Genomic DNA, 72,089 nt, shown 5'->3' with positions numbered 1-72,089 from the left:
CCAGTGCTTTGGGAGGCCAAGGTGGGCAGATCACCTCAGGTCAGGAGTTCGAGACCAGCCTGGCCAACATGGTGAAACCCCATATCTACTAAAAATACAAAAATTAACCAGGTGTGGTGGTGGGCTCCTGTAATCCCAGCTACTAGGGAGGCTGAGGCAGAATCGCTTGAACCTGGGAGGCAGAGGTTGCAGTGAGCCGAGATCATGTCACTGCACTCCCGCCTAGGCAACAGAACAAGACTCCATCTCAAAAAAAAAAAAAAAAAACAAAGCAAAACAAAAGAAAAACTTTGAGCTGTACACTTAAAAATGGTTAAAACAAGCTGGGCATGGTGGCGTGTGCCTGTACTTCCAGCTACACCGGAGGATCTCTTGAGCCCAGGAGTTTGAGGCTACAGTGTGCTATGATTATGCCACTGCACTCTAGCCTGGGTGCCAGAGTGAGACCCTGTCTCTAAAAACAAACAAACAAATAATAAATAAATAAATAATGTTTTAAACTGGTTAAAACAGTGTATTTTATGTTACATATTAGTAACATAATATTAGTAACATAACATACATATTTTGTTAGTATTGAAATACTAACAAAAATCCTTATTTGTACACAAAAGAATTGAAAAAATAAGGATTTTTGTTAGTATTTCCATTTTTGCCTACTAGAATGATTAATATTTTTATTGGTTATGTTTAAAGGCATTATAATTACATTTATTTTCAACATACTGCCCCAAATTTGAATATCTTTCAAACGTAGCTGGGCAACGGCAGACTGGCTAGAATTGCCCTTCTGGGGGAGAGCAGATTCAGAAGGAGTGAGGGGTACAGCCTCAACACCTGGCTTTCTAGCCAGCTCTCTGCTTCCTGCCCATACAACCTCAGTCACTTACCCTCATGATGCCTTGCTTTCCATGTCATGTAATAATAATAATTGTGGCTGGGTGCAGTGGCTCATGCCTGTAATCCCAGCACTTTGGGTGGCAAAGATGGGAGGATCACTTGAGCCCAGGAATTCAAAACCAGCCTGGGCAACAAAGCAAGACTCCATTTCTGCAAAAAAATTTAAAAATTAGCTGGACGTGGTGGCACACACCCGCAGTCCCAGTTATTCAGGAGGCTGAAGTGGGAGGATCATTTGAGCCCAGGAATTTGAGGCTACGGTGAGCTATGACCACGCCACTGCACTCCAACCTGGATGAAAGGGGGAGACCCTATCTTCTTAATACTACTACTACTACTATAGTTTTATAGGGTTGCCGTGAACATATTAATAAAATGTGTTACAAATGTAAAGTGTTTAATACAGTGCCTGGCAGGTACTAAGTGCTTATAATTAAGCTATTCTTAATATTATTATTACAGAATTTAATTTTTTTAGTGAGTGATTTTTTTTTTTTTTTAGATGGCGTCTCCCTCTGTTGCCCAGGCTGGAGTGCAGTGGCATGATCTCGGCTCACGGCGACCTCCACTTCCCAGGTTCAAGGGATTCTCCTTCCTCAGCCTCCAAAGTAGCTGGGGTTACACGTATGTGTCACCACACCGGGCTAATTTTTGTATTTTTAGTAGAGACAAGGTTTTACCATGTTGATCAGACTCGTCTCGAACTCCTGACCTCAAGTGATCCACCTCACTCGGCCTCTCAAAGTGCTGGGATTACAGGCATGAGCCACTGCTCCCAGCCTGATTTAACAGGGAAAAATGATTAAGAAGCACTGACAATTGCAAAGGAAAGAACTGTAGGGAATGGCTTAAAGGCCTACAAGGAAACTCAGTCCTGGAAAGTGAGAAAGGGCATGAGGCTCTCCTGAACATGCTCCAGTGGCATGTTGAAGATGTCAGGTGTGATATGAAACCATTCTGCGAGAGAAGAGTGTGCGGGGCACAGAAATGGTCTCTCTGCATGAACAGACCTCTCAGCCTGTGCAGCTTCTGCTTCCCGGGAGCTCAGCAGGTGGCAGAAGTTTTCCTGGTGCAAAGATTTCACTTTCACTATTAGGCTGTCACTGTGCCCTGCCAGCTTCCCAGTGTGAGGTACAGCTACTGGTTTGAGGCTATTTTTTTTTTCTCTACGTATCATATGACTCGGCCCATTCCTGTGAAGAGAGCACATTTCTTGCTTCCCTTAGTCACTACACTGGTGTTAATGTCAGACACTTTGCATTAGGAAGAATCCTGGAAAAATGGGGTGGGGGTGGAGGAGGCAGTGGCTGGGAGTAAGAATACGTGCTCTAAGGCCAAGAGTCCAAGAGGGCATGGATGTCCTCTCCAGCCAGGCCCCTGTCGGACCAAGGACACATCCAGGGGTGGAGAGTGGAAAACCAAGCGCTCCCCATGAGCCAAAAATGAATAAATCGTTTCTAAGCAAAAGTGATTAAAAATGATGTGATGATATTCTGATCACTGAAGGTGAAGAGGAGAACTTAGAAGATTTTTAAGTCGTAAGTATATGCTAGGATACCCTGGAAATTCATTTTCCAATTCAAAATATTTTAATTCTGGTATAAACGCTCATCAATGATTGTTTAATGAGGACAGGGTTTCAGTTGGAAAGGATGGAAAAATTTCTGGAGACGGATGGTGGTGATGGTCACATAACAGTGTAAATGAGCTTAATGCCACTGAACTGTGCACTTAAAAATGGTTAAAGTGGTAAATTTTATGTTGTATATATTTTGCCACATTAAAATTTTGGGTCTCGTTCTCTTGCCCTGGGCTCAGCCTCCTGAGTAGCTGGGACCACAGGTGTGCACCACCATGCCCAGCTAATTTTTAAATTTTTTTGTAGAGATGGGGTCTTACTATGTTGCCCAGGCTGGTCTTGAACTCCTGGGTTCAAATGATCCTCGCACGGTGGCCTCCCAAAGTGCTGGGATTATAGATGGGAGCCACCACACCATGCCTAAAAAAAAAAAAAAAAAAAAAAAAAAAAAGTTTTTCAGTACATTCATTAGCACACTTACAAAACTTTTGACTCATCTGACACAAATTTGTCGCTTCATTCTTATCTGTATTATCTGTGCTGCTTAGGTGAGCCCTGGTTCTGATGACCTGGATTCTACTCAAACCGGTTATGAGACCTTGAATAAGTCATCTCACCTTTCTGGTCATTGGTTGGATCACCTGTAAAATAAAACTTTTGTTTGTTTGTTTTTTGGAAGACACAGTCTCCCTCTGTTGCCCAGGCTGGACTGCAGTGGCGCAATCTGTAACCTCTGCCTCCTGAGTTGAAGCAATTCTCATGCCTCAGCTTCCCAAGTAGCTGAGACTACAGACGCCTGCCACCAGGCCAAGCTAATTTTTGTGTTTTTAGTAGAGACAGGGTTTCACCATGTAGGCCAGGCTGGTGTCGAACTCCTGACCTGAAGTGATCCACCCACCTCAGCCTCCCAAAGTGATGGGATTACAGGCATGAGCCACCGCACCCAGCCTATAAAATGAAACTTCCAGGGGAAAAAAAAAAAAAGTCTGTTACGATCTTTTGCAGCTCTGATAGTCTAGATTTAATAACAACTGCCATTTATGAGAGCTTACAGGCTCTCTGCTGCACATCTTATAAGCATTACCTCATTCACTACTCTTGAGAATGCCATGAGGGTGGTGTGATTACCCTCATCTGAGAGAGAGACTGAGCCTTACAGAGCTCCAGGGCCTTGTCCTTCACCAGTGAGCAAGCGGGTGGAGTGGGCTTTGGACTCTGGACTGGAGGAGCACCGAGCCCATGCTCTTGGCCGCTGCTCAGCCCTGCAGCAGGAAGAATATCTGAAGCAAACTACAAAGGACTTTTCTCCCTGGAAAAGTGATTCGCTTGGAATAGAAGACCTAAGTCCAGCAAAAAGAGCTGCCATTTCTGCCGCACTTTGTTTCCTACTGGGTGACGGATGGTGCTGCCATCTCCTCAGGGAGGGAGGCTTACACACAGGCCAGCTCATCAGCCTGCTGGCTCCTTCAGAGTCAAGTCTTCACAGTTCCTTTATTTCCGTCTCAAAAGGTTGAAATCCCCTCAAATTAGACACACCGTTATCTCTGTGTAATTGAAGTACGCGCAAGAAGACAGGCATCATTTTAGATTATGCCGACTCCTATTTCTCATCATTAATACGATCAAGAGTTGACTCTCCTGAGCTTCCAGACCTCGAAGCAGACATCAGCTAACTCTCTCGACGCAATGAAGATTCATTGACCTTCGAATATTCTCTAAGTCTGTTTTTAACCATTATTTGTTCTGTCTCTCTAAGCCACAGCAATAATCAGGGATCTGCCCAGTGACCCTCAGCCAGAGAAGCAGGAAGAAATGCAATAAGAGGCAGCAAGGGTACAACTGAGCCTTGGCTGCCCATGAGGTATTTACCTTCCTTGACTAAAATTGTTGAAAATCAACCTAGGAATTGATAACAACAACAACAACAAAACCACCTCGAAACATCCATACAATGACATTATGTGGCCATTCAGAATGAACAGGATCACTAATGGAATAAATCATTGTCTAAATCAATGACAGAGCTGTGCAAGTTGAAGCCAAATAGAGCAATCATCTTGCAGAGATGGAGATGGATTTGAAAATAATATTAAGGTCTTTAAACAAGGAGCATCCAATGCCACAACTAACAACTTGGAAAAATAATGGCGTAGGACTCAGTAGGGAAGTAGCTCAAGTGCAAATAACAGAAATCTAAACCCAAGTACACCTTTCTCCTCAATGCCACATTGGCTAAAGCTCCTTACCAGAACTCACAGAGGTGGAACTGATGGTTGTAATCCCAACGTAGCATTTGTATCATTATGTATTTATGCATAAGATACACACACGCACACGCAGACATGTATAGCCTTCATTTTCTCATCGGGATTCAAATATTCACTCTCTCTTTTTTCCCTATAAATTCCAATTTTTTTTGAGGTGGAGTCTTGCTCTGTTACCCAGGCCACAGTGCAGTGGTGCCATCTTAGCTCACCGCAACCTCTGCCTTCTGGGTTCAACAGATCCTCCTGCCTCAGCTTCCTGAGTAGGAGGGATTACAGGCACGTGCCACCATGCCTGGCCAATTTTTGTACTTCTGGTAGAGACAGGGTTGCACAATGTTGGCCGGGCTGGTCTCGAACACCTAACCTCAAGTGATTCACCCACCTTGGCATCCCAAAGTGCTGGGATTACAAGCGTGAGCCACCATGCCCAGCCAAAATCCAAAATTTGAAAGGCCTTTGCTGGTAACTTTATATGTAGATTTCTGCATTGAATACTATCTACTGATAACCAAGATCTGTTACCTGGAGTGGGTAAAACCAGGTAAGTAACACTGTATCAGTTAGCTATTAGTGCATGACAAATTACTCCAAACCTTGGTGACTTACAGCAACAACAGTCACTTATTATTTTTCATAGTTTCTGTAGATCAGAAATTTGGAGGGGCCCAGAGGGAGTACAGTTTTATTTCTGTGCTGCAATGTCTGGGGGCTCAGCTGGAAGTCTGACAGGTGGGAACTGGAATCCTCTGAAGGATCATGTCTGACCTCACACGTCTGACCATTGATGCTGTCTGTTAACTGACAGCCTAACAGCGTTGTTGGTTGGAACACTCACACATGGCTTCTCCACACGGCCTGGTGGCTGGGATCCAAGGGCAAGCATCCAAAGATGAGGAGAGCCAGACAGAAGCTGTATCCTTGTTATGACCTAACCTGGAGGTCACCCAGCACTGTTTCCACCAAACTCCACTGACCAGGCTGATCACAAGCCTCTACCCAGTTTTAAAGGGAGGGAACATCAACCTGCATCTTTGTGGGATAAACATCAATCACACCATAAGAAGAGTGCATAGATAGGGTTACATCTATAGGTAAGACCTTCTTTGGAAAATACAACCTTCCCATACAGAAAACTGCCTTCTGTAGGGATGTCTGTGATACAGTAAGCTATAAACAAGAGTCTTAGGTGGATCCTAACAGATGAATGGAAGAATATTTGGTTTCTGGTAACACGGTGGGAGATGAGATTAGAAAGGTATGTAAGGGGTCAGGAGCAGTGACTTAGGCCTGTGATCCCAGCAATTTGGGAGGTCAAGGTGGGAGGATCGCGTAAGCTCAGCTTGGGCAACATGGCAAGGCCCTGTCTCTACCAAAAATTAAAAAATTAGCTGGGCATGGTAGCTTTCTCCTACAGTCCTAGCTACTCGGGAGGCTGAGGCAGAAGGATTGCTTGAGCCCAGGAGTTTGAGGCTACAGTGAGCTATGACCATACCACTGCCCTCCAGCCTGGGCAACAGAGCCAGACCCTGTCTTTAAAAAAAGATAAAGAAAAATATTACCATATGGATGTGGCTCATGAAAAAAAAAATAAGAAAAGAAACATCCGGTAGCACCAGGTTTCAGAAAGTCCAGAATGACACATTAGAAGTGTGGGCTTTATTCCGGGGGCACTAGGGATCCATAAAAGCATTTACAGCAAAGATTGCCTCATGGCCCTAGAGAAAATGGATTAGCGAAAGGAAAACCAAGAGTCAGGGAAACCAATTGGGAGTTATTTAAAGTGGTCCGGGTGAGGGCTGGGTGCCGTGGCTCACACCTCTAATACCAACAGTTTGGGAGGCCGAGGCGGGTGGATCATTTGAGGCCAGGAGTTTGAGACCAGCCTGGCCAATATGGCAAAACCTCATCTCTACCAAAAATACAAAAATCAGTCAGGTATAGTGGCGCACACCTGTAGTCCCAGCTACTCGGGAGGCTGAGGCAGGAGAAGTCCTTGAACTTAGGAGGTGGAAGTTGCAGTGAGCTGAGGTTCCACCACTGCACTCCAGCCTGGACGACAGAGCAAGATTCTGTCTCAAAAATAAAATAAAATGAAGTGGTCCAGGTGAGGAATATCAGGAGTGTGGGCAAGGACATTAACTTGCATTTGTGAGCCACCATCTGTCCTATACCATCTGTCCATGTTTGTTCTTGTTTAATTATATATCTAGATAGAACCCAAATATTAATAGCTCCAGCATCTAACATTAATAGATTATAGGGGCCGGGCACAGTGGCTCACGCCTGTAATCCTGGTACTTTGGGAGGCCGAGGCAAGAGAATCACCTGAAGTCAGGAGTTTGAGAACATCCTGGCCGTCATAGTGGAACCCTGTCTCTACTGAAAATACAAAAATTAGCTGGGCGTGGTGGTGGGTGCCTGTAGTCCCAGCTACTCAGGAGACTGAGGCAGGAGAATTGCTTGAAACTGGGAGGCAGAGGTTGCAGTGAGCCAAGATCACACCATTGCACTCCAGCCTGGGCAACAACAACAAAACTCCATCTCAAAAAAAAAAAAAAAGATTATAGCTTTGAAATCTTAGATATATCTTTGAAATACAGTTATGCACCATACTGACAGTGGTCTCATAAGACTATAATGAAGTTGAAAAATTCCTGTTGCCTAGTAGCCCTCCTAACGTCATAGCACAACACATTACTCACGTGTCTGTGGTGATGCTGGCGTAAACACCCCTAATGTGCTGCCAGTTTTGTAAAAGTCTAGCACGTACAATTATGTCCAGTACATCATACTTGATAGTGATAACAAGCGACTATGTTACTGGCTTATGTATTTACCATACGATACTTCTTTTTTTTTTTTTTTTTTTTGTGTGTGTGTGTGAGATGGAGTCTTGCTCTGTCACCCAGGCTGGAGTGCAATGGCTCGATCTCGACTCAGTGCAACCTCTGCCTCCCAGGTTCAAGCAGATCTCCTGCCTCAGCCTCCTGAGTAGCTGGGTCTACAGGCACGGGCCACCATGTCAGCTAATTTTGTTTTAGTAGAGACTGGGTTTCACCATGTCAGCCAGGCTGGTCTCGGACTCCTGACCTCAGGTGATCCACCTGCCTCAGCCTCCTGAAGTGCCAAGATTACAGGTGTGAGCCACTGTGCCCAGCCCATACTATACTTTTTATCATTATTTTTAGAGTGTACTCCTACTTATTTTTTTTTTAAAGTTAACTGTAAAATAGTCTGCAGCAGGTCCTTCAAGATGTTTCCAGAAGAAGGCATTGGTGACATAGGAGATGACAGCTCCATGCATGTTATTGTCCCTGAAGACCTTCCAGTGGAACAAGATGTGGAAGTGATAGGCAGTGATGTGGAGGATCCTGACCCTGTGTAGGCCTAGACTAATGTGCTTGCTTGGGTCCAGTTTTTAATAAAAAATTAAAAAGTAAAAAATATTAAAAATTTTAGGCCAGGCACGGTGGCTCACACCTGTAATCCCACCACTTTGGGAGGCTGAGGTGGGCAGATCATGAGGTCAGGAGATCGAGACCATCCTGGCTAACATAGTGAAGCCCTGTCTCTACCAAAAATACAAAAAAATTAGCCAGGCATGGTGGCAGGCGCCTGTAATCCTCCCAACTACTTGGGAGGCTGAGGCAGGAGAATGGTGTGAACCTGAGAGGCGGAGCTTGCAGTGAGCCGAGATCGTGCCACTCCACTCCAGCCTGGGCAACAGAGGGAGACTCTGTCTCAAAAAAAAAAAAAAAGAAAAGAAAAAAAATTAAAGATAGAAAAAAGTTTATAGAATAAGGAGATAAAGATAGAAAATGTTTTTGTACAGCTGTACAGTGTGTTCATATTTTAAACTAAGTGTTATTACAAAAGGGTCAAGAAGTTAAAAAAATTAAAAGTTTATAGAGGCCAACTCTGGGCATGCTGCCTATGGGTTAACCCTGCTCTGCAAGGAGTAGTACCATGAAAAAAAAAAAAAGGTAATTTATTGCAAAAGAAAGAAATTTTTTTTTTTTTTTTTTTTTTTTTTTTTTTGAGACGGAGTCTTGCTCTGTCGCCCAGGCTGGAGTGCGGTGGCCGGATCTCCGCTCACTGCAAGCTCTGCCTCCTGGATTCACGCCGTTCTCCTGCCTCAGCCTCCCGAGTAGCTGGGACTACAGGCGCCCGCCACCTCGCCCGGCTAGTTTTTTGTATTTTTTTAGTAGAGACGGGGTTTCACCGGGTTCACCGGGTTAGCCATGATGGTCTCGATCTCCTGATCTTGTGATCCACCCGTCTCGGCCTCCCAAAGTGCTGGGATTACAGGCTTGAGCCACCGCGCCCGGTCAAGAAAGAAAATATTTTTAATAAACTTACTGCAGCCGAAGTGTACAGTGTCTCTGGTAGTGTAAGGTCTCCGGTGTACGGTCATGTCCTCGGCCCTGACATTCACTCCCCACTCATCACTGACTCACCCAGTCAACTTCCAGTCCCGCAAGCTCCATTCATAGTGAGTGCCCTATACAGGTGGACCATATTTTACTTTTTTTTTTTTTCCCCAAGATGGAGTTTCACTCTTCTTGCCCAGGCTGGAGTGCAGTGGTGCAATCCCGGCTCATTGCAACCTCCACCTCCGGAGTTCAAGTGATTCTTCTGCTCAGCCTCCCAAGGGATTACAGGGGTGCACCACCATGCCCAGCTAATTTTTGTATTTTTAGTAGAGATGGGGTTTCTCCGTGTTAGTCAGGCTGGTCTCGAACTCCTGACCTCAGGTGATCTGCCCACCTCGGCCTCCCGAAATGCTGGGATTACACGTGTGAGCCACCGTGCCCGGCCTTATTTTACCTTTCATATCGTATTCTTACTGTACATTTTCTATGTTTAGATACATAAGTACTTACCATTGTGTTCCGATTGCCTATGGTATTCAGTTCAGTCACGTGCTGTGTAGGTGTGCAGCCCAGGAGCAATAGACTATACTGTATAGCCTAGGTGTGTAGTAGGCTATACCGTCTGGGATTGTGTAAGTACATTCTATGGTGTTTGCACAGAAATGCCTAGTGATGCGTGTCTCCAAACATATCCCTGTCATTAAGTGATATATGATTGTATAGTTTTGTATCTGTAATCGTACACATACGGTATAAAGCAGTTTGCCTTAAAATTACACTTACTTAACACATGGCTATGAAATTTTATAAAGCATGGATTTTTTTCTTATAAACCCCACAAACTTCCTCCTTCAGCTGCTTCTTCGACTGGTTTTGAGTATATTGCTTGAATATATTACTTTGGCCTGTCTGTTTTTCTTCTCTGACTGGCTGAACCCTTAGCATAAGCCAAAATCACTGAGCAAATTATATCCCTGGTTCTCTAGAAAACTTGATTGATGGTTGAATTACAATTCAAGAGTTCTAAATATTGATGTGAGGAGAAGGCGGAAAGTCGCAGGCATCTCTAAGAATCTGATGAAAATTCACAGCTAGTATGTCACTCTCAGCTGAGATTTTTGTCTCATTAAATGGGAAATAGCTTTGGGGTACTGGCTTGAGTCAACAGGTTCATATGAATCAGCTGTAAATTGTCACCTGGATTAGGTCAGAGGGGTCATAGGTATCCCTGGCCCTTGAAATAAGGGCTCTGTCTGACTTAGGGCAGTCACCCATCTCTTTGAACTTCAGTTTCTTAAAATGAGAATGACGATGATGACAGTTGCCCTCTGGAAGCAACGTCCTGAGGTGCTAGCCATCTGTTTGGAAATCAGCATTCGCTTGTGTGCACAATCAAAACAAGTGTAACCTGTCTGTTCCACTGACTCTTCGGAGGTTGCTTTTACCACTATGACTTGTAGTTTAGTTTACCATTGGATTGCTTTATTTAAACTCTAATCTAGTTATATAAACACACTTCAGCACAATTTATAGGCTTGCGATTCTTTCTATCATGGCTGGTTCTTTTTTCTCTTCTTGAAACAAACCCTTGAGTCTAGACTTTGTCAGGTTGATACATGAGTTTGGGGACTGTTTATACAGAAACCATATACACATTCCAGAAACCTGCCTTGTTACTGATCTGCAATAAAGATGATAAGCCTTTGACTCATAAAAAGACACCCAAGATATCCTTTGAAGTGCAAACCCTGATCTACTACTGAAAAGGGGCACAAAGAGATTCCTCAAAACTTGCCTTGTTGCTTTAAGAAGAGGTGACTATTAATGAAAGAGCAACTGTATGGTAGAGAACTTTCTCATGATACAAACTGTTAGCAATGCAAGGGGCTGAGGAATCTGCAAATAGTGACTTTCCTCCAGGGGCAAGTTCTTAAGCAAGACTGATTGACCATCCTCAAGAAACAGTATGAAAGGGATTCAATCAATCAATGAGAAAGAAGATGGATTTGTAGGTGCCTTTCAAGTCAAATATCCTGTCTTCGATTTCTCCACTAAGCCTAGGAAGACGGGATTGTGGTAATGACTCAGTTCTAAAGAATAGATCCTTGTAAACAGTGAATGTGACCACCCTACCATTGGTGACGTAGGGCAAGTGGTGGGGGTATATGTGTGGTAATCCACTGGGTGTTTTAGGCCAAGTATGTAGTCCAAAGAACACATTTCTAAACTTTTAAAACACAGGCAAATTATACTCAATAAATCAATGTTCAGTGACTGTTTCTTGCTAGTGCAGAGAAAAACAAACATAGAAATGGTCAAAGTTTACTTTGCCAATCTGTCATAGACTACAGACTATTAGGAGGGAGATCTCAGTAAAGGTCAGGCCTAAAGCAATGAGGAGAGAAAGGGAGCTCTTGGTTCTTCAGAAAGGACTGATGTCACAGTGTGATGACAGTCAGACTAGTACCAATGCACATGAGAAGCAAATCAGTCCCTGAAGCTTGACGCTATATATTCATCACAAATAAACCTGAAATGCATTACCTGGTCTCTTCTGAATCTCATATGGATTAGTATCTAAAGAGCAATAAACTTCAGGAGCTGTGACTTCTAATACAAATGACTATATGACTATAGATATAGTTATAGATAGATATAGTTATAGATCTAAAGATATGTGTACCTATATTATTTTGGCCAATGATTTCTTCTCTTTCAACTACCAGAAAGTAAAAATAAAGAGATGAAACAGTAGTGCTTTTGTAACTTCTTTCTGGGTTTTGTTATTGCTATCATTTTTCTTTTCTTTTGTTTTTTTGAGACTGGGTCTCACTTTGTCATCCAGGCTGGAGTGCAGTGGCGTGATCATGACTCACAGCAGCCTTGACCTCCCCAGGCTCGAGTGATCCTCCCACTTTAGCCTCCTGATTAGCTGGGACTACAGGTGTGTGCCATCATGACCAGCTGTTTTTTGTATTGTTTTTGTAGAGACAAGGCCTTGCCACATTGCCCAGGCTGGTCTTGAACTCCTGGACTCAAGCAATCTACCTGCCTTGGCCTCCCAAAATGCTGGGATTACAGGTGTCAGCCACTGCTCCTAACCTTCTTACTACCTCCTGTGTGCTGATGACTCACATCCTACTGTGGAATAGATATACTGCTTTTGCCTTCCCAGCATTGAATCCTCTTTGTCTAGAAATGACACCGTAACTTTCCTTTGGGGAACCACATCACTGTATGCTTGAGTGCTTCTGGTGGGACAACCCCATCACTGGCTCCAGATATGAGCTAGTAACCTAGCTCATATGGTTTGGCTGTGTCCCCACCCAAATCTCATCCTGAATTGCAATCTCCTTAATCCCCATATGCTGAGGAAAGGACCTGGTGGGAGGTGACCAGGTCATGGGGGCAGTTTCCCCATGCTGTTCTCATCAAACTGAGTGAGTTCTTATGAGATCTCCTAGTTTTATAACCATCTGGTATTTCCCCTGCTTGCTCCTTTCTCTCTTGCTTGCTGCCATGTAAGACGTGCCTGCTTCCCCTTCTGCCATGATTGTAAGTTTCCTGAGGTGTCCCCAGCCATGCCGAACTGAGTCAATTAAATCTCTCTTCTTTATAAATTACCCAGTCTCATGCATTTCTTGATAGCAGTGTGAAAATAAACTAATACAGTAAATTGGTACCAGGCATAAGGTACTGTACAAAGATATTTGAAAATGTGGAAGTGACTTTGGAACTGGGTAACAGGCAGAGGTTGGAATAGCTTGGAGGGCTCAGAAGAAGACGGAAGATGTGGGAAACTTTATTGCTTCCTAGAGACTTGTTGAATTGTTTTGACCAAAATGCTGATAGTGATGTGAACAATGAAGTCCAGGCTGAGGTGGTCTCAGATGGAGAGAACTTGTTGGGAAATGGAGCAAAGGTCACTCTTGCTGTACTTTAGCAAAGAGATGTTTTAGGATATGAGTTCTAAATTTCTTTTCAAAGAATCAATATGTCAGTATGTTCAATTCTCTGCCTTCTACTTTTAAACTTAACTTCCTCATAAAGCAACCTTTTCGATTACCTGCTCCACCCTGACTCATTCCAATCACCTACTCCACCCTGATTCATTCCAATTATCTCCTCTGTCATAACCATATTTCCTGCCAAACTACCCACCCCACCACTCTCTTTAAATTAGCCAACCAGAATTAGTTTAGCCAGTGGGGTCTAACCCTAGCCAATAGGGGAAGGACACAGCAGCAGGGGCCACGTGCGTCGGGGATAAGAACCCTTCCCCTCCCTTGTCCAAGTGTGCACTCACCATTGCTTCATATGTAAGGGCGCAACCTTCTATAGAAGTAACTTGCCTTGTTGAGAATTAAAAAGAAAATTTTATATTCAAGTGCTATTTCTTTTGTGGCACTGAAACTTTATTTATAACAGATGGGTGGCATTTTACCCCTGCCCTAGAGATCTGTGAAACTTTGAACCTCAGAGACATGATTTAGGGTATCCGGTGGAAGAAATTTCTAAGTAGCAAAGCATTTAAGATGTGATCTGGGTGCTCTTAAAATCATTCAGTTATATGCATTCACAAAGAGATGGTTCGAACTTGTGTTTAAAAGGGAAGCAGAGCATCAAAGTTTAGAAAATTTGCAGCCTGATAATGCAACAGAAAATAAAAACCCATTTTGTAAAAAGAAATTCAAGCCAGCTACAGAAATTTGCATAAGTAACAAGGAGCCAAATGTTAATCACCAAGACACTGGGGAAAATGTCTCCAGGGCATGTCAGATGTCTTCACAGCAGCCCTTCCCATTGCAGGCCCGGAGGCCCAGGAGGAGGGGGAAAAAAATGGTTTCATGGGCCAGGCCCAGGACCTTGCTGCTTTGTGCAGTCTGGAGACTTGGTGCCCTGCATCCCAGCTGTGACTAAAAGGAGCCAACTTGCAGCACAGGCCATTGCTTCAAAGGGTGCAAGCCCCAAGCCTTGGCAGCTTCCACATGGTGTTGGTCCTGTGGGTGCATAGAAGACAAGAATTGAGGTTTGGAAACCTCCATCTAGATTTCAGAGGATATATGGAAATGCCTGGATAACCAGGCAGAGGTGTGCTGCAGGGGCGGAACCTTCATGAAGAACCTTTGCTAGGGCCGTGCGGAAGGGAAAAGTGGGGTTGGAGCCCCCACACTGAGTCCCACTGGGATACTGCCTAGTGAAGGTGTGAGAAGAGGGCCACTGTCCTCCACGCCCCAGAATGGTAGGTCCACCGATAGTTTGCACCATGTGCCTGGAAAAGCCACAGACACTCAATACCAGCTGTGAAAGCAACCAGGGTGGGGGGCTGCCCCCTGCAAAGCCACAGGGGCGGAGATGCCCAAGGCCATGGGAGCCCACCTTTGTATCAGCATGACCTGGATGTAAGACATGGAGTCAAAGGAGATTATTTTGGAGCTTTGAGATTTGATGAATGCCCTGGTGCATTTTGGACTTGCATGGGGCCTGTAGTCCCTTTGTTCTGGCCAATTTCTTTCATCTGGAATGGGAGCATTTATTCAATGCTTGTACCCCCATTGCATCTAGGAAGTAACTAACTTGCTTTTGATTTGACAGGCTCCTAGGTGGAAGGGACTTGCCTTGTCTCAAATGAGATTTTGGACTTGGACTTTTGGGTTAATGCCAGAGTTAAGACTGTGGGGGACTGTTGGGAAGGCATGATTGTGTTTTGAAATGTGAGGACATGAGATTTGGGAGGGGCCAGAGGTGGAATGATATAGTTTGCCTGTGTTCCCACCTAAATCTCATCTTGAATTGCAATCTTCATAATCCCCACATGTCAAGGGAGGGACCCAGTGGGAGGTGATTGAATCATGGGGGCAGTTTCCCCAATGCTGTTCTCATCATAGTGAGTGAGTTCTCACGAGTCTGATGGTTTTATAAGTGTCTGGCATCTCCCCTGCTTGCTCCTCTCTCTCGCTTGCCGCCATGTAACATGTGCCTGCTTCCCCTTTCGCTATGATTGTAAGTTTCCTGAGGCCTACCCAGCCATGCTGAACTGTGAATCAAACCTCTTTCCTTTATAAATTACTCAGTCTTGGGCAGTTCTTACAGCAGTGTGAAAATGAACTAATACATATGCCAATGGTTTATGAATGGAAATGTAACTCAAATGAGGCTGGTGGAAGCCAGTCCTAGGACGTTTCTGGGGATAGCAGGAGGTTTTGGAGAAACAAAGTACTAGTTCTTCAACTCAAGTTGCTGAGTTAGTAGGAAGTAAGCCTGGACCTACTAGGGTACCACCTAGAGAGAGATGTCTTGAGAATGAAGTCAACAAAAAAGAAAGGAGAGTGAATGATGAAGAAAGGAACCGTGTCCTGATGACATTTGTTAAGCCCCTGGATTCAGTCATGACTCAAGCCAAACCATTCCCTAAACTCTTCAGTCACTGAGCCAATATAAACACTTTCTTATATTACACCCATTTGTGTTAAATTTCTGTCATTTGCTCTCTCAAGTGACAAGAAATCAGAGCAAAAGCCAAGCTGTGATGGCACATGATAAAGAACCCAATCCTAATCCATACAGTGGCACACGGGAGGGATCTGGCTGGGCTGCCCTGAACAGACCCAGTGAGAACAGCTCGACTTACTGATATCTTTGAGACCTAACATGTCTTAAACCTTTATTGTCTAGCCTTTGAAGACACATTTAAAAATATATATATATGATTTGTGTTCTAATGGGGAAGGCTCATAAGTCGTTAGGAGTTTAGACTGTGTAGTGATTTTGGAAATCTAAGTGGTCCTGCAGGTGATTCCCAGTGCATTCTTGGAGATTAGCATTTTATAAAGAGCACCAAGACATCTTTAAATAGTTTTGTCCATTTTAACATGACTTTTTTGCATATGTTGAAGTAAAGCAGATTTGCATGGTCTCAAGGGAATTAGGTTGGGGCCTGGGCTAACCATTTCTTCATCCTATGCTAGCTCATGTATAATGGGAATTCTACATTCTCAATTCATGATGAAGTGTGGGATGCTTAAGAAAATTATCTCATGCTAAGTCTAAGGGAACTGGTTGGCCATATTGAACATTTGTAAGTTTGTTTCCTCTGAAGGATTATGGAGTTTCCAAATTCACTTTACCAAATATGCATATTTAATTTGCATCCAATGAGATAAAGCAGCTGGGCAAAAACTAGAGCCCCTATATTAATGCACTCATTTGGGCGTCAGACTGGGGACTTTATATGCAGGCATCATCCAGATGAATGCATTTAAATTGTTCTAATCTACAAATTGAAGCAAAGTTTCTGCAGTTTGAAATCTTGGCAATGCTTCCATTACAACGTATTTTCTGAAGCATTCAGAATTAAAGTGCTGATGCAGTCTCACTGTCTAGAAGCATGCTTTTTAAGCAGGAGAATCATGCGATCAGTTTCACATTATAGGGAAGATCATTTTGATGCTAACCAGAGGAGGGCCTGGAAGAGAGCAGGTGGCCAGGTGCAGTGGCTCACGCCTGTAATCCCAGCACTTTGGGAGGTGGAGGTGGGCAGATCACCTGAGGTCAGGAGTTCGAGACCAGCCTGGCCAACATGGTGAAAACCTGTCTCTACAAAAATACAAAAATTAGCCGGGCATGATGGCAGGTGCCTGCAATCCCAGCTACTCGGGACGCTGAAGCGGGAGAGCCGTTTGAACCCAGGAGGCAGAGGTTGCAGTGAGCTGAGATCATGCCACTGCACTCCAGCCTGGGCTACAGAGCAAGACTCCACCAAAAAAAAAAAAAAAAAAGACAGACAGCATGTGGGCAGGGAGGCAACTTTTAGCTGGCCAAGAGATGACCAAGAAATGACCAGAAGGTGATCCAAGACTGTGGCAGACAGTTTCCAAGGGACATTAGTAGAGTGCCTGTGGGGGGTAGAATTGTACCTCTCCCGACAAAAGGTATGACCACCCAGAACTGTGAACGTGAACTTCTTTGGATAAAGGTCTTTGCAGATGCAATGAAGGATCTCAACATTAGATCATCCCTGGATTAGCCAGGTCAGACCTGAATCCAATGATAGATGTCCTTAGAAGAGACAGAAGGGGAGAAGACACAGAGACACATGCAAAGGAGAAGGCCAGGAAAGGATGGAGGCAGAGATTGGAGTGATGCAGCCACAAGCCAAGGAATGCCTGGAGCTGCCAGCAGCAGAAGAGACAAGTGTGGATTCTCTGCTGGAACATATGGAGGAAGCTTAGCTATGCCCACAGCTCCATTTCAGACTTCTGGCCTCAAAATCTGTGAGAAAATGTGTTCTTGCCATTCGAAGCCTGATACAGTTTGGCTGTGTCCCCATCAAAATCTCATCTTGAATTGCAGCTCCCATAATTCCCACACGTTGTGAGAGGGACCTGGTGAGAGGTAATTGAATAATGGAGACAGTTTCCCCCAGACTGTTCTCATGGTAGTGAATAAGTCTCATGAGATCTGACGGTTTGATAAGGGGAAACCCCTTTCACTTGGCTCTCATTCTCTCTTGCCTGCTGCCATGTAAGATGTGCTTTTCGCCTTCCACCATACTTGTGAGGCCTCCCCAGTCATGTGGAACTGTGAGTCCATTAAACCTCTTTCCTTTATAAATTACCCAGTCTCAGATATGTCTTTATCAGCAGCATGAAAATGGACTAATACAAAGCCACTAAATGTGTTGCTTAAATTCTGTTGCAGCAGCCAGAGGAAACTCAGATGTCCCCCGCCAAGAGGCACACCCAGCAATCACGTTTTGTTTTTTCTCATCTCACCACCTGTTTTAGGGACTAACGATTACCACCTTAAAGCAAATATGCCTTTTTCTATAAAGAATTACTATAAGCTAAAGCTCCTCCCACCGACCTAGAAGAAGAAAGCAATACAACTTTTGGGGCAGTGCAGGGAGAACAACTTTAATAAAAATGCCTGTCTTGGCCAGGCATGGTGGCTCACACCTATAATCCCAGCACCCTGGGAGGCTGATGTGGGTGGACTGCTTGAGCCCAGGAGTTTGAGACCAACCTGGACAACATGGCAAAAACCTCATCTCTACAAAAAAATACAAAAAATTTGCTGAGTTTGCTGGCACACGCCTGTAATCCCAGCTATTTGGGAGGCTGAGGTGGGAGGATCGCCTGAGCCCAGGAGATCAAGGCTGCAGTGAGCCATGATCCCACCACTGCACTCCAGCCTGAGCAATAAAGTAGGACCCCATCTCAATAATAATAATAATAATAATTAATAATTAATAAAAATAAAAATGCTTCTCCCCTTTAGGAGCAGGAAGGATGGGAATGCAGAGATTAGGAAACACAGGGAGATGGTGGTTCTGAGTTACATGTAGAACACAAAATTAACTAGATTAGGTCAGTGTATTAAGACTCTTGGCTGCAAGACACATAAAGTTCATTTTAAACAGGCTGAAACAACAAAGGGAACTGATTGGCTTACATATTTGAAAAGACCCAAGGAAGGGCTGATGTGATCCAGCAGCTCAGGCCTGAAGACCCTGTTTCCCTCCACATCTCTGCCCTGCCTTGCACCATATATGGGTATTAGAACTGTGGGTATGAGATTGCCCACAAGATTATAGACTGGAAAGAAAAAGGGTGAAACCACAAGAAACACCAGCATGGAATTATAGATAGAGGTAGAAGAATCAGCGAAGGAAACTAGGAAAAACCAGGCGTGTGTCTCCGAGGCGAAGACAGGAAGGGTTCCAGAAGGAGGGAATGGTTAGCAAAGGCAAATGCCACTGGGAGCTGCAGTAAGAGAACCACAGCAAATGTTCGCTGGGTTTGGTAATTTGATGTTTACTGATGACCTTGGCAGGAGCCGGTTGCTGAAGCAATGAAGACAGAAGACAGATCGTATGGGATGCAGACTGCATGGAAAGGGCTAGAGAGACAGAGAATTTATGAACTGAGAAGTAAGCCAGGGAGAGAGAGACTGATAGAGTAAGGCCTTGGGAGGAGCTGGAAGGGCCACTTGAGAATAACAGAAGGGAAGGATTAACCTTGAACAGGAAAAATGTCTCTTCCTCCCGTCCCTGAGATGGGAGAGAAATTGTAAGGATGATGTGGATGTAAACAAGTTGGCCCAAGTGCGGTGGCTCATGCCTGTAATCCCAGCACTCTGGGAGGCCAAGGCAGGTGGATCACTTGAGGTCAGGAGTTCAAGATCAGCCTAGCCAACATGGTGAAACCCCATCTCTACTAAAAATACAAAAATTAGCCGGGGGGTGGCCCATGCCTGTAGTCCCAGTTACTCTGGAGGCTGAGGTGGGAGGATCACTTGAACTCGGGAGACGGAGGCTGTAGTGAGCCAAGATTGCACCACCATACTCCAGCCTGGGTGACAGAATAAGGCTCCACCTCAAAAAAAAAAAAAAAAAAAAAAAGGTTAGGGAGTGTGCATATGGGTGAGTGTAAGAGGAGACTGCGGGAAATTGAGAGAATTCACAACCAATGGTCGCTATTTGCACCCACTGAATAAGAATGTATTCATTTCCTGTGGCTGCTGTAAAAAAAAATTGCACAAACACACTGGGTGGCTTAAAACAAGACACTTACCCTCTCACAGTTCTGAAGGCTCAAAGACAGAAATCAGGGCTACGCACTCTTTGCAACCAGAAAGGAAGAGTCAGTCCTTCCTGGTCTCTTTCAGCCTCTGGTGGCTCCAGGCATTCCTTGGCTTGTGGCTGCATCACTCCAATCCCTGCCTCCTTCTCACATGACCACCTACCCTCTGTGTTTCTCTGCCTTCTCTTCTTATAAATAGACCAATCTTTTTTTTTTTTTTTTTTTGAGATGAAGTCTTGCTCTGTTGTCCAGGCTGGAGTGAGATCTCAGCTCACTACAACCTCTGCCTCCCTGGTTCAAGCAATTCTCCTGCCTCAGCCTCCCAAGTAGCTGGGATTACAGGCCCCTGCCACCATGACTGGCTAATTTTTATATTTTTAGTAGAGACAGGGTTTTGCCATATTGACCAGGCTGGTCTCAAACTCCTGACCTCAGGCGATCTGTGTGGCTTGGCCTCTCAAAGTACTGGGATTACAGGTGTGAGCCACTGCACCCGGCCGAGACCAGTCATTTTGGATGAATGCCCACCCTAATGACCTCATCTAACCTTGATTATCATGTGGTTGCAAAGGTTTAGCATGCATCCAGGTAGCTATTCGTGTGTCGGTTTTCCACCATGCCATAGATCGGTGCTAGACAGCAGCTACCAGCAACGTATGACTATTTAAAGTTAAATAAAATTTAAAATTCAGTTCCCAAGTACACAATAGCCACATGTAGCTAATGACTACCGTATTAGTGCAAATTATGGAACATTCTCATCATGGCAGAAAGTTCTGTGGACAGCACCATTCTAGAGTTTCTGAGTAGACCCTTGAACTAACTTTTTGTGGACTAGCATTCTATTGAGTCAAATGAAGAAACACTTACATTTCTTACTTTCTTGTCTTTTCCTCACATCCCAACCAGCGAACCCACAATCATCCCACCTACCAACTTCTGCTCCTGCACCCAGGCTGGTAAGCACAGCTGGAAAAACTATTCCACTGACTTTCCTGATATCCCCTCATGCTCCTTATCATAAAATAGGGAACACAATAGTACTTATAAGATGTTGAAAGGATTATCATCACCTGAGGTCAGGAGTTCAAGACCAGCCTGGCCAACATGGGAAAGCCCCATCTCTAATTTTTGTACTGTAAAAATACAAAAATTAGGTGGATGTGGTGGCATGAGCCTGTAATCCCAGCTACTCTGGAGACTGAGGCAGGAGAATCGCTTGAACCCAGGGGTAGAGGTTGTAGTGAGCCAAGATCATGTCACTGTACTCCAGCCTGGATGACAGAGCAAGACTCTGTCTCAATAATAATAATAACAATAATAATAATAATAAAGAAATAAAATAAAAATAGAAAAAAATTATTGAAAGAATTAAATGAGAATGTAAAAAAATGCCTAACATAATGTTTAGCAAATAGCAAATAGTAGCAGCTCAATAACTTAGGTATTCTTTGCTTTTTTATTTTGAACCTCAGCTGGACCCTTACACATCGATCTTTTACTTGTTTGTGGTGAACTCTCTTTCCCATCTCCTTCAGCGACAATTCACAATCTTTAACCATCTCTTTGTGTCCCTTCTCTGCCACTTTCTCTTATGACTTAAATATCATCCTTCTTGGCTAGGCGCAGTGGCTCATGTCTATATTTTTAGCACTTTGGGAGGCCAGGGCGGGTGGATTGCCTGAGCTCAGGAGTTCGAGACCAGCCTGGGCAACACGGCAAAATGCATCCCTACAAAAAAATACAAAAAAAATTTTAGTCAGCAGTGGTGGTGAGCACCTGTAGTCCCAGCCACTCGGGAGGCTGAAGCACAAGAATCACTTGAACCCAGGAGGCAGAGGTTGCAGTGAGATCATGCCACTTCACTCCAGCCCAGGTGACACAGTAAGACTCTGTCTAAATAAATAAATAAATAAATAGGGCCCGGCGCGGTGGCTCACGCCTATAATCCCAGCACTTTGGGAGACTGAGGCGGACGGATCACGAGGTCAGGAGATCAAGACCATCCTGGCTAACACGGTGAAACCCCGTCTCTACTGAAAATATAAAAAATTAGCCGGGGGTGGTGGTGGGCTCCTGTAGTCCCAGCTACTCGGGAGGCTGAGGCAGGAGAACGGCGTGAACCCGGGAGGCGGAGCTTGCAGTGAGCCGAGATCGCGCTGCTGCCCTCCAGCCTGGGAGATACAGCGAGACTCTCTCAAAAAAAATAAAAATAAATAAATAAATATCATCCCCCAAAGCTTACATGCCTTAAGTGCTAACCCCAGGACCTGTGAATGTGACTTTTTATGGAGACAAAGTTTTTGCAGACATCAAGTTAATATAAGGTCATTGGGGTAACTGGTGTCCTTATAAAAAGGGAAAATTGGCCAGGCGCGGTGGCTCATGCCTGTAATCCCAGCACTTTGGGAGGCCAAGGTGGGTGGATCACCTGAGGTCGGGAGTTTGAGACCAGACTGACCAACATGGAGAAACCCCGTCTCTGCTAAAAATACAAAATTAGCCGGGCGTGGTGGCGCGTGCCTGGAATCCCAGCTACTCGGGAGGCTGAGGCAGGAGAATCGCTTGAAGTCGGTAGGTGGAGGTTGCAGTGAGCCGAGATTGTGCCACTGCACTCCAACCTGGACAGCAAGAGCAAAACTCCATCTCAAAAAAAAAAAAAAAAATTTGGAAACAGACACAAACACAAGGAAGAAGTGAAGAGACACAGGGAGAAGACAGCCTCTACACACCTTGGAGAGAGGCTGGAGCAGAGATTTCCCTTACAGCCCTGAGAAGACACCCACCTTGCCAGCAGCTGGATTTTGCACTCAGCCTCTAGAACTGTGAGACAATACATTTCTGTTGTTTAAGTCATCTAGTTTGTGATAATTTGTTAAGGCTGCCCTCGCAAACTAATACAGGGACCACAGAGCCGTCCTCTGTCTATCCCTGGAATTCTCTCAGAAACAGGGTGCTGCTGCTCACAGAGTTAAAAGAATTCGCTCCAGGCGAAGCATTGATCTGGTTCTCACACTTCAACTTTTCCTGCTTGTTCCTCCTGGCACATAAAGAATCGTTTACCAGCAGCCAGCAGTCTAATCATTCAGAGGCTGGGAAGGGAGACATCAAAGCGGTAAACAACACACAGAACAGTGTCACTTGAGCAATTTGCTTAAGAAACCACTTTTTATCTTCTCGGAGAGCGAGATGCATACATTGTCTGCAGTTGTCTTTGGGGAGAGTTGACGAGGTCCGCAGGGGAGGAGTTACTGCTATGGCCAGTGAGTATACCGAATACTGATTCTAGGAAAATCAGGAAAACACTTCTGGTGTTTTTGCTCCTGTAACCCCGGCTACTTCACCAAACTTCTACTGTGTTGTTTTCCTCCCATTCTCTGACCCCCTCCTCTCAAGTAAGCCATATTTTGTGCAGATCTTCGGGCTTTGGGGAATGTGTTTTTTCCATTTTCTGCTCCCAGCCCTGCCCCTCTTCTTTTCCTGACCTTTAGGTCCTCCACTTTAGCTGAGGGACTCTGAACACTTAACTACCACTTTCCCACATCTCAAAGGAAGATAACAGCGATGACCATTAAAACACTGTTCAGCCAGGCACAGTGGCTCCTGCCTGTAATCCCAGCACTGTGGGAGGCCCAGGCGAGTGGATCCCTTGAGGTCAGCAGTTTGAGACCAGCCTGGGCAACATGGCGAAACCTCGTCTCTATTAAAAATACAAAAATTAGCCGGTCATGGTGGCCCATCCTTGTAATCCCAGCTTCTCACGAGGCCGAGGCAGGAGAATCACTTGAACCCAAGAGACAGAGGTTGCAGTGAGCTGAGATGCTGCCACTGTACTCCAGCCTGGGCGGCAGAGCGAGTGAGACTCCCTCTCAAAAAAAACAACACTGTTCAATTACCTCTAGAGGAAAGCAGGAATAGTTAAAATTGGTATCGCTAGGGCACCAGAAAACAAATTTTAGACTGACAGATCACAGCCTAGTGTCTACTTAGTCTATTATTTTTGCATTGATTTGTCTATAGTTAACATCACACAGACCATCAAGGAGTTACTGCAAAACTGATACCAGGGAATTAAAATACACTTCTAAAATATAAAGTTCTGTATAAATTGTAAATCATCTTTCTTAGCAGAGGTTGCTCTTCTATATCAGTTTTCTTTCTCTGAGCCTCTCATGATGTCTCATTACCTTTTGCTGAACGCAGCAGGCTGTTCAATGCTGTTCTCACTATCAACTTTTAAACTGTGGGTGCCATGATTATACAGCTGAAGGAGCTTATTTTCCAGAAGATTTATGAAACCTTTGGGAGTCATCTGCTTTGACAGAACCCTTTGTGGAATAAGGGAGGAGATAAATAAATATACAGTCATGCCATCACTTAACCTAAAAAATACGTTCAGAGAAATGCAACATTAGACAATTTTGTCGTTGTGTGAACAGCATAGAGTGAACCCACACAAACCTAGATAGAATAACCTGCTACACACCTAGGCTATAGTATAGCCTATTTCTTCTAGGCTACAAGCCTGTACAGCATGTTACTGCACTATGTAGGCAACTGTGACATGTTGGTAAGATTTCATATCTGTGTATCTAAACATAGAAAAGGTACGGTGAAAATGTGGTGTTATAATCCCATGGGGTCACTGTCACACATGCAGTCTGTTGTTGACCAAAACATTGTTGTGTGGTTCATGACTGTAGAGATAAATGCTAGGATTTCTGGCCCAAAGGTTTTGTATATATGTATGCATACATATATGTATATGCATACAAAGGTTTTATATATATGTATACACATGTATATGTGTATACATGCAAAGGTTTTATATATATGTGTATATGTATAACCTTTGGGTTATATATACCTATGTATGTACATATACCTTTATATATACCCCAAAGGTTATATTTGTGTGTATGTATATAGAAAATCTTTGTATGTCTATACATATATATATATAACATTTGGGCCATAAATATATGCATATATATGTACACATACATACAGATATCTATCTATCTATCACAGATAGATAGAGATAGTGAGAGAGAGAGAGTATGAGATCTGTATTATGTGTACACATTTGAATACAGACCAGGGCTCAACAAACTTTTTCAGTAAATAGTTTAGGCTTTGCAAGCCACCTATTGTCTCTGTGGTATATTCCTTATTTTTATTATAATCTTGTAAACGTAATAACCAGGCCGGGCATGGTGGTTCATCCCGTGCTGTAATCCCAACACTTTGGAAAGCCAAGGCACGAGGATCTCTTGAGACCAGAAGTTTGAGACCACCCTGGACAATATAGTGAGACCTCGCCTCTAAAAATATATATATATTTTAAAATTAGTGCACCTGTAATCCCATCTACGAGGCTGAGGTGGCACAATCACTTGAGTTTGGGAGGTTGAGGCTGCAGTGAGCAGTGAGCATGCCACTGTACTCCAACCTGGGTGACAGAGTGAGACTGTCTCTAAAACACATAAACATTAAAAATGAATACATGTAGGGCTAGGTGCGGTGGCTCACGCCTATAATCCCAGCACTTTGGGAGGCCGAGGCAGGTGGATCACGAGGTCAGGAGATGGAGACCATCCTGGCTAACATGGTGAAACCCCGTCTCTACTAAAAATACAAAAAATTAGCCGGGCGTGGTGGCGGGCGCCTGTAGTCCCAGCTACTCAGGAAGCTGAGGCAGGAGAATGGCGTGAACCCGGGAGGCGGAGCTTGCAGTGAGCCAAGATGGCGCCACTGGACTCCAGCCTGGGTGACAGAACAAGACTCCATCTCAAAAAAAAAAAAAAGAAAAAGAGTACATGTAATAACCATTCTTCAATCTCAGGCTATCCAAAATCAGGCCATGGGCCATAGTTTGGCAAACTTTGATATAGACCATCTAGATGAAAACGTTTGTTTGGGAATTTAATAGAAAATGTTACCAGTAATTAGACTGTGTCAAAAGTAGGAAGTAGGAAAATAGAAATGTTTAAAATCTCATCGATAATAATAGTTAGGAATAACCTAATCTGTACATTTTAGGGCCATTTTTTTAAAGAAAATGTTTCACATATCAAAATATTTAAATCTACCCATTTTAGCTCTTAGCTTAGGAACAAAAAACTTCATTTGGCTTTTCTCATAGCAAATTGGGATTTTAACCCCTTGTTTGCAAGTGTATATTTTTGTCATTTGAAAGAGAAGTGTGATATTTTCTTCCTCCCTGAAATTTCTTTCACAATAGGATTGAGTAGCTGAGAAGGACTTTTTTTCATCAAACCCTGTTTGTTGAAAAGAGAAAATGACCCAAAGCCCAACAGTAGCAAAGAGATTTGGCTTCTTGCTAGCCAATTACTAGCCCAGTGAACTTGAGCAAGAAACTTGATTTTTTTTTTTTTTCCCCGAAATGGAGTCTCACTTTGTCACCCAGGCTAGAGTACAGTGTCACAATCTTGGCTCACTGCAACCTCTGCCTCCTGGGTTCAAGCAATTCTCCTGCCTCAGCCTCCCAAGTAGCTGGGACTACAGGCTCGTACCACCAAATCCAGCTAAATTTTGTATTTTTTTAGTAGAGATGGGGTTTCGCCATGCTGGCCAGGCTGGTCTCGAACTCCTGACCTCAGGTGATCCCCCACCTCGACCTCCCAAAGTGCTGGGATTACAGGCATGAGTCACCGCGCCTGGCCCAAGAAACTTGATTTCTCTGGGACTCAACTTTACTCTCAAGAGTGTATGAGGATCAGATTAAAGCATATGCAAAAAGACTTTATAAAGGTGTAAAGGATTTGTACATGAAAGTTATTATCTTTTTCATATTCTTCATGCTTCAATATTCCAGTGCTCAAAATGATTTCCAAGAGGCCATTTGTATCCAGATGAAATATTCATCCCTTGAATCCATTCTTTAAATAAACGTTCGTGGAGACTCAGGCACTGAGCAGTGGTTTGAAAACAGAATCAGCCTCCACCCTTAGGGGACTTACAGCCTCAGGAATCATGGCTAAAAGAGAAGAGGAGGCAGTGTTAGGGCCCAACACTTGGTTTCTGATGCCATGCTTTGGTTTAGGGATTTTTGAGTCTTCTGCAACTAAATGAGGTCAAATTATACTCGTTATATTAAGTGCCTAGTAATACATTTAATATGCAAAATTCAAAAGATTCAAATGAGTCCGCAGCCAAAAGTCACTGTGCTGGGCTAAATAGTATCCCACCAAAATTCATGTCCACCGGGAACCTATGTATGTGAACTTATTTGGAAATAGATCTTTTGCAGATGTAATCAGATGAGGTCATGCTGGATTAAAACATGCTCTAAATCCAATATGACTGGTATCCTTACAAGAAGAAGGAAATTTGGACACACACATTGAGAATGCCATGTGACAATGAAGGCAAAGATTGGAGGGATTCCTCTATAAGCCGAGGCATGCTAAGGATGGCCAGCAACCACCAGAGTTAGAAAGAAGCAAGAAAGAACCTTCTCTTAGAACATTTAGAGAGAGTTTGACTCTACAGACACCTTGATTTCAGACTTTCAGCCTCCAGAACCGTGCGAGAGAAATTTCCCTTGTCCTAAGCCATCCAGTTTTTGGTACCTGTTTTTGGGAAACTAATATAGTCACCCTCCACACTCCTGGCCCAGTATCCAGTTCCTCTTCTTAGATATGCCCAATGTCATCCATTTCTTGGGAATTCTCTCAGCAGCGCATTAAGGTTGCCCTTCATCTTGCTTTTTTCAAGTAACGTTGTATATTGAAAGTCATTGCAGATGAGTAGCAAAGAGCTTCTTATTCTTTTCTATGGCTACATGGCCTCCTGCAACAGAATCCAGTAGGATTAAAATATATTTTAGAATATATTCTAATTAAATATTAATTATGTTAAAAATATATTTTAGAAAAATCACTCTAGGGCCAGGCGTGGTGGCTCACGCTTGTAATCCCAGCACTTTGGGAGGCCGAGGCAGGCGGATCACTTGAGGTCATGAATTCAAGACCAGGCTGGCCAATATGGTGCAACCCCATCTCTACTAATAATACAAAAATTAGCCAGGTGTGTTGGGTGCTGGTAATCCCAGCTATTCCAGAAGCTGAAGCAGGAGAATTGCTTGAACCAGCAGAGAGGGGGAGGTTGCAGTGAGCCAAGATCTCGCCACTGCACTCCAGCCTGGGTGACAGAGTCAGACTCCATGTCAAAAACAAACAAACAACAACAACAACAACAAAAAGATCCCTCTGGCCACTGTTAAAAACTGACAGAGCTTTGAAGAAAAGCGGCCGGGCGCGGTGGCTCAAGCCTGTAATCCCAGCACTTTGGGAGGCCGAGACGGGCGGATCATGAGGTCAGGAGATCGAGACCATCCTGGCTAACACAGTGAAACCCCGTCTCTACTAAAAATACAAGAAAATTAGCCGGGCGTGGTGGCAGGCGCCTGTAGTCCCAGCTACTCGGGAGGCTGAGGCAGGAGAATGGCGTAAACCCGGGAGGCGGAGCTTGCAGTGAGCCGAGATCCGGCCACTGCACTCCAGCCTGGGGCACAGAGCAAGACTCCGTCTCAAAAAAAAAAAAAAAAAAAAAAGAAAAGCAGGTGAGAGATGATGAGGGCCTGGTTATGGGGATAAAGAGGAGGGAGAGGAGTCTAGAATTAACAAAACTTTGGGGGAAGTACAGGTTAACATTCATCTTTGGAGGTCGTAGGCATGCAGGTAGTGCATTAGTTTTGTAGGGCTACCGTAACAATATACTACAGACTGGGGAGCTTAAAAGAACACGAATTTATTCTCTCACAGTCTGAAGGCTAAAAGTCCAAAATCGAGGTGTGTCAGGCATGCTCTCTCTGAAGGCTCTAGGGATGATCCTTCCTTGACCTTCTAGCTTCTGGTGATGCTGGTAATCCTGATGTTCCTCCTCTTTCAGGGGCATAACTCCAATCTCTACCTTCCTTGTCACTCTGAGTTCTCCCTGTATATCTGTCCCTGCATGTCTTCTCTCTTCTCTATTAGGACATCACCCTACTCTAATAGGACCTCATTTTAACTAGTTATATCAATGATGACTCTGTTTCCAAATAGGGTCACAATTTGAGGTCCAAGAAGGACATGAATTTAGGGGTGATACTATTCAACTCAGTATAAGTGGCAACCATCACACGGCAAAAGAGATCTCAGAAGTAGAGTGTGCACAGTGAGAAAAGGTACAGACATAGGACCCTGGAAAACGCCCCCAGGCGAAGGGTGCATGGAGGATGTGGAGCCCACACAGAGGCCTGAGAAACAGTGATCAGGTGCTCAGAGAGGCAGGAGGAAAAGCAGGAGAGAGTGGCAACCAAAGATATCACAGAACATGAGTAGGTGACTTTATTGTAGTTGCTGTGGAGTGATGGGCAGAAGGCAGGTTACAGTGAGTTGAGGAACAAATAGAAGACATGGAAGACAAAGAGGCGAAGACCGTGTGAACTACTCTTTCCAAAAGTTTGTTAGAGGGTTTGTGGGATTCGCTTGGTGATCTGAGTGGAAGCACCCAGCAGAGAACAAGTGGTTAAAGATAGAGAAGAAAGAAGATTTAATTCATGGAATGAAATTCTGAAGGAAACACAAAGGAATGAGATTCCAGGTCAGGGCTAGGCGCAGTGGCTCACCCCTGTAATCCCACCACTTTGGGAGGCTGAGGCGGGCAGATCATAAGGTCAAGAGATGAAGACCATCCTGGCCAACATGGTGAAACCTTGTCTCTACTAAAACTACAAAAATTAGTTGGGCGTGGTGGTGGGCGCCTGTAGTCCCAGCTACTTGGGAGGCTGAGACATGAGGACTGCTTGAACCAGGGAGGCAGAGGTTGCAGTGAGCTGAGATCACACTACTGCACTCCAGCCTGGCGACAGAGCAAGACTTGGTCTCAAAAAAAAAAAAAAAAAAAAAAAATTCCAGGTCAGGTGCAGTGGCTCATGCCTGTAATCCCAGGACACTGGGAGGCCAAGGCAGGCAGACTGCTTGAGCTCAGAAGTTCAAGACCAGCCTGGGCAACATGGCAAAACCACTCTGTACAAAAAATACAAAATTTAGCTGGGCGTAATGGCGTGTGCCTGTGGTCCTAGCTACTTGGAAGACTGAGGCAGGAGGATGGCTTGAGCTGGAGAGGCAGAGGTTGCTGTGGGCCGTGATGCACCAGTGTATTCCATCCTGGGTAACAGAGTTAGACCTTGTCTCAAAAAAAAAAAAAAAAAAAAAAAAAAGGGAAAAGAAAAGAAAGAAAAAGGAATAAGATTCCAAACACAGGTGGAAGAATTAGAATTGTACAGAGAAAACAGCACCTCTTCCCTGGAAACAAGAGAGGAGGATGAACGATACAGATAACCATAGGGTGAGTGGGTGGTAGAAGGCAGGAAACTCTCACAGTTCTTGCTTTTTGGCCTCTGCTTTCTCTGTGAAGCAGAAGGTAAGGTGGGTCTTCTTCAGGAACAGGTTGGGGTGGGAGTCAGAAGAGCGCTGCAGCTATAATAGAGAGGTAGCCGGGCGCGGTGGCTCACGCCTGTAATCCCAGCACTTTGGGAGGCTGCGGCGGGTGGATCACCTGAGGTTGGGAGTTCGACACCAGCCTGACCAACATGGAGAAACCCCGTCTCTACTAAAAATACAAAATTAGCCGGGTGTGGTGGCACATGCCTATAGTCCCAGCTACTCAGGAGGTTGAGGCAGGAGAATTGCTTGAACCCAGGAGGCGGAGGTTGCAGTGAGGTGGAGATTGCGCCATTGCACTCCAGCCTGGGCAACAAGAGCGAAACTCCATCTCTACAAAAAAAAAAAAAAAATAGGTAAAGATTTGGAGGAAAGGACATGAGGATGGGCACTGAATATCGTTTCCACATTAATATCAAAGACTTTCTATTTCCAAACGTATATATGTTGTTGATATCCTGTAAGTTATGTTGATGGTTTTCTTTTAATAAAACTTTTCCTGTAATAAGGTGCTAAAGATGCTTGCAAATGAGGATTTCAGGGCAGTCCAGTAGGGTACGTTTTTCAAGTTTTCCGGCTGGGAGGTCAAGTCAAGTGAAACATGGTTCCTCGTCTTCCCCGCCCCTCCCCAGCCGCTGTACCGTAGAGCCACCTGGACCCTTAATGCCTTCAGTAGCTCAGACACAAGGCTTGCATGTGACCCAGGCAGAAAAGGCAAGAGAAAGTGCACTTGGCCAGACCCTTCAGGCAGCAGATGGAACTTCTAATCCTGAGCTACCAGTTTGACTTGTATTTTTTACAAAGTTCCCTTAATTCTATACTTTATATGTAAAAACGTTTTGGCCAGGCGCGGTGGCTCACGCCTGTAATCCCAGCACTTTGAGAGGCGGCGGAGGGTGGATTGCCTGAGGTTAGGAGTTTGACACCAGTCTGGCCAACATGGTGAAACCCCATCTCTACTAAAAATATAAAAAAATTAGCTGGGTGGGGTGGTATGTGCCTGTAATCCCAGCTACTCAGGAGGCTGAGGCAGGGGAATTGCTTGAACCAGGGAGGTGGAGGTTGCAGTGCCCCCAGATCACGCCACTGCACTCATTATTTTATTTAAATTTCACCACAAGTTTGTTAATTCCTTGTATTTTCCTCATTTAAAAGCTGAAAAAGCCCAGGTGCTTTGGCTTATACCTGTAATCCCAGCACTTTGGGAGGCCAAGGCAAGAGGATCACTTGAGCCTGGGAGTTTGAGACCAGCCTGGGCAACAGAGCAAGACTCCATCTCTACAAAAAATTTAAAAATTGGCCAGGCATGTTGGCATGTACCTTTAGCCCCATCTACTCAGGAGGCTGAAGCAGAAGGATCTCTTGAGCCCAGGAAGTGGAGGCTGCTATAAGCTGTGATTGCACCACTGCACTCCAGCCTGGGCACTCTTTCTTTAAACAGCCGGGTTATTGAATGACAGCTGAGTGATCATAGGTGAAATAAAACGGAGTCCTAACTTTGATCTTTTGTCTTTAGTCACTGTCATCTCCTCTTCCTCCTCTCTTTTTCATGGAACTGATGTTAACTGAGTGGCTGTGGCTACTCAGGCCCTGTGCTAAGCTGGAGATCCAGTGGGGCGCCACAGGCACAGTCCAGCCTGCCTCATGGCACCCCGGAAGCTGGCAGGCAGGCAGGAAGCTAGCAATTAGAGCACCGTGTGCTCAGGGGTGTGATGGGGTGAGCACAGGGGGCCGAGGGGGCACCAGGCAGCACAGCCAACCCAAACCTGGACAGGCAGAAAAGGCTTCCTCCATGAGAAGTGTTGTCTGCATTGAAGGGTCAACGATGAGGAGTGTCAGCTGGGGGAAGAGCTTTGCAGAGCCTCAGACACCCTATTTCAGGACCCCACAAGCCCAGATCTGCAGGGGCAGGGTTTTAGCCAGCCTCTGCCTCAGGCAGCTCCTCTCCCCGGCACTGGCCTCACGAGCCACCTCTTAGGGGAGAATGCAAACCAGGAGAACCAGAGGCCCAGATCTGCAGTCCCTGTGTGGCTGGTTATTTAATGCTCATCTCTACCTGCCCAGTCGGGACAAGAGGGTTGGAGAGCACGTGCCTTGTTCACAACTGCATCCCCAGTGCCTAGAACAGTGCCTGGCCGAGACAGCATTCCAGTTATTTAGAGGGTGGAGGAAGCAGGTGGATGCGTGGTCCCTTTAACACTGACCATTTCTACTTGTGGGCAAGGAGACCGGGGAGGAGCCTGGGGTGAGGGAAGCTCCCACACCTAGGAGATTTTTGAAGACAGAAACATACTCTAAAGATGCTCATGGCCTCTCGTCTGCCTTTCTTCACCAGCCCTCATGTTGTACTTGGTGAATATGCCACTGTCTTCCTAATAAGAGAGATCTAGGTTTAATTAAACCCAAGTAATAGAAAACAAGGGCATCTGGGCACATGCAGCTCACACAACAGGATTCCCTACTTAGCCTGTCCACTAAAGAGAGTTTCTACTGTCAAAGTTATTATTGCCCTCCGTGTGAAAGAAGAAATGTGTACAAAGCACTATGAGTCAATAATTGTTGATTGAGAGTGATTGGCATGTAATATTGGTGCCCCAAAAGAAATTTTAAAAACAGATTTCTTTAATCTTCGAAAAATGCCACGTGAAGAGGGTCTTCATTCTCCGTGTTACTCTCCCCATCATGCCAGCTCCCCCTGTATTCCTGTTGATTTGAGGGATTATTCTTAACAGAAATAAGTTGATTTATTCCTGTTGATTACAGGGATTCCTGTAATCCCTGATGTATTCCTGTTGAGTTTGTCCCAAGTTCAGTGCCAAAATTGCTCTGGTTGGGAGAAAACTTGAAAATGGCCATTGTCCAAACCTAAAGCTGTTCCCAGCTGGTCCTAAGGCTACAGATGTTTCTCTACACAGCCCAAATCACAGAAACAGGGAATTGGCCTACACACGGGGCTTCAGAGGCTCCCCTGAAGCCAACCCAAGGGGAGTCTACTCTACATGCTTGGGACCTTGCAGGACCCAGATAGAGATGTAGCTCTTAGACCGTCGCATCTAGTGGCAGTAATGTTTATTGAGCACTTACTATGTGCTGGGCACAGTTACTCATTTAATACTCACATGATCCCCAAGGAAGAAGTTACCATTATCATCCCCATCTTATAGGTGCAAAAACTGAAGCCCAGAAAGATTAAGTCACTTGTGGAAAATATGGCAGGGCCCAGACTTGCTGCCAGGCAGGCAGGCATCAGAGGTGGCATGCTTAGCTGCAAGGCTATGTTGCTTTTGTCCAACTCTTGCCTTTTTTGCTGTTGTAGCCATTTTTGTTTTGCCAACATACAAAAAGAGTTTAATAAGTGAAAGGTATCTAAAGTCATTCAGTCTCTTCTTTCCCTCTAGAAGCCAAAGCTGGAGAGATTCCAATCACGGCAGCACTGAGCATAGACATTCTCCTTTTAAATGCAAACAGCTTTGAGAAGAGTAACTCAGGCCTGAAAAGAGAGCTCCCAGGGGCCCAGGACCTTCTTTGTCTGCATGCCCAGGATGAAGCAGGGCATCAGGTAGTGGGTGCTCAGTAAGTATTTCTTGAATTAACCTTGGGGAGTATTTAATGGTTTCATGTACCTTGCTTTATGAGAACAAACTTTTGTTGAGTGATTGCTTTAGCCTCCTAGTCTGTTAGGCCCTAAATATAGCAGAGAATGTAATCTAGTTCCTGTCTTAAAGGAGCTTCCGGCCTACTGGGAGAAGAAAGAGACTAGTAAGCAGACAATTACAGAAAAATAAAGCCACAGTGGGTGTGTATAGCACTACCCTATGGGAACACGCCGCAGGGACAGCCTAACCCCATCTGGGCGTGTGCATGGGAGGATTAAAGGACTTTCCAGCAGTGCGGGGAGGCTGGAATCTATGGTGGTCCCAGGAGGAGTGGCCCCAGGAGGAGTGCCTTCAGAGGAGGCTGGGGAGGGAAGGAGGCCAGATCACAGAGGGTTTGTACACAGACAGGGTCCAGGTGGGCCAGGCCATGCCCTACATTTTGGCATAGCTATTAATAGTCTCCCATTACTCACTAGAGCATCCCAATCAATTATGCAGACATCCTATTTATATTTATGTAATGTGTACTCTCTCTCTCTATATATATATACACACACACACACATTTATACACTATAAACTAAGGACTTGAACTTCATCCAACCACTTGCATTGCAAATGTAGAGAAATGTTAAGATGATAAGATATGCCAGATGCGGTGGCTCACACCTGTAATCCCAGCACTTTGGGAGGCCGAGGTGGGTGGATCACGAGGTCAGGAGATCGAGACCATCCTGGCTAACACGGTGAAACCCCGTCTCTACTAAAAATACAAAAAATTAGCTGGGCATAGCGGCAGGCACCTGTAGTCCCAGCTACTCGGAAGGCTGAGGCAGGAGAATGGTGTGAACCCGGGAGGCGGAGCTTGCAGTGAGCCGAGATCATACCACTGCACTCCAGCCTGGGTGACAGAGAGAGATTCTATCTCAAAAAGAAAAAAAAAAAAAAAAAAGATGATAAGATCAATAGAATGTAGGTTTGACCTGGGAAGAAGAGTAGTAGTCAGAGTCCAGTTGGGCACATATGTAACTGCCCACACCCTGCTTCAGGGGTTCTGCGTTAGAATCCCTTGGGGTTTTCATAAAATGGAGAGTCACCCTAACTCAATCAGGCTCTCTAGAGGAGAAGCTGGGGAAACTGTAGGGTTAACAAGCCACCCAGGTCATTTTCATGCGCTCCAAAGTATGGAAATCACAGACTGAAACATCACCAAGCTAACAGGTGCCTGAATGAGGTAGGAGGAGGGGGCATAGCAGCTCTGCTCTAACGCTGTGTCTGCTGAGGGACAGGTCCTCAGTCCCCACAGAGTCTACTCAGGGTATCCAGGGGCAGAGGAGGACATCCGCTCCTGGGATTGGGGAGAGAAAATAAGGTAAGAGCCATAACTAACCACCAGGCCAGGCAAGGTGGCTCAAGCCTGTAATCCCAGCACTTCGGGAGGGCGAGGTGGGTGAATTTCTTGAGGCCAGGAGTTCAAGACCAACCAGGCAAACATGGTGAAACCCTGTCTCTACGAAAAATGCAAAAATTAGCTGGGGATGATGGTGTGTGCCTGTAGTCCCAGCTACTCAGGAGGCTGAGGCAGGAGAATCCCTTGAACCCAGGAGGTGGAGGTTGCAGCAGGCCGTGATTGTGCCACTGCACTCCAGCCTGGGCAACAGAGTGAGACACTGTCTCCCCTCCAAAAAAAACAAAACAAAAAACCACACACAAAAAAAAACTAATCACCATCTTCTTAAAAGCATCCAGGGCTGCCCTCATATTCAAGGCTTGTGCAGAGACAGAGAAAGAACAGGCAGTAGAGGAAAGAGACAGAGAAAGACAGGCAGTAGAGGAAAGAGACAGAGAAAGAACAGGCAGTAGAGGAAAGAGATAGAGAAAAAACAGACAGTAGAGGAAAGAGACAGAGAAAGACAGGCAGTAGAGGAAAGAGACAGAGAAAGAACAGGCAGTAGAGGAAAGAGACAGAGAAAGAACAGGCAGTAGAGGAAAGAGACAGAGAAAGAACAGGCAGTAGAGGAAAGAGACAGAGAAAGACAGGCAATAGAGGAAAGGACAGCAGGAAGAAGGAGCCGGCAAAGCCAGTACTCTGCTGGGAACAGAGGGCATTAGGCTGTGGGGCAGGAAGTTAAATCCAGGAGTGTCCTACCCGTGCAGGATGTCCCATCACATTCTTTTCATAAAGGACCCCCTGCATCCTGTGCAGGCTGTGAATTGACATCAGCCTCTGCCTGACCTCCACCCCCAGCAAGCTTGCAACCAAACTGCAAACAGAATTCATGTCTCCTGATTCCTAAAGCTTCATTCTGAAAAAAGAAGGAAATAAAGAGAGAGAAAGATAAAGAGGAAGAAAGAGAGAGAGGCTGGATGTGGTGGCTCATGTCTGTAATCCCAGCACTTTGGGAGGCTGAGGTGGGCAGATTGCTTGAGCCAGGTGGGACAAGCCTGCAGTGAGCCATGATCGTGCCACTGTACTCCAGTCTGGGTGACAGGGTAAGATCCTGTCTCAAAGAAAAGAAAAGAAAAGGAAAACGAAAAGAAAGAAAGAAAGAAAGAAAGAAAGAAAGAAAGAAAGAAAGAAAGAAAGAAAGAAAGAAAGAAAGAAAGAAAGAAAGAAAGAAAGAAGGAAGGAAGGAAGGAAGGAAGGAAGGAAGGAAGGAAGGAAGGAAGGAAGAAAGAGAGAGAGAGAGAGAGAGAGAGAGAGAGAGAGAAAGGAAGGAAGGAAGGAAGGAAGGAAGGAAGGAAGGAAGGAAGGAAGGAAGGAAGGAAGGAGGAAGGAAGGAAGGGAGGGAAGGAAGGAAAGGAAGAAGGAAAGGAAGAAAGGAAGAAAGGAAGGAAGGAAGGAGAATGAAAGAGAAAGAAAGAAAGAAAACAGAGAAAGAAAGGGAAAAAGAGAGAAAGAGAGAAGAGAGTGGAAAAGATAGAAAATGAAGGAAGGAAAAGAAAAAGGAAGAAAGAAAGAAAGAGAGAAAGAAAAAAGAGGACCAAACGTAGAAGCGTTGGCAGTTTGGGCAGGAAAGGGAAGGCCAGCTGAGTCACCATCATCAAGCAAGGACACTTGGAACACCTCCTTGGCATCAAGGTTTTCAGGAAAGGGCCCGTTTTCTAACCTACCAGCAAGCACAGGGAAGATATCTATTGGCAGGTAGCTTTCACGTACACTGATGCTTGGTCACCATGTTCAAACTATCAGCTAAACCTGTCAATATTTTCCTTCTCCTCAACTCTCCCTCTCCTCTTTAGCCTCCTATCCTTATTGATTGCCACCCTTCTCAAGACCGTCTGTAAAATTTCTGCATTCCTTCTAAACACAGAGCCCAAACAACAACAAGGATCTGATCAACAACAAACTCCCTGTTCTTGTTTGCCAGACTTTTATTATTGTTTGAAGACACAGTTAACTTGCATTCAGTTTACAGCTCACTGTTGCTTGTGTTCACTTCAGAGAAGTCTGTCTTTCTAAGCAACATAAGAACTGAAAACATTCTTCCTTAATTTGTATCTGGGTAGTTTTGCTCTTAACTCAGTTGAACTGCTTTCGGTCAAATGGTATCCCAAAATTTCCTAAAGTATGTTTCTCAGAGCATGAGTATTATATGTTCCTGGCTCAGGGATCAAATTAGGTGGGAAAGAGGTGGTAATCCAGACATCTCTTGGAGATTTACAATGACAGTAGCATCTAGAAGGCTCTGAGAAGTCCTGCATTTGTCTAATTAAGTATTGCCCAGCTTACTAGTCTACTCCTGACCCTGCAACCTTTAGCATCTCTTTCTGACTTCCCAGGAACAAGGGTTTTCCTGGTGCTGGGCCAACATGTCTCCCTAAATCCTCCATGTGGCAAAATGATATTCCTTACTATGTCGCTGATGACAAGTTTCAGGATTTTTTCTTTCCCCAAATGAAATAAATGTCTTTGATTGCTTTGTATTAGTATTACAACTACTTTTCATTATATATTATATATTATTATATATTATATCATATAATTTATTATTATATATTATATATTAATAACAGGCAACACAGAGCAGCAAAAGAATGTGAAACATCTACTCGGTCAACAAAAACCACTGTCAACATTTCTTTCTAGATTTTTCTAGGTATAATGTGTAATAAATGTGCTTACGTATTTTTTATGAGCTCATACCGTAATGTGTTTTTTTAACTTATCAGTGATTTGAAGCTCACCATAATGTATTTTTATACAAGTAAATTAGTAACATCTTTCCACATCAAGAGTTCCATTTCTGTCATGTTATTTTAACAGCTACATAGGATTCTTTGGTATGACTGCAGCATAATTAATTAATTGATCCCCTATGGTGGGACATGTGGATTGTTTTCAGCTTTCCTTTATTCCAAGCAGAATTGTGATGAACATTTTTACAGTTACAGCCTTGCATGTTTTCTCAGTTATTTCCTCAGGATAGATTCCCAGAAGTAGAATTACAATGTTCCTTTTGATACAGTGCTGAGATCATAGGCAAGCACCGAGTGTGTGCAGGTCCCAGTGGTGGGTTAGGAACAGGCAGTATCCTCTGTTCCCTTCTCACAGGGACGGCACATTTCACGTGCCCCACAGTGCTTCTACTAGTCTCCTTGAGGAATTACCACAAACGTTGTGCCTTCAAATAACAGAAATTTATCTCTCAGTTCTGGAGGCCAGAAGTTTGAAATCAGACCGGGCATGGTGGTTCATGCCTGTAATCCCAGCACTTTGGGTGGCCAAAGCCAGTGGAGAGCCTGAGGTCAGGAGTTTGAGACCAGCCTGGCCAACATGGTAAAACCCCATCTCTACTAAAATACAAAAAATTAGCTGGGCGTGGTGGCGGGCGCCTGTAATTCCAGCTACTCAAGAGGCTGAGGTGGATTAGAGACTTAAATGTTAGACCTAAAACCATAAAAACCCTAGAAGAAAACCTAGGTAATACCATTCAGGACATAGGCATCGGCAAGGACTTCATGTCTAAAACACCAAAAGCAACGGCAGCAAAAGCCAAAATTGACAAATGGGATCCAATTAAACTAAAGAACTTCTGCACAGCAAAAGAAACTACCATCAAAGTGAACAGGCAACCTACAGAATGGGAGAAAATTTTTGCAATCTACTCATCTGACAAAGGGCTAATATCCAGAACCTATAAAGAACTCAATCAAATTTACAAGAAAAAAACAAACAATCCCATCAAAAAGTGAGCAAAGGATATGAACAGACACTTCTCAAAAGAAGACATTCATACAGCAAACAGACACATGAAAAAATGCTCATCATCACTCGCCATCAGAGAAATGCAAATCAAAACCACGATGAGATACCATCTCACACCAGTTAGAATGGCAATCGTTAAAAATCAGGAAACAACAGGTACTGGAGAGGATGTGGAGAAATAGGAACACTTTTACACTGTTGGTGGGACTGTAAACTAGTTCCACCATTGTGGAAAACAATGTGGCGATTCCTCAATGATCTAGAACTAGAAATGCCATTCAACCCAGCCATCCCATTACTGGGTATATACCCGAAGGATTATAAATCATGCTGCTATAAAGACACATGCACATGTATGTTTATTGCAGCACTATTCATAATAGCAAATACTTGGAATCAACCCAGATGTCCATCAGTGACAGACTGGATTAAGAAAATGTGGCGCATATACATCATGGAATACTATGCAGCCATAAAAAAGGGTGAGTTCGTGTCCTTTGTAGGGACATGGATGCAGCTGGAAACCATCATTCTCAGCAAACTATTGCAAGAACAGAAAACCAAATACCACGTGTTCTGTCTCATAGGTGGGAATTGAACAATGAGATCACTTGGACACAGGAAGGGGAACATCACACATCCGGTCCTATTGTGTGTGGGGGGGGAGGGATAGCATTAGGAGATATACCTAATGTAAATGACGAGTTAATGGGTGCAGCACACCAACATGGCACATGTATACATACGTAACAAACCTGCACGTTGTGCACATGTACCCTAGAACTTAAAGTATAATTAAAAAATAATAATAAAAAATAACTTCTAAACAGGTCTACTTAAGAAAAAGAAATACTCAATATATGCAGAGCTCAGATACTTTTGATGGGCTTGTGAAAGGTCAGTCTTTTCTGATATAGTTTGTGACAGGCATTGTACTAGATGTTTTATGTTTCTATACTGGGTTGTATCAAACTTCTTTGCCAAAGATATTCATTAAAATCTATAAATGACCAAAAAAAAAAAAAAAAAAAAAAAGAGGCTGAGGCAGGAGAATCGTTTGAGCCCAGGAGGCGGAGGTTGCAGTGAGCTGAGATTGGGTCACTGCACTCCAGCCTGGGCAACAGAGCGAGACTCCATCTCAAAAAAAAAAAAAAAAGTTAGAAATCAAAGGATTGGCAGGGCCACACTCCCTCTGAAGGCTCCACAGGAGGATCCTGCGTCATCTCCTCCAGCTTCTGGTGGCTCCAGGCATTCCTTGGCTTGTGGCTGCATCACTCCAATCTCTGCCAATGTCTTCACAAGACTTTCTCCTCTTCTCTCTGGGTCTGTGTTTTCTTGTCTTCTCTCTCTTATAAGGACTCTTGTCATTGGATTTATGGCCCACCACATAACTCAGGATGATCTCAGCTTAAGATCTTTAACTTAACTACATCTACAAAGATCCTTTTTGCAAAGAACATCAACTTAAAGGCTCCAGGGATTAAGGCAAGGCATGTCTTTGCGGGGGGCACCCTGCAACTCATTGCAATGTGTTTCAGGCTAGAAAGAGTGGTCTTCAAATTGGTACACACATACATACATATGTGAGCAGGGGACATTCTTACCAAGTACAATATTATGTGACACCCCAAAATATAAAGTGGATAAGTGGAGCTGTTTGGCTGAGGTGGAGTGCAGGGAGAGCAGCATCACTCAATCAAGGACACACTGGATCATAGGGGACGCAAGGACTCCAAGTCCTCAATGTCTTCGAAGGAGGTCAGAGGGAGGGCCACACTGTACTTGCTGTCCTTGGGAGAACGCCCCATACCCTTCCTCTCTGGCTCTGCGCCTTGGCCCACACAGGCCCTGTTTGTTTGCCACCACGGGGAGAATCAGGCACCCAGAGAAGTTCTACACATGATAAGAAGGACTTGGGCGAGAATCACACGGAGGTCCTGACTTACAGTTTTTTTGAAAAGTAAATCATTCGCATATCTCAGCAAAAGTCCTCAAAGGACATTCCTGAGTTTCAATAGGAGGAAAAATGAGTTGCTTTCTGAGCCCTCTCAGTGCCTTTCTGGACTGGTGAATGTTACAATATGCTGTGTTGCTACAACTTTATCTACAAACTGGGCCTGAGCGACCGACACAGACTGTTCCTGCACTCACAAATGACTGTGTATTCCAGAAGTTCATTTGTAGGTGAGTTGTTTGCATCTCAGAAAGCCTTTTCCCTCTGTGGGGGGCTAGAGATCTCAATGCTTATTGATTCTTACAGACAGCAAGACAGAGTTCTTCTAGCTTGCTGGCCCCCACCGTGGGCCTCGCAGAGCCCCCAGACTCGGAGCCCTGAGCAACACTGGACTTGAAAGCACGGCTAGAAGGGAAAGGCAAAATGGACAGAGGGTCTCCCAGGCACTCAGCAGTCATGGGCATTGCTGAGGGGGCACCAAGGACAAGAGGGTTGAGGGGCAAGACGGTCATGGGGGTGGCTGCAGAAGGCCAGAGCAATCTGTATGTCAGGTAACTTGGTTGGGCAGGCCTACCTGTATTGTTGCTGTCTGGCTGATAAGGATTCGGAGGCTGTGAAAGGGAAAGGGTTGTGCTGTAATCGTTTCCTAGGGCTGCTAGGAAAACCAAGTACCACCAACTGAGCGGCTTAAAGCAACAGCAATGTATTCTCTTGCATTTCTGGAGGCTGCAAGTCTGAGATCAAGGTATCAGCAGAGCTGTGCTCTCTCTCCTGCCTTCTGGTTGTCGCCAGCAATCCTTGGCGTTCCTGGCCTGCGGCTGCATGACAACTTTCCCTCCCCCCGGTGCTCCATGGCCACCTCCCCTTCTGCACGCCTGTGTCTCCACCTGGCCTTCTCCCTGTCCCTATGTGTCTCTTCTCATAAGGACGCCAGTCTTACTGGATCCTCATGACCCCATCGTAAGGTGATCACATCTGCAAAGCGCCTATTTTCAAATAAAGTTACATTGACAGGTAGTAGGGGTTAGGACTTCAACCTATCCTTTTTGGGGGAAACAATTTAACCCATAACAGAGGCATATAATCTGTCACGCCGCCTAAAATAAAAATGCGATCTACAATGGCCTTGATGTGTAGCCACGGAGCCCCTGCTAAATACTGCCAGCGACAGACGGGATCCATTCCAGTTTTAGATAGCCCCAGTCACGAGCTACCTCATTGCTTTTTTTTGTTTTGTTTTAAAGATCAGATTTATTTGGAGAAAATAAAAAATCCACAACCCAAAGGATGGGATTTTATATCAAGACATCTCCCAGGTAATAAGTCTACAGATTACAAATCATTTTCGTAGAAGATATTTTTGTACAAATTTTACATGTATTCAGGAGCGGGACATTAATCAATCCCCGTTTCTATTTTAACAGGGGGGACAAGGTAGGGGAGAGGGAAAAACAGTTTTGGATATAACTATTTGGAAGGAGAGTAGACATGAAGAGGGCAAACCCTAGCTTTTCATTATCTACAATCAATGGTTTTTTTTGTTTTAAAAAAACAAAAACAAAAAACCTTTCAATCTTCAACACTCCTTAAAAGCCCACTTCTTAGCTACTGGCCAATCCACACCAATTATTTAAACTCACTCGGTATACACGTTTGTCCACTGGGTAAATTGTATTCACTATGCCCACCGCTGCAGCACGCATAAACCAACACCCCTGCATGGCTGAACAGGGCCTAATCTAGCACTGATGGGAGACCAAGATCTTGCAAACCAAGATCAAGGTGTGGTTTCTCTGCTAACACTGTCTACCAAGCTGATCCCTACAAAAATGCACATACAAGCAGGCGGGTTTAGCTACTGTGTTGCAAGAGAAACCAGGACCTTGTCAAATAGTTCTCTCCATTACCATTTGTTCTCTCAAGCGAAGCTTTAAAAAATCCCAGCACTTTGGGAGGCCGAGGCGGGCGGATCACAAGGTCAGGAGATCGAGACCATGGTGAAACCCCGTCTCTACTAAAAATAGAAAAAATTAGCCGGGCGCAGTGGCGGGCGCCTGTAGTCCCAGCTACTCGGGTGGCTGAGGCAGGAGAATGGCGTGAACCCGGGAGGCGGAGCTTGCAGTGAGCCGAGATTGCGCCATTGCACTCCAGCCTGGGCGACAGAGCGAGACTCCGTCTCAAAAAAAATAAATAAATAAATAAATAAATAAATAAATAAATAAAACAACACATTGGTCTGGTCACTTCATAAATCCAACAAGCATTGGTGTGGCATTTCAGTGGAGAAGGAAACTTACGGGGAGAAAACCCATCAAGGTTGTAAGAAAGGCTCCCAATTTAACTGTCCCTGTCCCTACTTATCCACCTTTACCCACCGTCCAAGACCATCCATTATTCTAGAGCACTCTGCTTTACAAAAGGGGTCAAAGCATCAGGAGCGATCAAGGAGTGAGAACCAAAAGACATCAAGAAACTGATTTGCTTGAGAAAAGCAGCGATTCTTCCTTTCACAGCTCTCCATGGCTGAGAGAGAAAATGCCCAAGACATTGTCTATGTGACTTAGAGACTGCTCTTTGGGAGGTTAAGAGTAGCATGAAGAACTTAAGATGACGATAAGAGTCTAAATTTTTAGCTTCAAGGTTTCAACAGAACGTGGATATATTCAAACTTGCAGAAAGGACAGTGTTTAGAAAGGGTAAAACCAGGACACAGAAAACACTGAGAATTGCCACGACCCCCAAGTGCTCCCGGCTCCAGGAAATAACCATTCATGTGTTTGCTGGAGGTCACACAATGTTCCCTTATTACCTGGTGCAAAATGACTCATCACTTCCCAAAAGCTTCTTTTCAAACCATGATTTTCCCATTTATTTTGGTCCAATGCAGTCCTATTCTTTATGGCCTACAGACTCACTCCCAACTACCCCTCTGCGGGGTTAAAAAAAGGAATTCCCCCTAGCTGACCCCCAAAACTCAGAATTAAATCAGAGGAGGGGCTGGCAGCCTCCTGGACACTAAAACAACTTGAGGCTAAATCTACCTTTCCAAGAGTGAAAAATGTATTCAGATAATGTTTGAGAATTCATATATGCCACAATAGGATAAAAACTAAAAGGTAGAAATCTCACACTTTTCCTTCTACCTCCCTCCTCTACTGCCCAACCAGATTGCAGACGTTATATCACTGTCATTACCATTTCTGCTAAATGGCGGCCCCTAGGCACTAATCACATGGCAACTGCATGGTGACATAACGCACCACAACTCTTCCTCTAAAAAGCTGTAGTCTGTTTCTGGCTATGTTGGCGATTCTCCAGTTACTTCAGTACTTTAAAGGCTGCAGCAGCATGCAAAAGAATTTCATTTTTTTGTTTTTAAAAAAAGGTAAGAAAGGTCTTAAGGAGATGGTGAGTTTTATTTTTTCTTGTCTGGATAGAGGTTTGATTTGCTCTCGAATGTTCCAGGGTGGAGAAAAACTAGGAGAAAGCACAGGATGTAGAGGTCTATTCAGTGTAATCTTCTCCCTCATTTTCATCTTCACCATCAACAGAGACAGCAGCATACTTGCTTGCAGAACAGAACTTGGAAGCTGGGTTTTCCTCAGGTTTCTTTGGCTCAGGTGCAGATCTGGAGTCTTGATCCTTTTTGCCATCTTTCCTATCTGACTCCTTCTAGCGGTTTTTGTTCCCTCCATCTCCTGGACCACAGCTAGAGTTCCCAGTTTGGCCTTTTGGAACATTCATCCCATCTACTTTATTTTCATCTTTCCTTGTTGGTCCTTCCTCAGATGGTTGAGCCGGAGCTACTTTTCCACCACCACTTGCAGGGGACTGCTGCTCTGTGTCTGAGCTCTGAGATGGAGCAGGAGGGTTAGAACTTCGCTTCACCCAAGCATTCTCCTTTGGTGGAGGGGCTGGCATTACCTTTAGGGGCTGATCAGGTTTGGGAGGTTTAGAAGTTGGAGAGTGACAATCTTCCTCCTTATTGAGTGTTTCATTTTCTAGGGACTTCTCACTCTCTCTCCTTCGTGCATTTCTGCCAGATGTGGCGGAGGTCCCGGTCTGCGATGACTCACTTCCTGTCCTCGACCGTTCCCGTGCCTGAGTTTCTTCACTTCGCCAGCTTGGGTGTCTCTCCCCGGCCGTCGTTCTGGTTTTGGCTCATCCAGCTGACGCTGCAACTTCTTTCGCTCCTTCTGTAGCGGTTCTTCTATTTCTCTTTCTCTAGCAGCTGTGTCAACGGGCTTTGCCCCTCCAAAGATAGAAGCAGCTGGACTGCACTGGGAGGTACCAGCAGAGGAATCATCTTCCTTAGGAGTCCTCGGAGGCGTTGGATTCAGTTTGGGTCTTTGGCGGGGGGACCTCTATCATCACGCCTATAATCATCCCGAGAGTAATCATCTCATCTCTGGAGCTCCACGACTCATCATCCTGTCTGTCGTATCAGTCTTTGCATAGCGGTCCCCGCGTCCTCCGCAGTCATCATCCCTGCGGTACCCACGGCCAAATGCTCTTCCGCCACTGCCTGTCTGGGAATCACAGCCTCTGTCAGAGTCTCTGCTGCCTCGATCACCACAGCGACCCCGGCCACCGCATCAATCCATTTCCCGGCGTGGGCCATCCCGGTCCCCATCCCGATCCCCATCGCCATACTGGTCTGAATCATAACCATCTCGACACTTGTCTCCAAAGCTATCATCACCTCTTCTGGGCGAGTAGTCATCAAAGCTGTCTGTGGCAGAACGAGCCCTCCAGTCTGTATCTGTTTTGTCAGAATCCCGATTTCCATCACGGCCAAAAGAACAATCATCCCTGTCTTTATCCTGTGCTTGATTAGCAGCGTCCACTCGAATTCTCCTGTTACCTAAAGACTCTTCACTGAGACTCAGGGCACTGAGCAGGGAATCCAGGTCCTCAAATGCAGCATAACCCAAACCTTTCCACCTCTCTGGATTGCTGGGTTCACGTGGTAAATGCACTGCACTGATGTTTAATCCTCTGAAGAATTCCCTGACTGACTCTTTTATAACATCATAGGGGAGGTTCCCCAGGAAAGCAGTGTTGGGTGGCGATTTGGGAAGACGGCTCCGGTCGATGCTGGGTTCCCGAGCAGCCCGTGGAGCAGTGGGAAGGATGGAACGGTCAGTTGGAGGCGCCCTATGTGCATCATCGTCATTACTGTGCCGAGTTGTTGAAATTCTCCTTCCAGATCATCCGTTTCATCAGCCCGGCTGACTGGTTTGGAAACATAGGTGCTTCCTCCACCAGTACTCCCATCCTCAGCCAGAAAGTCTGTTAGGGAGATAGTCTTCCCATTCTTGTTCTTCTTTTTTGCTGAGGCGCCATGTTGGGAGACGGAAAGAGAATGCTACCTCATACCTTAAAATGGCCCAAAATACTCTTTTCCAGACTTTCACCTTATTGAACTGAATTTTCCCTCATTGAACTACATAGAATAAATCCAATCACTCTTGACAAAATCTTTTCAAATGCTTGAAGCCTTCCCAGTCAGCCTCCAAATATTTTCTTTTTATTTTATTTTATTTTTTTTATCTTTTAATTTTTTATTTTTTTGAGATGGAGTCTCACTCTGTCACCCAGGCTGGAGTGCAGTGGCGCAATCTTGGCTCACTGCAAGCTCCCCCTCCTGGGTTCAGGCTGTTCTCCTGCCTCAGCCTCCTGAGTAGCTGGGACTACAGGTGCCCGCCACCACGCCCGGCTAATTTTTTGTATTTTTAGTAGAAACGGAGTTTCGCCGTGTTAGCCAGGATGGTCTTGATCTCCTGACCTCGTGATCCGCCTGCCTCAGCCTCCTAAAGAGCTGGGATTATAGGTGTGAGCCACCACACCCGGCCCAAATATTTTCTTAAAGCTAAAAATTCTCCAGATCTTTATATGATATGAGGTGTTTTGTTTTGTTTTGTTTTGTTTTATTGTTTTGTTTGAGACAGAGTCTCTGTTGCCCAGGCTGGAGTGCAGGGGCATAATCTTAGCTCACTGCAACCTCCGCCTCCCAGGCTCAAGTGATTCTCGTGCCTCAGCCACTGGGGTAGCTGGGATTACAGGCGGGCACCAACACACCCAGCTAATTTCTGTATTTCTAGTAGAGACAGGGTTTTGCTATGCTGGCCAGGCTGATCTCGAACTCCTAGCCTCAAGTGATCTGCCTGCCTTGGCCTCCCAAAGTGCTGGGATTACAGGCATGAGCCACTGTGCCTGGCCATGGTTTTAAGACCTCTTATGATCCTAGTCACTGAACTTTGGACATGGTCAATGGTCTAGACCCATCCTAAGAAGAGGCTTCCATGACTGAAAGCCTACAATGTAGATATGATCCGATGGATGAAGGAATCAATGGGTGTATTTATTTCTAGGATTTGAGCATTACACTGCTACAGAAACCTAACCTTGTATTGAGATTTCTGTTTTGGTTTGGTTACAGTTTGGGTTTATCTGCTTGCTTGTTTTGCAGAGGGTCATAGAGTTTAGTGGCAAAGCTGGGCTGTTGACTCAGATTATGTTTGCGTCATTTAAAAATCTCTGAGCTTTTTCATAAGTCCTCTTAAATCACATCTTCCACTCATTACTTGTGCTGTTTCTTTTTGAACCTCCTGCATGTTGGTTCCTATTAAATTTCATCTTACTGCTCTTTGTATGTCAGTGTAACAGCACATTCCACCTCTTGCAAATGTTGGCATGTCATTCCTGCATTAGCCATCCAATCCAGCTCTGGTCATCTGCTTCCAACAGGAAAAGACAAGGAGGAAAGAGAACCAATATTTAGAACATTTATTAAGACGCCAGTAAGCTAGGCACTTGTTTCTAACTTTTTAATTGACATCAACACACATACAGGAAAGTGCACAAAGAAACATACAATTCAATGAATTCTCACAAAGCAGATGCCTGTGTAGCCACCCATGTCTAGAAAGAGAACATTAGTCTGGGAATGTTTTAATAAGCATTTTTCTCTTTAAATCCTCAAGCCTACTTGGTAATTATTATTAAACCTGGTTTATAAGATTATAAAACAGATTCAGAAAGGTTAAGTGGCTTGCCTTGCTGACTTCCACAGCTGGGAGTTGTAAAGCACAGAATGGGCCCCACGTGGTGGCTCATTCCTGCAATCCCAGCACTTTGGGAGGCCAAGGCAGGTGGAGCACTTGAGGTCAGGAGTTTGAGACCAGCCTGGCCAACATGGTGAAACCCCGTCTCTATTAAAAATACAAAAATTAGCTGGGCGTGGTGGCACCCACCCGGTAGTCCCACATACTTGGGAGGTTGAGGCAGGAGAATCACTTGAACCCAGGAGGCGGAGACTGCAGTGAGCTGAGATTGCACCAGTGCACTCCAGGCTGGGTGATGGAGCAAGACCCTGTCTCAAAAAAAAATCTAATGTACCCCGTAAAAATATACAACTATTTATGTATCCACAAAAATGAAAGAAAGAAAGAAAGAAAGAAAGAAAGAAAGAAAGAAAGAAAGAAAGAAAGAAAGAAAGAAAGAAAGAAAGAAAGAAGAAGGAACCCAACATTTGCCTGTAAGAACAGAAACTGCGCTTCCACAAGTCAACAAACAAAAAAAGGCAATGTAGTCCTATTATCCCCATGCTTAGCACTATCTGAAATGTCCTCTCCCTCCCTCCCATCCTTACTTTTTTTCTGATCAACTCCTCTTCATCCCCACTTCAGCATTCCTTCCTCTGTGAAGCTTTAGGAGACTTTCTCAGGTTGAGTTAATCAGTTCCTCTTTTTTGACCTTCTGGTACTTCTTATTCTTCTAGTTAGAGCCGTGGTCTCATGAATTCCTATTTCCTCGGTTATCGCCCTCATGAAAGAGTTGTCTTGAGGGGAGGAGTATGGTTTATTCATCTTTATACTTCCACTGGTTAACAAAGTACCTGGAAAAAAATAGGCATTCAATGTGTGTGCTGTGGTATTGTTGAACGCGGTAGAGGATGGCTGAGAGAATGCAGAGCTTGAGTACCGAAGCGGGGCTGCAGGTGCTGGGGGCTGAACTAGGGCAGCAGTAGTGGGGATGGAGATGCTTAGGACAGCTGGTCCAAAATCCTGGTCATTATTAAATCACCTTAGGAGGCTGGGGAGGACTTTAAAATGCAGACGCTCAGGCCACTTTCAGATGTACTGACTCAGTCTCTAGGAAGGAGACTCCAAATCTGAATTCATTTAGAAGTCTTTTAGCAGGGCTGAGTGCCGTGGCTCACACCTGTAATCCCAGCATTTTGGGAGGCTGAGCGTGTGGATCACCTGAGGTCAGGAGTTCGAGACCAGCTTGGCCAACGTGGTGAAACCCCATCTCTACAAAAAATACAAAAATTAGCCAGGCGTGGTGGCAGGTGCCTGTAATCCCAGCTGCTAGGGAGGCTGAGGCAGGAGAATTGCTTGAACCCAGAAGGCGGAGGTTGCAGCGAGCCAAGGTCACAGCACTGCACTCCAGCCATCTCCAAAAAAAAAAAAAATAAAGAAGTCCTCCTTTAGGGGATTCAGATACTCAGCCAAGTTTGGGAACCACTGACGTAGGTAGTGTCCTGAGTCATACTTGGAGGACACATGGAAGGCAGGGAAAGGGGGGAAAAGAAAGAGGAGTCTGGGTCCTAGGTTTGCCCAGCATGGATGATGATGGCATTGATGGAGTGCTGGAGGAGGCTCGGGGTGAAGTTGTTCTGCATGAGCTGAGCGTGTGGTGTCTGCACATATCCAGATGAAGATGACCTTTTGGCAGCTGGGAGCCAAGCTGGGGACTCAGGAGAGCAATCTGTCACTTACAACCTTGAGAATTTGCCATTTTGCTAGGATAAAGGTCATCTTCCCATACTCACTCTGTTCTCTAGTTTAGCAGAAAGAGGTAAAAATTACTTTTACTTTCTAACTGATTAAGCCTGACAATCGATAGTGATAATCCAGAAATAGGTACATTTAATTCACTTATGACAGTCCTAGGGTTTGCATAGTTACCTGTTTCTCATAGTCAAACAAATGCTTTAAAAGAAATTAAAAGAAGGATATTTTTGGTAAAATATGCAAGAAGGATATTTTTGAGAAAATATGCACTTTAAAAATGGTCATGTTTTAACTCCAGTGGATGTTAATAATTGACTTGAAAGTCTGTTTTTACAAAGAAATCCTGGACTCATAAACCGATATTTGACCCCCCTATACCATAAAAGGGCAAAAACATGTCTGCAGAAACATCTGACCTAATCAATTTTCAAATTAATCTAAAATTGCTATTTGAATTCAAATGTAGTAAATGTCATAGGTCCTTTCTCTGGGGCACAGACATAAACCTGATCTGCTAAATGACATAAAATACAGGACAGAGCAATTTCTTTGGTGAGTATGAATACGCATTGGAGCCCATCTGGATAATTTACATAAAAATTGGATTTTCGCTCTTGAATTATCTTTTTATAGTGGACATCTCTCATATTGTCTCCTCAGCCTCCTGTTCCCCTTGTCTTCCCCTGTGAGACTCCTGCAGAAACTGCCCTTTTTTTAAATTTGTTTATATTCAGGACACAGCCTCACTCTGTCGCCCAGGCTGGTGTGCAGTGGCACCATCTCGGCTCACCGCAGCCTCCGCCTCCTGGGTTCAAGTGATTCTCCTGCTTCAGCCTCCCAAGTAGCTGGGATTACAGGTGTGCACCACCATGCCTGGCTAATTTTTGTATTTTTAGTAGAGACAGGGTTCCACAACATGTTATCCAGGCTGGTCTCAAACTCCTGACCTCAAGTGATCCGCCCACCTCAGCCTCCCAAAGTCTTGGGATTACAAGCGTGAGCCACTGCGCCTGGTCAGAAACTGGCCTGTTTTTATGGTGCTCCATTCCTCTGGTGGAAGTTCACTGGTCCAAGATCAAGCTCACGTATCCCCAGGGGCCACCAGCTCTCTCCCCCAGGGCGTCTGCCTTTGGGATCCAGCCTTGAAAGCAATCCTTTTCTAGAACTAGGAACTCCCAGGATAAAACTTGGGAACTGACGACGTTATGTACCATTGAAAGAAATCCTTTCAACAGAGGATGAAGCCCAAAGAAGAGGATGGGAAGCATCCTGACCCTTGTTCTAGTAGCTTCAGAAGTCAAGCTGGAAGGATGACCTCTCATAGTCGGATTGGTTCATTCTTCTTTATGTTCTGTGATCCAAGAACTCCTTTTAGCCTACTCTAGAGAAAGATGGGTTTCTAGTCTCCTGAAATCAAGACTGCCAAGAGTAATAATGTACCATTTCATACAGATTGACTCTCCAACTCAACCTCTGAGATCCTAACTTTCCTTAAAACCAAAACGAATGAGCAGAACAAGGGATAGAAAGTATCTTAGAAACTATTAGTCTCTATTACAGGTTGGATTGTGTCCCCTCCCCACAAGAGATATATTAAAGTTCTGGCCCTGGCTCACGCCTGTAATCCCAGCACTTTGGGAGCCCGAGGTGGGTAGATCACTTGAGCTCAGGAGTTCAAGACCACCCTGGCCAACATAGCAAAACCCTGTGTCTTCTAAAAACACAAAAATTAGCTGGGCATGGTGGCGCACACTTGTAATCCCAGCTACTCGGGAGTCTGAGGCGGGAGAATCGCTTGAACCCTGGAGGCGGAGGTTGCAGTGAGCCGTGATCATACCACTGCACTCCAGCCTGGGTGACAGAGTGAGACTCCACCTCAAAAAAAAAAAAAAAAAAAGAAGAAGAGGAGAAGAGACACAGAGACAGGGAAACAAGAGAGAAGACGGCCACATGGTGACAGGTGCAGAGTGGAGTGATACAGCTACAAGCCAAAAAACATCAAGGATTGCTAGAAAACACTAGAAACTAGAAGAGGCAAGGAAAGGTTTTTCCCTACAGGTTTCAGAGGGAACATGGGCAAAACCTTGACTTCAGTCTTCTGGCCTCAGAGCTCTGAGACAATATGTTTGTGTTATTTTAAGCCACCCAGTTTGGCATCCAGTATTTGGTAGCCCTCGCAAACGAATAGTTTCTAAGATACTTTCTATCCCTACATTGTTCTGCTTTGGTGCTCTTATGTGGTTGAGAAGGAGCCAAAGGTACCAAGTTCTTTTCCTTGTGAAGTTCAGATGGATGCCCAGATGAATGGGGCAAGAGGGATGAGGGAGGGGATTACAGACTGTGGGATTATAGACTTTTAGCATAAGGCTTTGATTCCAACAGTTGTCAAATTGAGGTTACACACTGAGTCTTGGTTAGGGGAGGCACTTCAGACAGTCCCTGACACACAGCAGACCCTCACAAAAGGTTGCTTTTCTGCATATATTACATTAATACAAAGAAGAGCTGAAGAAATACACTCAAAAGCTGTTTGATGTGAGCTCAACTGCTGATTGCATCCCACAGCCCAGTTCCATGCTGCTGCTGTCCACTCCTTTATTTTTTTGGATTTTTGCCAAAGTTCTAGGATGTAAAGTCCCCCTCTTCAAGGAACATTTATTTAGAATGTCTTGCTACACTCGAAAACACAAATCTCTCTTGGTTTGTGCCTTGTTGTCTTAACCAGAGCAAAATCCAGTTGGTAAACAAACCAAAAAAAAAAAAAAAAAAAAACCTATTTTGGCCTCCACAGCTGCCACCCCTTACCTCCATCTCTCACACATTTTCTAGTATGTAAAGAACTTGTGACTGTGAGGACGAGTAGATTTTCACACAGACAGAAACTGAGAATACAGCCATTATCACTCTGTGGACAAATCTTCAAATCCATGCCTTTTCACTCACTGGAATGTAAGAAGTTAATGGTATTTTCACAGGATAAATCTGGATGTTTCCGTAAATCTTAAGTTGTTCGTGCTAACCACGAGTGTGTCTATCAGTAATACATGAGATCTCCAAAAGATTTAGGAGAGACATTGGTGAAGGTGTTTATTTTTATTTATTATTATTTTAAATTAAATTAAATTTTCATAGAGTCTTGCTGTGTTGCCCAGGCTGGTCCTGTTGTTTCCTTTTCTCCTTCCTTCCTTCCTTCCTTCCTTCCTTCCTTCCTTCCTTCCTTCCTTCCTTCCTTCCTTCCTTCCTTCTTTCCTTCCTTCCTTCCTTCTTTCCTTCCTTTTCTTTCTTTCGACAGTCTCACTATGTTGCCCAGGCTGGAGTGCAGCGACACCATCAGGGCTCACTGCAGCCTCTACCTCTGCTGGATCAGGCGATCCTCCTGCCTCAGCCTCCCAAATAGCTGGGATATGTAGATTTGGAGTGGGTATCCATTTCAGGTAGGAGGAAGAACAGTATTAGCAAAGGCAGAGACAAGAAAGCACCATGCATTTTGGAGATAATAGAATCAAGCTTTTCAGAGTGGAAGGGATTTTAACACATTGGTTAGTCCAGTGATTTTTCATATCACGTTAAATTGCAGAACTCTAAAAGATGATTTAGAGACAATGTACAAGGCAGACAAAAGTGAAGCTGATCTGAGTAGATTGGGGTGGATCTAGTGGGGCCCAGCCATGATGATATGAGAGACCCACGTGTAACCTTCATAAGAGAAACGTAAACTGAAGTCAAGATAAGGTTTGGTTAACAAATACAGATAGGAGGAGAATTGAATAAATAGAGACATTCATGTCCCTGGGTGGAGAAGTGTCCGTTGTTACCTAATTAATGTATACCTTCACTGCGATTCCAACTCAAATCCTCATGGAAGTTTTGTAGAACTTAATCTTTTTTTCAGAAAGAAGACTCTAGAATTAGGAGAATTACTCTAACATTTAATAGTATATTGTAAAACTGTAGTAATTTACATTCTATATATTTATCACATAATACTATAATACTTTCTAATACATAATAAAGAACAGTGCGATAATGGGTATACAAGGCTTATCCAAAGATAAGCCTTATTATACAATAAGATTAAATACATGAGAAAAAGCCATTACAAAATCAAAGGGAAAGATAAAGAAAAATGGAGTTTTCTTTGGGAATAATATATACGTCATCTGGAATAAAAATCCTATTGCTATTCAGTACAAACCTATACCAAAATAAGTTCCAGATGATTTAAGGTTTTAATATATTTTAAAATATAAAAAAGAATAAAATAAATTAAATAGGTAGTAAACATCTAGGTAGAAAAATGACATTCTATACTAAGAAACACTTGAAATCAAAAGATGAACAGATTTTAATAGATACAATGTTAAATCGCTCTAAGTAAAAAATAAAAATAAAATCAATAACCAAAAATAAGGCACCAATAGGCTGAAAAGTGCAAAAATAAACACTATACAAACTTAATAACCTTTTTGTATGATTTCATAAAGTAAGAAACATCACCAAGACCTTCCCCACAAAATGAGTAGACAACCCACCAAATCAAATTTGCAAACACATATATGGAAAGATGATTAAACGTATTTGCAGGCAAAGAAATACAGACTGGCCGGGCGCAGTGACTCACGTCTGTAATCCCAACACTCTGGGAGGATGAGATGGGTGGACTGCTTCAGCCCAGTAGTTTGAGAATAGCCTGGCAACACGGTGAAACCCTGTCTCTACCAAAAATACAAAAAAGTTATCCAGGGATGGTGGCGCACACCTGTAGTCCCAGCTACTTGGGAGGCTGAGGCAGGAGGATCACTTGAGCCTGGGGGGTTGAGACTGCAGTGAGCCGAGATGGCACCTGCACTCCAGCTTGGGCAACAGAACGAGAACTTGTCTCAAAAAAAAAAAAAAAAAAAAAAAAAGAAAGGAAATATATAGGCTTTGATTTTTTTTGTCATTCTAGCCAATTAACCTTTTCTAAAGAAATTATTATGAAATTCCAACTAGCCTAAAAATAAAAGTTTTTTTTTTCTTTTTTGAGACAGTCTCATTCTGTTGCTCAGGCTGGAATGCAGTGGTGCAATCTTGGCTCAGTGCAACCTCTACCGCCTGGGTTCATGATGCAATTCTCCTGCCTTAGCCTCCTGAGTAGCTGGGATTACATGCATGTGCCACCACACCAGGCTAATTTTTGTATTTTTAGTAGAGACAGGGTTTCACCATGTTGGCCAGGCTGGTCTTGAACTCCTGACCTCGGGTGATCCAGCTGCCTCCCCATCCCAAAGTGCCAGGATTACAGGCGTGAGCCACTGTGCCCCGCCTAAAATAGTATTTGTAAGTGTCTATCCTTAAAATAATTCAAAAAAGTGAGAAAAGTTTGATGTACAAAGCCATTCAGCTCAGTATTATTTACAATACCAAAAAGCTAATATGCAAACAAATGAATAAATGAAGCCACAATGGAAGATTGGTTAAGTAAAATGGAATATACTAACTTGATAGCAGATTATGCATTCATTTAAAGTTTTTAATGCAAACACTGTGCAAAATGATTTTATGTTGAGTAGAGGCAACAGGAAACCTGTGTTACTCCTACTGTATCCCCAGTGCTTAGCACAGCACCTTGTCCCCAGTAGGGAACCAATATGATTTGTTAAGTGAATGAAAACTGCACACACATGGTATGACTCTGGACCATGTAAAACCTACTTACAGAGAAAAGAATGAAAAGAAATAACAATAATGGTAAAAGTGTAGAAGCTATACTCCTACTTTACATTTCTTTTCATTTTTTGAAAAAATAAAAAATAAAAAGAGGCAATACCCAAAATATTATACAGGGAGTACTTATAATTGTTCATCAAACTTTAACTGGGTGTCCTGTATTGTTATTTGCTAACTCTAGAAAACCGACTAAACATCAGATTTCAAATCCTTATAGTTAATGTTTGCTTGTTTTATATAGACATATGTTTTAGAGGCGGGATCTGGCTCTATGACCCAGGCTGGAGGGCAGTGGCACAAACGCAGCCCGCTGCAGGCTCGCCTCCTGGGCTCAAGTGATCCTTCTGCCTCAGTCTCCAAAGTAGCTGGGACTGCAGATGTGTGCTACCACGCCTAACTAATTTTGAAATTTTTTGTAGAGGTAGGGAGTAGCACTTTGTTGCCCAGGCTGGTCTTGAACTCCTCAGCTCAAGTGATCTTCTTGCCTTAGCCTCCCAAAGTGCTGGGATTACAGGCGTCAGCCACCGGGCTCAGCCCCTAACAGTTAATTTTTGAAGTTTATTGAACCAATCAGTTCCCTTGATGCGTGGTTATTTTTTTCTTCCTCATACATAATTGTGTGTATTTTTTCTGTATAGAAAAAGTGTAAACAAAGAGAAAAAACTGCACTAAATCCCACTACCAAAGATAACTACCATTTATATTTTAAGACATTTCCTACATATATGCATATAAGATTTATATATGTAGTTTTACATACATATGAAATCATACCATAGATGCTTCCTTGTAATCGTGGTTTTTTGCTATTTATGTTTTCCTTGACTGCCAATTTCACTGCCTGTTCAGAGGTCTGACTTCCATAAAAATCCCATTTACTTACCATTCCCGGGGGCCAGCAGTACATGGGCCACATATGCAGATGATTAACTGGTAGTTTGTTGTTTTTCTGGCAAATCACATAGCACAGGCTTACAGAGGGGCCTCCCTTGAGAGCACAAGCCCAGAACCTGTTATCTAAGCCCTCCAGAGTCTTGAAAAAGAGACACAATTTTGTGAGGAATATGTTCATGTGAATTGGTACTTACTAGGCTTTATTTCATCTCATGCCAATTTTGTTCCAGAAACTTCCTAGAAAGCTATGAAAATATGAGACAATGACCATGGATAATACGATATCTGGGAGAGGTACTGATTACACAACGCAGTCTTTTTTTTTTTTTTTTTTTTTTGAGACGGAGTGTCACTCTGTCACCCAGGCTGGAGTGCAGTGGTGCAATGTTGGCTCACTGCAAGCTCCACCTCTCAGGTACAAACAATTCTCCTGCCTCGGTCTCCTGAGTAGCTGGGATTACAGGTGCACGCCACCATGCCTGGGTAATTTTTGTATTTTTTGTGGAGATGGGATTTCACCACGTTGGTTAGGCTGGTCTCAAATTCCTGAGCTCAAGTGATCCACCCACCTTAGCCTCTCAAAGTGCTGGGATTACAGGCATGAGCCACCAGGTGCATGAGCCGCCTGGCCCATGCAATGCAATCTTAGTGGCTGAATTCAACATTTATTGAGCAGCTACTATAGGCCAGACACAAGGTTAAGCACACAAAGAATAGGAAGACCAAGAAAATGTACCCCAGCCAGAGGAAGCTTCAACTTACTCAACATAATATGAAGTAGACATTCATCTATGATTCTACCATTCAGAAATACTATTATTAACATCGATCCAGATATAATAATTATAATGCCTAGCACTTACAGAGTTTTTCTTTTTTCTTTCTTTCTTTCTTTTTTTTAATAGAGACAGCCTTTCACTAGGTTGCCCAGGCTGGTCTCGAAGTCCTGGGCTCAAATAATCCTCCCACCTCGGCCTCTCAAAGTGCTGGGATTACAGGCGTGAGCCACCACATTCAGCCTGCAGCTCTTATTTTATACAGACTTTGTTTTAAGAGTTTTAATAGCCACTTATGAAATCCTCAAAATATTATTGCAATATACAATTTGTATTTCTATTGCACGGATGAAGAAACTGTGACAAAGCAAGATTATTTAACTTGCCTTAAATTGCACAGCTACAATGTGGTAGGGCCTCAATTCAAAACCAACGTCTCTCCATAGATGAGACAAAGAGAGTGAGAGAGAGAGAGAGAGAAGTGAAGAGAGATGACATTGCTTTGGAAACCAGATTTTGAAACCAATAGCATACAACACTTACTATGTGTCAATTACTGTCCTGAGTATTTTAAATATTATGATTTATTTTATCCATAAAGTTAGCATGTACTACTTATTTCATCCATACAACTTAGTGACCGACCACAAGTGACTTTAAGAACCTTAACAAGGGCTAGACTGCCACGACACCTGGGGTTGCCTTGCATTTCATCAGAGCTTCTCTACATTAGGGGGTTCTGCCTCACCTGAAAATCAAGATCCCTTAGGTGAAACTTTTCAAGTCTGCTTTCCCAGCCTTGACTTTCATGGTCACACCTGAAGTCGTTTATCTCTGGACCCATCTCCTGGAAGGTTTAGGCATCATTGATAAATGCCCATCCACAGGTGAGCCACAGCCCCGGATTGTTAGCTGTATAATTGCATCCATACACCTGAAAAATGTGAGCAATTTCGCTCCGAGCTCTGAGGTGGTTTCATATGAGCAGATTTTCAAATGATGTGTGGGAAACGGAGAACACAATTGTCAGCCTCGGAGAAATGAGCACCACCCAAAGGGAGGTAGTCCCGGGAGGTGGCGCTGTGCAGACCTCCAGGACCCAGCGGTATCAGCTGCCTTGAACGAGTGAAGCTCCATGGTGAGTGTGCCAAAGAACAGCTTTCATTTCCTCTCATCCGTCCCTTTCTCTTGGGCAAAATGAACCGTAAAGTTTATATTCACTTTAGTGCATACATTTTAAATATGCCCTATAAAACCACAGGCGTAATGAATTCAAGATGCCCACATCATAGTAATTCTGCATACAAGCTGTGTTTTATGATTTGGATCCAGTCTTTTTAGGATTTTTCAATAGGACCAGACTCCAGACTGCAGGGAAATGAAAAGAAGGATAATGATATGAAGTTTCACGTCACTGCTCAGTTTCCAACACTGTTGTCCTGTAGTCACCAAGCGGGTGCATTCTTTGTGTGCAGTGAAGTGAGTGGATGGCCCCCGGCTGAGCGATGCCCAGGTAGGAGGGACGCTTGGCCTTCCTGTGCTCCCCCCACTGGCTCTAGGTGTCCTCTGTGGGTTGTGATTGGTCATGTGAGCAAGCGAGCACATGGGCCTGTGTACATTTCTGCAGTTCTGGGCTAGCCCTGCCTTGCAGGTGCCAGAGAAACACGTGCTTCAGTAGGGTCAGATTGGTCATGCATCTGTGCTCAGATTGAATGAGGGGCCTCCCTGAAGAATTCCAGCTTGCAGAGGCACTTTCAAAATGCAGTGAGCTCAGGTTCCAAGAGCTGTTACGGCAGTTTTTGTATTGACACTCTGTTCCCCTGAACCCCACTTTGGGAAGAAGGGAAGAAGCCACCATGGGCCAGGCAGGCAACAGAGCAAGCCCTAGCCAGATGGCAGGACATCAGAGGCCTGTTCCTTCTCTCCAAAGTGGGCTTCATTTACTCCTTTTCAAGCAACAAGACAGTCTGTTCAACGTCGGGGAGCCTTTAAGACATGGGGGCGGGGAGGGGTCATATTTTTGGCCTCTCTTCTGCTCTGCGGCCTTTCTCATGAATGCAGACCAATGTGCATAATGTGGCCAGGACACAGGCTTTTTGCTCAGAATGCTCACATGAAATGTAAGGATCTCTTGTTCCCTGTAACTTTAGACGAGGTTTCAAAACACAGAATCCATGCTGGAACCACCAGGCCAGCAGCGGGTGGTGGGCTGTCTTCGGAGCAGATGGAACAAAGGATTGGGTTCCCAAGTTCCTATGGTAAGACAAAAGGGCAAGATGTCAACCCAGGACCACCCAAGGAAAATTAAATACAGATCGACTTTTGATGGTTTATGTTAACAGATGGGAGATGGGGTTTTGATCTTGGGAAAAACAAACATCACAAACTCTACCGTAATCACTGTTTCTCACACCCTACAGTAGAGTAGCAAGAACTGCTAGGTAGCCACAAACACACAAGTGGGGTGGGAGCTTCTGTTTCTTCTATTGTTCAGTGTGCCTTCCACGGGCTAGAGAGCGCAGGGCAACGTCAAGAAAGGCGCCCTGGGTTTCTCAGCCAGCCACTGAGACAGAGAAAAAAATGGGTCCTCCAGCAGTCAACTCCCCTTTCTCAACTCCATATCTGGGATCAGAGGCCCTCCTGGCTCAGCCCTGGATCGGGGACAGCCCACCCACGCACACATCCCTCTCAGCCACAGCAGTGCCCGTCACACTGGAGCTCCTACACAGCCTGGGATTACAGGTGGAATAAACATTGCTAACTCTATTCTCAACCCAAATCTTTTTCTAGCTTTTTTTTAAAAAATGCATTATGAGGCTGGGCACGGTGGCCCACGCCTGTAATCCCAGCACTTTGGGAGGCCGAGGCGGGCGGATCACCTGAGGTCAGGACCAGCCTGGCCAATATGGTGAAACCCCATCTCTACTAAAAATACAAAAAAATTAGCTGGGCATGGGGGTGGTCGCCTGTAATCTCAGCTACTCAGGGGGCTGAGACAGGAGAATCACTTGAACCCGGGAGACGGAGGTTGCAGTGAGCTGAGATGAAGTCATTGCACTCCAGCCTGGGTGACAGAGCAAGACTCCGTCTCAAAAAAAAAACAAAAAACAAAAAAGAGAAAAACCGTTAGTGAAAAATTTCAAGCATACTCAGAAGCAGAGAACATTCTACAAGGAACCCGAGATTCAGCAGTTACCAAGATTTGCCACACTTCTTCATCTATCCCAATTTTCCTCTTTCTTTACAGCAAATTCCAGATATCATGTCATTTTAGCCCCTCATCCTTCAGGATGCATCTCTAAAAATATGGACATTTTCTTACAGAATTTCAATGTCATTGTCACTCCTAAAAAATTAACAGTAATTCCTTGAAATTGTCTATATCACAGTCCATATCAGATTTCCTGTCTTTCATAAAATTGTCTTTATTAGTTAGGTTTCGTTAGTAGCCAAGAAAGATCTGCACATTTCATGTAGCTGTAGTGCCTCCACGTTCACCTTTCCTGCCCTACTCCTTGAATCAGCTATTTCTCTAAGAGTCCTTGGTTTCTTTTATTGGAAAATGGTATTAGAAACTGAGTACCTGTGCCCGGCCGATTCATTTTTATAATCCCAGCACTTTGGGAGGCCAAGGGAGACGGAGCACCTGAGGTCAGGAGTTCGAGACCAGCCTAGCCAACATAGCAAAACCTCGTCTCTAGTAAAAACACAAAAAATTAGACAGACATGGTGGCAGGTGCCTGTACTTGGAAGCCTGAGGTGAGAGAATTGCTTGAACCTGGGAGGCAGAGGTTGCAGTGAGCCGAGATCGCGCCATTACTCTCCAACCTGGGCAACAGAGAGAGACTCTGTCTTAAAAAAAAAAAAAAAGAAAAGAAAAGAAAAGAAAGAAAGAAACTAAGATCTAGGCCTGTTGCTATTGCTCAGTTATTGGGGTGCTTGTTGCTATTGGGGTGTTATTGCCTCTAAGCCTTTCAGCTGAGAGAGCAAGGAAATATATGTCCATATACTATATTTGCCTATGTATATCCATATATCTAAAAATAGTTCTATATGTACCATCTGTATCAGTATTAAGCTAAGCATGAGTCATACTGATGTCTCCAATGCTAATCCAGTGCCATCTGGATCATTCTAACACTCTCCCTTGCTTACCTGTAACCTCCCACTCCAACAGTGAGAAAACTGGCTTCCAACATCCATATTTACCCTTCACTTCTTCTTCTTCTTTTTTTTTTTTTTTTAAGATGGAGTATCGCTCTGTCTCCCAGGCTAGAGTGCAGTGGTGTGATACAGCTCACTACAGCCTCCAACTCCTGGGCTCAAGTGATCCTCCCACCTCAGTCTCCCAAGTAGCTCAGACTACTACTACAAACCATCAAGCCCAGCAAATTTTTATTTTTTGTAGAGATGAAGTTTTTCTTTGTTGCCCAGGCTCCTTGACATCTTTTTAACCTACGTCCACCCTTCAGACAAAATCACTACAAAATCCATTCTAAGTTATTTAAAGCAGAAAAGGAATTTATTAAGTGATTTTTTTTTTGAGGGGGGGCAGTGGAGTCTCACTTTGTTGCCCAGGCTGGAGTGCAGTGGCGTGGTCTTGGCTCACTGCAATCTCCACCTCCTGAGTTCGAGAGAGTCTCCTGCCTCAGACTCCTGAATAGCTGAGACTACACGTGCCCACCACCACGCCCGGCTAATTTTTTTTTTTTTTTTTTTGAATTTTTAGTAGACATGGGTTTCACCATGTTGGTCAAGCTGGTCTCCATCTTCTGACCTCAGGTGATTCACACACCTCGGCCTCCCAAAGTGCTGGGATTACAGGTGTGAGCCACTGCCTGTATATTTTTTAATATACTACCAAAATTTCCATGGGAGTCCAAGAATCAGGTGTGGGGCTTTGCAGCTAGTGCCACTCCAGACCAACTGTGCACAAATGTGGCAGGCCACATGTTTTTCATTCAGAATGCTCAGATGAAATGCCATGCCAGGCCCGGGCTCTGCCAGTGTGTGGTGCCGGAATCTCCACCGCTGCTGCCCCAAAGCCAGGCACCCACACCACCATCCTCTCACAGGAGCTGTTTCCTTGCATTACCCTCCTTCTAAACGATGTCTCGGTTGGGCTCTCACTGGCAGAGCCTGTGTCAAAGACTAAGCCCTAACCCCAAGGGAAAGTGAGCTTCCTGCTTCCTCCAAGGGAAGTCAAGATTCACAGGGCATGAAATTCTCCAAAGAGAGAAAAGCTGTCCAAAAGATGTTGGGTGGCTATTTAAAAAATTATGTAGCCAGAGGGTTGGGCACGGTGGCTCATGCCTATAATCCCAGCGCTTTGGGAGGCTGAGGTGGGCAGATCACCTGAGGTCAGGAGTTCTAGAACAGAGTGGTCAACATGGTGAAACCCCGTGTCTACTGAAAATACAAAAATTAGCTGGGCATGGTGGTGCACGCCTGTAATCCCAGCTACTTGAGAGGCTGAGGTAGGAGAATCGCTTGAACCCAGGAGGCGTAGGTTGCAGCGAACTGAGATTGTGCCACTGTACTCCAGCCTGTGTGACAGAGCGAGACTCCCTCTCAAAAATAAGTAAATACGGATCACAAGGTTAGGAGATCGAGACCATGGTGAAACCCCGTCTCTATTAAAAAAATAGAAAAATATTAGCCGGGCGCAGTGGCGGGCGCCTGTAGCCCCAGCTACTCGGGAGGCTGAGGCAGGAGAATGGCGTGAACCCGGGAGGCGGAGCTTGCAGTGAGCTGAGACGGCACCACTGCACTCCAGCCTGGGCGACAGAGCGAGACTCCGTCTCAAAAAATAAAAAATAAAAAAAAATAAGTAAATAAATAAGTAACAAAAATAAAAATTACAGAGTAGGATTTTGTGTCAACCAAAATCATTCCTAACTAAGAATCTGCACGGGAATCACCAAGCCCAGAGGCTACTCTTCAGGCTTTATCCTATTGGCCTCATTGTGCTATCTATGGGTGAGCCCAGGGTTCCTGCAGGTAAGTTGTTGGAAGTCTCACCCCTGACTGCTGCTACAATTCTCTCTCCTTTCCTCTTACTTTGCAGGTAATTGTTTCTCAGCCTCTCATGGGCCCTTCTTCCTATACACTTTTTATGTATTTTTTTCAATTATTTATTAATTGAATAGGTAATATACACATGGTAAGAAACAAAAGGTAAAAAGGGGTGTATAGTAAAAGTTAAGACTGTCTTCCTTACTATCCATGTTATCTCTCTCTCCAAAGACTGTCTGTTAGTTTCCTATATTTTCTTCCAGAGATATTCTATGCATATATAATCAAAAATATTCAGCTGGGCGCAGTGGCTCACGCCTGTAATCCCAGCACTTTGGGAGGTCAAGGCGGGTGGATCACATGGTCAGGAGATTGAGACCATCCTGGCCAACATGGTGAAACCCCATCTCTACTAAAAATACAAAAATCAGCTGGGCGTGGTGGCATGTGCCTGTAATCCCAGCTAGTCAGGAGGCTGAGGTAGGAGAATCACTTAAACCAGGGAGTTGGAGGTTGCAGTGAGCCAAGATTGTACCACTGCACTACAGCCTGGCAACAGAGCAAGACTCCATCTCAAACAAACAAACAAACAAACAAATAAAATTCATAAATTTTTCCATCCAACTTCCGAAATGAAGGTGTATCATGCTTTACACCTTCAGCCTGCATTTTGCTTCCTTTATTTAATTATATATCCTGGAGATGGTTTAATAGCAAAGCATGTAGAACAGCTTAGTTTTTGTAAAGACTGCCTTGTATTCCATTGTATTATTAATTAGTTATTAATTAAACTAGTCCTATATTAATGGATGACTATTTCAAATCTTTTACTTATTACAAACAAAGCTGCAATGAAGAAACTTGTATGTCCATAATCTTGTACATGTGCCAGCACATCTGCAGGAAAATTTGCAGATATAACATTTCTGGGGCAAGCAGTATGTACATTGCAAATTTTGATGAATACCATCAATTACTTTGCATAAATGTACTAATGTATATTCCCACCAACAAAACATGTGATAGTGTCTCTTCCCCAACCTCTTGCCAACACAGTCATTACCAGATTTTTTTTTTACCTTTGCCAATCTAATAGGTAACCCATGCGACCTCATTTTAGTTTTGTGCCTTTGTATGTCTTGTGTTATAAATCAGGTAAAGCATCATGTTAGGCTAGGCACAGTGGCTCACGCCTGTAATCCCAGCACTTTGGGAGGCCAAGGCAGGTGGATCATTTGTGGTCAGGAGTTCGAGACCAGCCTGGCCAACATGGTGAAACCCCATCTCTACTAAAAATACAAAAATTAGCTGGGTGTGGTGGCGTGTGCCTGTAATCCCAGCTACTCGGGAGGCTGAGGCAGGAGAATCACTTGAACGCAGGAGGCAGAGGTTGCAGTGAGCCAAGATCACACCACTGCACTCCAGCCTGGGCAACAGAGCAAGTCTTTGTCTCAAAAAACATAAATAAAAAGCATCATTTTACCTGACTTAAGCCACAGAAGAGGGAATACACTGGTTTTCCTCTTCTGTGACTTGTCTCTTTGTATCCTTTGCCACCTTTTCACTGGGAAGTTAGTAATTTGTATTGATTGATAAGAATTTTTTATAAATTAAGCAGATTGTGCTAGGTAAAGATCGGGAAAAAGGGCCTTCCAGGGAGGGAAACAGCCGGCACAAACCCAGGACCAAGCAAAATGTGTCCTGGGAACAAGAAAGACCCATGATGTAGCACACCGGGAGAAGCCAAATGACGTCACAGGGCAGAGGCCACGTCACACTGTGTCTGATCACCCCGCGATGTTTTCCTAACTGCAATGGGAAGCCGCTAGAGAGTTTTAAGCAGAATCCGCTGAGGAGAATTTGGATCTGGCCACCTGCGTGAAGGGTGGTAACATTTATCAAGATGGGGAAGATGAAGAAGAGGATGATTATGATGGTAAAGCCTAGGGAGGGATAAAAAGTTCTACTTTCAATGTTTTAACCTGGAGAGGCCTGGCTATCCGCCTTGGAGAGTCCAGCAGACTGGTGGATTTCTGAGTTTAGCATTCAAGAGAAAGATCAGTGCTACAGATAAAATTTGGAGTCATCAGCATCTGAATAGCATTTACAGCCTTGAGGCGGGGTGAAATCACCAAGGGTGAAAGTACTGAGACAAGGGACTTAAGGGTGAAAGTACTGAGACGAAGGGACTTCAACCTTTAGAACGCAGGAGGAGGCACCAGCAAAAGACGCAATGAGATAGGAATAAAGCCAGGAGAGAGTGGTGCCCATGGAGCCAAGAAAAGACCATGCTTCTAGAGGAAGGGGTCAGCCACTGAATGCCATACTGAAACCAAGTCGATGAGGATTGACCAGTGACTTAGGCAAATGGGGATCAGTGGTAACCTTGATGATGGTAATTTCAGTTCTCTGGTGGAAATGGAAGCCACAGGGCAGTGAGTTGAGGATGGAGTTGAGTAGAAACAGCAGAGATAATTCTCAAGAACTCTTGCCATGCAGAAGAGCAAGGGCAAAGGATTGGGACAGTTGCTACAGGGGAATGTGGGCTCAGGGATTTTTGGGTTTTGTTTGGTTGGTTTCTTTTTTTCTTTCTTTCTTTTTTTTTTTTTTTTTTGAGACAAAGTCTCGCTCTGTTACCCAGGCTGGAATGCATTGGCACAGTCTCAGCTTACTGCAACATCTGCTGCCCAAGTTCAAGCAATTCTCCTGCCTCACCCTCCCAAGTAGCTGGAATTACAGGCACCTGCCTCCACGCCTGGCTAATCTTTGTACTTTTAATAGAGACTGGGTTTCGCCATGTTGGCCGGGATGGTCTTGAACTCCTAACCTCGGGTGATCCGCCCGCCTCGGCCTGTTGGTTGACCCAAAGTGCTGGGATTACAGGCATGAGCCACCACACCCAGCCGGTTGGTTGTTTTTAATTATGGATACTCATGGGTCTATTGATCAGAATGACCCAGTAGAGACGGAAAAATTGATAACACCAGAGACAGGAAGGAAATTGCTGGAATGAAGTCCTCTAATCACTTTGCAACCTCTTTCAGGAATGTTAAGCGCAGCCTCCTCTGAAGTAAGAAGTGAGTGAGTAGGGTGTGGAGTGGCCTGGAGTCCTAATGGCACCCTGAAAGCTGAATGTGATGAATGTGGAGTGGTGAGGGAAGGTGGGAGGAGAAGCAGCAAGATAAAAGGAAGAGAAACTGGCATGTACTGGGCAGTAACCCTGTGCCAGGCAGACATAGGAACTTTGAAGTACCTTTGGAAGAACGTTTTGAATATTTATACCCTTTGTTTTGGATTTTCATTGTGGTAAAGTATACATAACCTAAAATTTCAGAGTGGGAGACAATCTTCACAATCTATACATCTGACACAGGAGTTACATCCAGAATCTGCAACGAACTCAAACAAATTAGCAAGAAAAAAATGAACAATCCCATCAAAAAGTGGGTTAAGGACATGAATAGACAATTCTCAAAAGAAGATATACAAATGGCTAACAAGGGTGTGGAAAAATGCTCAACATCACTAATGATCAGTGAAATGCAAATCGAAATCACAATGCGATACCACTTTACTCCTATAAGAATGGCCATAATCAAAAAATCAAAAAATAATAGATATTGGTGTGGATGCAGTGAAAAGGGAACACTTCTTCACTGCTGGTAGGAATGTAAACTAGTACAACCACTCCGGAAAACAGTGTGGAGATTTCTTGAAGAACTAAAAGTAGAACTACCATTTGATTTAGCAATCCTGCTACTGGGTATCTACCCAGAGGAAACTAAGTCATTACAAGAAAAAGATACTTTCACATGCATACTTATAGCAGCACAATTCACAATTGCACAAATGTGGAACCAACCCAAATCCCTGTTAATCAATGAACGGATAAAGAAACTGTGGTATATAGGTACGATGTAATACTACTCAGCCATAAAAAGGAATGAATTAATGGCATTCACAGCAACCTGGATGGGATTGGAGACTATTAATCCAAGTGAAGTAACTCAGGAATGAAAAACCAAACATCGTATGTTCTCACTCATAAGTGGAAGCTAAGCTATGAGGATGCAAAGGCATAAGAATGACACAGTAGACTTTGGGGACTCAGGAGGAAAGGGTGGGAAGGGGGTGAGGGATAAAACACTACAAATTGGGTTCAGTGTATATTGCTCGGGTGATGGGCGCATCAGAATCTCACAAATCACCACTGAATAACTTATTCACATAACCAAATAGACCTGTGGAATTCCCCAAAAACTTGTGGAAATAAAAAATTAAAGAAAAAACAAAATAAAGTGGAGAAGTATAAAATAAAATTTTAAAACCCTAAAATTTACGATTCTTACCATTTTTAGGTACACGACTCAGTGGTAGTAAACACAGTCACAGTGTTGTGCAACCATCACCGCTAGCCACCTCCAGAACTTTATCATCCCAAACTGAAACCGTATCCATTAAACAACATTCCCTTTCCCCTCCTCCTAGCCCCGACTAAGCTCCTCTGCTTTCTGCCACTATGACTTTGCCTATTATAGGTACCTCATGTAAGTGAAGTCATACAATATTTATCCTTTTGTGCCTGGCTTCTTTCACTTAGCATAATATTTTCAAGGTTCATCCATGTTGCGGTTTGTATTAGAATTTCATTCCCTTTTATTACGGCTGAATAGTATCCCACTCTCTGTACAGACCGCACTTGGTTTATGCATTCCCCTGTTGAGGAGCGCTTGGGTGTTTCCGCCTTTGGCTATTGTGAATGATGCTGCTATGAACATGGCTGTTTGAGCACCTGTTTGAGTCCTTGTTTTCAATTATTTGCGGCATGTATCTAGAAGTGGCACCCCCCCCTTTTTTTTTTTTTTTTTTTTGGTTAATGCCCACAGCAGCCCTCAGACAGATGTTCTTCAGGCTGGGGCCCCTTCTTTATTCCTTCAGTGGGAGGCCGAATGCTCCCAGCTCCCAACACAGTTCCTCAAACTGGATTCCCCTTTTTTATTCCTTCAGTGGGAGCTTCCAACACAATTCCTCAAACTGGATATTGTCCATTGGTTTTGTTCTCAAATAGATTGAGGTTCCTCACCAGCCTCTGGGCCTCAGCCTGTTAGTCCTATGGCTCTTTTGTTTGCAGAAGAGAATCCCATCACAGGCTCTGGTGGGGAAGGGAGGCCACACCTCTTGGTCCCACGGCTGACTGCAGTGAGAAAGGGTGAGCGTGAGACAGCTGCCTTATTGGTATTAGGTGCTTGGTTATAGACGCTTCATGCATTATGTCTGTAGGTAGACTCCTGCCTCAGTTTTTGGATCCTTTTGAGTTGCAAAAGAACTTTCTCTCCTGAAGTCACGCTGCTTCTGGAAAGAGCTAAAACCTGACTTTTCCAGGTAGAAAACAGTCACCTGAAAGCAAGTCATGATAACGTCATCGCTTGAATATTTTGGATGCGCTAAAATGTAACACTTTAAACACTAGAAGATAGGTTATCATGATAGTAGATTGGGCTGGGAAAGTTACTTATAGAAAACAAGTAAAACAATAGAACTGCAACGATTTTTAACAGCTAAGATTTCCTGTAAACCACTATAATCACAGGATAGCCTCTCCCTTAAGATATAAAATTATCTTGTGATCCAAAAATAGCTGGTGTCAGCATTGTTTCAGCAAAGTTTCCCTTAAAATATAATTTTGCTTTCCTTTTATTATGTTATGATCTGCACGATTCTACAGAACCTCCTTCTCTTTACAAAGACATTCCTGGAATAAAAACCAATTTCGTGGCCCATGGGGGAGAAAAAAAAGTAAGTTCTTAGTGAATATTCCTGGCTCCTTTCTGGATTGCAACAAGCCAGGGAGTACCCCAACAGAAATCCTGTTGGTGGGTGGGGCAAGGGTCAGAATTGGGGACTTGAATTACAGAATGACAGGGTAGCCAGGATTATAGCTTTTTTTTTTAGACAGGGTCTCGCTCTGTCACCCAGGCTGGAGTGCAGTGGCACAGTCTCAGCCTACTGCGACCTCTGCCTCCTGGGTTCAAGCAAACCAGGATTATAGCTCTCGCACTGCCATGCGTAGATAACTGCGGCATACTTGTCCGTGATGTATGTACAAGTCATTATTTTTTGGATGGTGGGGTGCATTTTTCTTATTTTCTCTATGTCCTTTCCTTCTTTCTTTCTTTCTTTCTTTTTTCTTTCTCTCTTTATTTCCTTCTTTCTCTTTCTGTCTTCTTTCTCGCTTTCCTTCTTTCTCTCTCCTTTCTTCCTTCTTTCTCTCTCTCTTTTCCTTCCTTCCTTCCTTCCTTCCTTCCTTCCTTCCTTCCTTCCTTCCTTCCTTCCTCCCTCCCTCCCTCCCTCTCTTCCTTTCTTTCTTTCTTCCTTTAATGGGGTCTCCCTGTGCTGCCGGGGCTAGTCTTGAGCTCCTGGGCTCAAGTGATCCTCCCTCCTCAGTCTCAGCCTCCCAAGTATCTGGGATTACAGACACAAACAACTGCTCCTGGTTGTCTTTCTTCCTTCCTTTCCTTCCACCTTCCTTCCTCTCCCCTCCCCTCCGTTCCCCTCCCCTTCCCTTCCCTTCTTTCCTTTTTGAGATGGAGTCTTGCTCTGTCGCCCAGGCTGGAGTGCAGTGGCACAATCTTGGCTCACTGCAACCTCTGCCTCCCAGGTTCAAGCGATTCTCTTGTCTCAGCCTCCCGAGTAGCTTTTCAATTTGGTCTTATCAACTTTAAACTGATCTCAAATGTGTCTTCCTTCCCTAATACAGTTTTCATATCTGTTCCTTAGTCATTAATACATAAGATATTTTTGGGGAGGTTGAGGTAGGTGGATCACCTGAGGTCAGAAAGTTTGAGACCAGCCTGGCCAACATGGTGAAACCTCATCTCTACTAAAAATACAAAAATTAGCTTGGCGTGGTGGCGGGCGCCTGTAGTCTCAGCTACTCAGGAGGCTGAGGCAGGAGAATCTCTTGAACCCTGGAAGCAGAGGTTGCAGTGAGCCAAGATTGTGCCACTGCACTCCAGCCTAGGCAACAGAGCAAGACTCTGTCTAAAATAAAATAAAATAAAATAAAATAAAATAAAAGATATTTTTCCTAGAGCTTTTAGTTTGTTTTGTGCTTCTTGGCTTGGTTTTTGGTGACTCTTGTTTGACTCTGTCTAGATCTTTTTCCACTTCAAAGTTTTGTTGTTGTTTCAAGATTTCCCAGTTCTCTTTCTGGAGTACATTATTGCAGCTATTTGTTTTTTTCCCCCATTCCTTTTAGATACGTATCTTCATTTTAGCTTTCAGATTATATTTTCTTGAACTTACATGAAAAAAGTATTTCTTCAAAATATAGTTAAATACAGAATAAATCAGTGTTTGGATGACTACTGACTTATTTCTATTTTCAATTTTCAGTCCTCTGGAGAATCAGTGGTAAAGATTATATTTGTGAAATTCCTTATGCCACACACTTGTTTGGAATCTTTTATGTGAAAAGATCTTTTTCCTATTGCATTTAGATTCCTTATATGGTATAAATCAAAGTAATGAAAGCTTTTAAAAATAATGTTTATTTCATTGTTAATTCTGGCCTAGTGCAGTGGCTCATACCTGTAATCCCAGCACTTTGGGAGGCCAAGGTGGGAGGATCATATGAGGCCAGGAGTTCCAGACCAGCTTGGGCAACACAACAAGACACTGTATTTTTAAAAATTGTTAATTCTAAAAATATGTTCTTTGCTATTTAAGTCAGGAATAAGATGAGAATAGTCTCTGTCACATTACTCCTGAATATCCTTCTGGAATCCCGACCAATCAAATCAGACCAGGAAAACAAAGACACACAAGTATTAGGAAGGAAGGAACAAAAAAGTGATTTAAAGATGATATGTTTGACTGCCTAGAAAATCCAAGAGAAGCATTCTATTTTTAAAAAGACATGCTTAAGGGGAAAACATCAAAAACATAGAACATCAATAAGACAAAAATACGAATCATCCATAATTCTTCTAGCCAGAGGAAACCATTGTTAAAAACGAACAATTTGGAGCCAGTCATGGTGGCATGCACTTGTAATTCTAGCAACTCAGGAGTCTGAGACAGGAGGATCTCTTGAGGCCGGGAGTTCAAGACCAGCCTGGGCAACATAGTGAGACCCCTTCGCCCCATCTCTTAAAATTTTTTAAAGTAAAAAAATGACAATTTGGTCCATATCTTTCGTTATGTTTTTGCACATATGTGTATATGTTTATGTGTTTGTACACATAATATATTTTTTCCAAACATCTTATATCTAATTATATGGCCGTTGACTGTTACATAACATGTAAAGTGATTCTACAGAGGGACTTCCTGTATTACTGTGACAGAAGTTGAGTCCCTGCTGTGAGAAAGGTGATAGGGAAAGAGCATTTCACCTGCGTCAGAGGACAGAGGACAGGGACCCAAGTCTGACCATAAAAAGTTCCAAAACACAAAAATGTTTTAAAACTTATTTGGTAGCAAACCTTAACCTAAAATGATGTAAGGCTATTCAGCCTTTATTCACCTCAACTAGGATTAATATTCACATCATACGAAAATATATTACTGCATTACATTACGGGGATCTTCCAGAGGACCCCTGGGTTTTGTTTTTTGTTTTTTTTTTAGACGAAGTTTCATTCACTCTTGTCACCCAGGTTGGAGTGCAATGGCGCCCTTTCAGCTCACTGCAACCTCTGCCTTCCAGGTTCAAGCAGTTCTCCTGCCTCAGTCTCCCAAGTAGCTGGGATTACAGGCGCCCGCCACCATGCCGAGCTAAGTTTTGTATTTTTAGTAGAGACGGGGTTTCACCATGTTGGCCAGGATGGTCTCGAACTCTTGACCTCAGGTGATCCACCCACCTCGGCCTCCAAAAATGCTCAATTACAGGTGTGAGCCACCGTGCCCGGCCACCCCTCGTGGTTTTATGCTCTGTGTTACCTTTCAAAAATCCAAAATATTATGAATTCTGAAGTAG

At 44.1% G+C, this 72,089-nt stretch overlaps 1 pseudogene; it reads right to left on the bottom strand.

Annotated features, from left to right (window-relative positions):
- Positions 1 to 44,213: 44,213 nt before the first annotated feature.
- Positions 44,214 to 57,938, bottom strand: LOC103241031 (eukaryotic translation initiation factor 4B pseudogene; annotated as a pseudogene).
- Between the last annotated feature and the right edge of the window lie 14,151 nt (positions 57,939 to 72,089).

This window comes from Chlorocebus sabaeus, chromosome 13 (genome assembly GCF_047675955.1).
Source record: "Chlorocebus sabaeus isolate Y175 chromosome 13, mChlSab1.0.hap1, whole genome shotgun sequence".
NCBI classification, from domain to species: Eukaryota; Metazoa; Chordata; class Mammalia; order Primates; family Cercopithecidae; genus Chlorocebus; species Chlorocebus sabaeus.
This window is presented reverse-complemented; position numbering and strand designations above follow the sequence as displayed.